The following is a 72,089-nucleotide window of genomic DNA, read 5'->3' as shown; positions in this document are numbered from 1 at the left end:
CTGATCACCCTCAAAATTGGACAACTTATAGAAGAATCAACCAGCTTTCAAATGCATTTGGTTTGGAGACATTCCAACGGTTGGATCTCAAGATATTCTATTAGCCCCGGAGCCATGCGGAGTCGGCCAGCAACTCATGCGACCGCGGCCAACAAGCTATTTGCCGTGGTCAGAAGCTTCCCGACCGCTGCCAACAAGCCAATTGCCGCGGTCACAACACTCCCGACCGCGACAATCAATCTCCGAGTTAAAGCCCACTTATCTGAAGCCCAAAGTCATTCTCAGCCTCAATTCCGGAACCCTAGAGACCATGGAGTATTGGAGACTATAAATACATGTCATTTAGGTCGTTTTTAGACAGAACCCTTCATACTCTACAGAAACCCTTTTCCTTTAGCCGTTTTTATGAGATTTTTGTAGAAGATTGTTCAAGTCCGAGTTCTTCAATACAGAAGCTTTCTTTATCTCTTTTCTTTACTGTTTTTCATTACTTTTATTAAAACCAATGATGATGTCGAACTCAGCCATGTCTGAGTAGATCCCGAGTTGGGCTTAGGGTTCCCGAAAGGGGCTCTCATAATCGATTAAGACATCTAGGTTTATAGATCTGGGATTTTGACCTGTTCTCTGTTTATGCTTGTTCTTATTGCATGTATGCTTGATTGATCACCTAGTATCTGATCTAGATAGTTAGTGTTGCGAAAGTTTTCATTAAGTATCAGCCCTAGAATGAAACAGGCAATTTTTCCGTAGGAGTGGAAACCTACCTGTGGCGAGATCGTGAGTATTGACGAGTCTTGTGCAGCTCTTGCGTTCTCTCCCTTCCAGGGCCAGAGTGGAAATCTACTGGTCAGGGTTGCGAGAAACAGTTGGTTATGATCACGACAGTGACGTAGTCATACCGCCGTACTCTAGCTCTAGAACCCATATATCGTTGTCCGTCAATCCCAATCTATCTACATTAGTGTTAAAACCGATTATGATCCCTTAGAGTTCCCAAAAGCTCAGCGTTTTTAGCCATAGTTTACAATTCCATCGATTTTTACTTGCTTTCTTAGACCTGCATTTCAATTTCCTTAGTTCATTATTTACTTGCTTTATTTACCTTTCATGCGATATTTTACTTGCCTTATTAGTCTTTCATTCGATATTTGCTTATTCTAATTGCATTTCATTCGATTTTCTTACCTGCTTTTTAGGATAGATTTATTCTTTCTTTTGTTTTAGTTTAATTCGCAAGTAAAACAACCAACCTTTAAAACCAATTTAGTCTAGACATAAAGTTAAAAACCGTAGAAGAATACCAGACACACAAATCTCTGTGGATTCGTTCCCTAAATACTGCAACTGATCAGATGTGCACTTGCGGCTTTCATTTGTTTTGTGAAGGGTAAAACTTGTTCCCTCACGCAGTTGATACGACCATCAAATGCTCTGTTGGCCGCGGGTGGAAACGCTTGCCGGCTGGTTTACGGGACATCTTGCTCTTCGCGTATCTTTTGATTGAACCGTTGGATTGCCAAGCTGTAAAGTGTGCTAGAAAGCTGATACTTCCATCTTTAAGGTCTCCAAATTTGAGCTGGATCAAACGGTGAGAAGGCCTTCAATCGGGGGTGAACTTCTGACGGTTTGACTCTGAGCTGAAATCTGGTTTTCTATCCATTTTGTTAAGCTTTTCCCTTAGTTACCTGAAAAGAGTCTTGGAACTACAAATACTAGAAAAACGTAATAAAAGTACTTAAAAGCAATTAATAACATAGAAAAAATAGTTCAAAACGATCCATAAAAGTGGTCAAAATACGGTGTTATCACTCGCGTCCAAGTAGCCCAACCCGATGCGGTTCATTTTTTTGGGTCTGGCGGGCTGTCCCGTTACAGGTGGCGGTCCCAAAATGGTGTGTCCAGGCCCGACCCGCATATACCCTATGCGTTTGGGGGCTAACCCCGGGTTCATACTTATATACATTTAGACATTACATATTACTTTTTTCCCTCTAATTATGTATCACCTTTTGTAATATGTATGAGTGATAGATCAGAATCATACAGTGCTGAACTTGATGCTGACTTTTCACGCAATATATGAATTAGTCCAAATGATTGCGCAATTTTACTATAAAGCAAAGAGTGTTGGAGATGTGTGAACCAAATGTGGAATTTATAGATTAAGGATTATCATTTCGGTTTAGTCCATAAAGTGTGATCGGTTTTGGTTAAACCGACTTTGGTATTAGATTATAAACTATGAACATGGAGGTTATATGCATAGAGATCAATTTAGATGTCATTTGTATTCTATGATGGGCTGAATCAAATGACAAAATACGGAACCGGTTAAGTGACGGTTTTTGAATTTGGTTATGGTCCCTAGCTCATGTAAGTTTCAAAGTATATATATAATTTGGTTCAATATATACCATGAAGTGAGGAAGTATATAAGGTGGAGACAAGTGTAATAAAACTTGGTGAGTAAGCTATTGTGAGCTGTGGCAGCCATGGAGGAAATTAAGGCATGTCATACATGTGTTTTCTAGAGTGGCAAATGGAGAGGAAATTAGGGAGCTTTGTCTCCAAGCTAAATGAAAACTTAGAGATGAAGTTTGTGCTATTGCTCTCCTATAAATAGCTGCATCCAGCTCAATCTAAAGAGATAGCTTTTGGTCATTTTAGTTTTGACAAAAAGATCAAATTCACTTTCTCTTAAAGCATACTTCTCTATATTCTCTACACAAGCACCCATCTCTTGGTAGAAGAATAATTTGGATACATAGAGCTAGAAGATCATCTACCAGTCATCTTCTTGTAAGATGAGTTCAAGTAAGTTTTCTAACTTCCTAAATTTTATGCAAGTATATTCATATAGTAGATCTTCGGCTAAAGGAATTATAAGGTTTAAATTCCTATCAAGTTTCCAACAAGTGGTATCAGAGCCACCTACTATGTGGTATAGTTGCATGTTTTTTTGTTTTTGTTTTATAATTTGGTGTTATGGTTAGTTTACATCAAATTTCTAGATTTAAAGCTTTTGAGTTTTTTTTTAAAAGCATCCATGATATTCATGATTTAAAATCATAAAGTTTGGTTTATCATGAATCATAAGGTTTATGAAGCATAATTTTGAATTTAAAATCTCAAGAAACTTTGTTTTCATGTAAAAAAATATCTTTTAGCTAAAAGTTGAAGACAATGGAATTTTAGTAATTAATTAAAAAAAATTAATTACTTATTTATTTATTTATCCATTATAAAACCCCAATTTGAGTTTTAGAAATAGAAACTTAAAATAGCAAGATGGTGGGTTTGATCCTTGACTAGTTCATCTTTTGGTAATTTTTTCCCAACACTTAAACCATCTATGCTAGTTTATCTTTCGGTTAGGAAATCACAAAATCATTTTGTGAATAAGGTTTAATTAAGGAAAATTGTTAATTGAATGTTCTCTACTGACTTAAGTTGTGAATTATCTTAACATACTACCAAAGTGGGCCCTCTTAAGATAATTATTCAATGAATGTTGAATCAATTAGAGGTCATAAATTTAGTACATGTGGATTGCGATAAGCCGAAAGGATACTCGTTATTTGGCAGTATTAAATTTATGGGGCTATCACATTATAGTTGATGATTATTAGGTGCCATGTCTACGATGGTAACCCCAAAGGATAATCCATTGTAGGACAGGTATATTTTCATTTGTTTGTGATTGCATTGAGCCATCTATTGCGAGTCATAACTGATGTCCAAAGACTAAGGAAATGATGTTGCACTGATGTCTTGTTAGGAAATATAAAATTTCCGCATTTGATTAAGTTGTTGTGTAAGTATTACATAAGTTTTCCTTAATTTTCAGTCATGCAGACCGCATCTAGTATCTCCACTAACCTGAGTTCGGTTCCAATTCTGAATGGATCTAACTTTTCAGAGTGGAAATATAGCTTGATGATAGCCCTTGCATTAATGGGCCATAATCTTGCATTAAGGGATGACTGTCCCACGGTAACGGATTCAAGTACTAATCAGGACCGCAGTAAACTTGAACGTTGGGTAGCCTCGAATCGTACGTGCCTTATGTTGATCAAGCACTCGATTCCTTCGGTCTTTAGGGGCTCTGTGTCCAATGAGGTGATTTTGGCTAAGGAATATCTTGATGTCTTGGAGAAAAGTTTTGCCAAGAATGATAAAGCTGAAACAATCACGCTTTTGGCAGAACTCGTCTCTATGAGGTACAAAGACACAGGAAATATACGAGAATAAATCTTGAAAATGTCTAATCTTCAATCGAAGTTAAAGACACTTGGACTTCATTTGGCAGACGATGTCCTAGTGTGCCTTGTCCTCATATCGCTTCCTGAACGGTCTGCTCATTTTAAAGTGAGTTATAATTGTCAGAAAGACAAATGGAGTCTTAATGAGCTCATAACTCATTGTATCCAGGAAGAGGACAGGTTAATTAAGGAAAAGACAGAAAGTTCTCTCATTGCCACTACCTCAAAGGGAAAATCACCTAAATCTGGAAAGAAGAAAAACGTCGCTGATTCAGGATCTGGATTAGGACAAAAGAAACAGGCATCAGGTATCGCCAAAGAACAAAAGTGTTTCTTTTGCCACAAGAAGGGTCATATGAATAAGGCATGTCCTAAGTATCACACTTGGCGTGCAAATAAGGGTACTACTCTCGTTTTGGTTTGTTCTGAGATCAATTTAATTTCTGTACCTAAGAATACTTGGTGGGTTGATTCAGGTGCTACAACTCACATAAGTGTCTCAATGCAGGGTTGCCTCCATTGCCACAAACCTAATAAAGCTGAAAAGCTGATTTATGTGGGTGATGGTAAAGGAGTTAAAGTGGAAGCAATCGGAAGTTTTAGGATTTTGTTAAAGACCAGCCGTTTTTTGAATTTGGAAGGGGTTTATGTTGTACCGTCTTTTAGACGTAACTTAATATCTTTTAATATCTGTATCCATGTTAGACAAGCTTGGGTACTCTTGTTATTTTGGAAACCATAAGGTTACTCTTTCAAATAGTTCGGATGTATTAGGCATGGGTCATTTGGCTAATATAGATAATCTTTATGTATTGGACTCTATTGCTTCCTATCCTGAAAATTTGCATATTGACACACGTGGTACAAAACAAAAATTGACGAATGAGACATCCGCTGCGCTATGGTATAAACGTTTGGGTCATATCTCTGAAAAGAGAATTAAGCGTCTTATTTCAGATAAAGTTTTAGAAATTCTTGATTTTTTGGATATTGGCCAATGTGTCAGTTGTATTAAGGGAAAACAGACAAACCAAAGAGGGAAAGATACACATCGATCTTCGAGAGTCTTAGAGTTGATGCATACGGATGTGTGTGGACCATTCCCTACAGCATCATGGAATGGACAACGCTATTTGGTATCATTCATAGATGATTATAGTCGATATGGTTATCTTTACCTGTTGCACGAGAAGTCAGAGGTTTTGGATGTTTTCAAAGTGTTTAAAACTGAAGTAGAACTTCAACTTGGAAAACACGTTAAGGTCGTTAGATCTGATCGTGGTGGTGAATACTATGGTAAATATGACGGATCAGGTGAACAACGTCTAGGATCGTTTGCTAAATACCTAGAGGAGTGTGGAATCGTTACGCAATACACCATGCCTGGTACTCCAAGTATGAACGGTGTAGCAGAAAGACGAAACCGGACACTTCAAGACATGGTGAGAAGTATGATATCGTTCTCTACTCTCCCAAAGTCCCTCTAGGGTGAGGCAATAAAGACGGCGACGTATATTCTGAACAGAGTGCCAACTAAAGCAACAACTAAAACGCCTTTTGAGTTATGGACAGGAAAACGTCCTAGCTTGAGGCACTTTCACGTATGGGGATGTCCAGCAGAAGCTCAACAATTTAATCCAAACGAAAGAACGTTGGATCCCAGAACGGTTAGTTGTTACTTTGTTGGTTATGCAGAGAAATCTTAGGGGTATAAATATTATGATCCAGATAGACAAACGTTGTTTGAAACAGGAAATGCTGTGTTCTTTGAGGATATGGAACTTGGAGAAGGGAACAAAGAAAATACAGATCTTTTCTTTGATAAAGAAATGAATCAAAATTCAGGATCCCATAGTGAAATGGTTTTGATTCCTCCAATTGCAGTTGAAGTTGGAAAACACATAGAAAATGTTGACTCAACTGCAAATCAAGAAAGTATCTGTGAATCTCATGAGGAAGAAGTTATTCGGTCTCAAGAACAAATTCCTGAAGAACCTCAAGAATTAATGTTATTAAGGAGATCCACTAGAGAGAAGAAAAAGGCCATTTCAGATGATTACGTGTTTTTTCTTCAGGAACATGAGGGTGGCATTGGGTTGATAGACAATGATCCATTAAGTTTATGTCAAGCTATCCAAAGCGTTAACTCTGATGAATGGACAGATGCCATGGGAGAAGAATATAAATCCATGAAGGACAATGGCGTTTGGGATCTTGTCACGTTACCAGAAGGTGTTAAAGCCATTGGTTGTAAATGGATCTTTAAAACGAAACGGGATGCAAATGGTAACATGGAAAGGTATAAGGCTCGCCTTGTTGCTAAAGGATTTACTCAGAAGGAAGGCATTGATTATCAAGAGACTTTCTCTCCAGTATAATCGAAAGAATCTTTAAGGATAATTACGGCTCTAACAGCTCATTTGGATTTAGAGCTCCATCAGATGGATGTGAAGACTGCTTTTCTCAATGATGACATTGAAGAAACCATTTACATGCAACAGCCAGAAAACTTTGTGGTAGGTGACCCAAAGAAAGTTGTATCTAAATTAAAGAAATCTATCTATGGATTAAAGCAAGCGTCTCGTCAATGGTATCGCAAGTTCCATCAAGTACTCACTTCATCTGGTTTTGAAGTGAATCAAGTTGAGGATTGCGTATACCAAAGGATCAGTGGGAGGAATTTTATATTCATGCTCCTGTATGTCGATGACATTCTAATTACCACAAACGATGTAGGTTTGTTGAAAGACACTAAGAAATTTCTCTCAGAGCTATTTGAGATGAAAGATCTTGGTGAAGCCTCTTTTGTATTGGGTATAAGAATACATTGAGACCGTTCTCGAGGTATATTAGGTTTATCACAAAAGAGGTACATCGATAAAGTTTTAGAGTGATATGGCATGAAGGATTGTAAATCGATGAACACCCCAATTTCTAAAGGTGATAAATTCAGTTTAGTTCAACGCCCCAAGACTCAGTTAGAGATTGAGGAAATGCAGAAAATTCCTTATGCTTCAGCAGTTGGAAGTCTGATGTATGCACAAGTGTGTACACGTCCAGACTTGGCATTTGTTATTGGGATGTTGGGGAGATACTTAAGTAACCCAGGGATCGAACATTGGAAAGCAGCTAAACGGGTGATGCGATATCTGCAGAAAACTAGGAATCTTATGCTCATTTATAGATGAGGTAACCAGCTCGAGATCACTGATTATTCTGATTCTGACTATGCTAGATGCCTTAATAGTCGTAGATTTATTTTGGGCTATGTATTCATGCTTGTCGATGGAGCTATATTGTGGCGAAGTGCCAAGCAAAAGCTTGTGGCTTCATCCACTATGGAATCAGAATATGTGGCATGTTATGAGGCTTCCAATCATGCTATATGGCTGCGAAACGTTTTCACATGGCTGCATATAGTTCCAGGTGTCGAAAGGCTCCTTAAAATTTTCTGTGACAATAGTTCGGGAGTGTTATATGCGAACAACAATAAAGGCACAACAAATTCGAAGCATATAGACATTAAGTATCGTGTTGTGCGGGAAAGGATCCAAAGTGATGTAATTTCAGTTGAGCATATAGGCACAAACTCTATGATAGCGGATCCGTTGACTAAAGGTGTTCCACCTAAGGTATTTTAGGAGCATGTTGCTCATATGGGTTTAGATGATATATCAATTTAGTGGGAGTTTTGTATCTATTTTGTAATGTTCTATTTTGGTTATGTGCATATATGGTTAAGGTAATAAAGTTTGAACACTATTTGGTTTAGTGTTTTTATCATTACTTTGTGTTGTTTGTTCATAAGGTTGATCTCGTTAAGGTAGGACCAGTTGAATTTTCATGCTATGCATCCATGTTTGGTCTAATGTCATTTTATTGTCTTAATGTATGTGATCATTAAAGATCTAATTGCGTCTTATTGCAATTATGTCTCCTTGGTCCGATATTGACATGGTAAATGGACGAGGCTGTTTCAATACCGAGATTAATGATAATCATAAAGAGCGCTCATTAGGATTAACCTATAAATTGTCTTGGTCACATTTAGGTCCACAAGTGGGAGATTGTTGGAGATGTGTGAACCAAATGTGGAATTTATAGATTAAAGATTATCATTTCGGTTTAGTCCATAAAGTGTGATCGGTTTTGGTTAAACGGACTTTGGTATTAGATTTATAAACTATGAACATGGAGGTTATATGCATAGAGATCAATTTAGATGTCATTTGTATTCTATGATAGGAATGCAAGACGTCTGAACCAAAACCTTCATACCTCTCAGCTCAGTGCTCTGTCACCTACAACTTTTATGAAGGGTCCGAGTCTAGCAGACGTCAGCAAGGGCTCCGTTTCACCGGTTCTTTGAGGCGTGTCGTTTTGGTCCTTTGGCGACTGCGAGAGATGTGTTCCTTCTGATTGGTGTACCTTTCAGCTCCAACCTCCAAATTGAGTGATCTCAAGCGTTTTAGAAACTAGACTCAACCCTTGTGAATCTTGAAGAAGACACCGGAGGCTGAATCGCAACAAAAGTCCTCCGTATAAGGTGATGAAGTAGAGGGATTGTTGGCTTCTATCCACTTGTCCGGTTCTGATGCATTCACACGAGGGTCTCTCCACGGCTTCTGTCCCAAATGCTCCCTTTTTGCTCCAAATGACCTGTAAACACTCCAAAATGCAAGACTCTATAGGACCTAATGCATTTCCTATCCTAAACCAACTATAAGGACAAAAGCATTGAAAACTACCAAAATGTACGCATGAGACTCAATATTTGGACCAAAAAATGCAATCCTAAGTATGCAAATTATGAATATATCAACTCCCCCACACTTGTCCTTTTCTTGTCCTCAAGCAAAAAAGATCAAATGACAGAGAGAGGTTGAGTGCATTGGGAGTTCATATTTCCTTTGAGAGAAGTGACCACTAAGAGAATTCAAGTTCATGCTCAATATGCAATGCAAGACCATACTCAGATATAACAACACAACAAAAATCTCCACAAGTTCTCTTATTCCTCAACTCTTTGACATTCATTAAGCTTTTAACCAAGTGGATCAAATGATGCAATGTCTAAACAAGCTGGTTTGGCTAGGGTGAGGTTATGAGACTAAAATGATCTCATCAGCGCCTGAGTGGGTTCAATGCAGCAAGGGATCTCTCTATTAATGACCAAACTTTGGCAGAATGCTAAAGGTAAAAGGCAACCTATGCATAAAAGGGCAAGAACTCATCCCACCCCACACTCTACTCAAAGTTTCCTCACTTGCTTACTTTTCACACTCTTTCCTCTCTCACTAGGGGATTCACTTTTCCTTTTCATACATAAGTCTTGGAGTTCAAAGTTTCCATTGCTCTTTTTCTATTTCTTTTGTAACCTCTAGCCTCTTTTTCTTTCTTTTTAAAACATTTGACCTCTTTGGCTTCTTTTCTTTTCCTTTCACTTAGAGGCTAGACTCTTTCTTTTCAAAACACTAGAGCTCACTTTCTTTGACTCAAAACTCCAAGACTGATTTCTTTTCTTTTTCTATCCCCTACTTCTCACCATTCTCCTTTTATTTCCACTCATCTCTCCTTTTTCCACTCACCAACAAGTATTCCCCCAGACTTAGTTCTCGCCAAATCTCTTAGCTCCAAGATGATGGAACTTAACACTCAATGAGATTTGCCGTTGTCGCCCTAAACCTAACACTTTCTGCTAAGTTTGGTCCAAGGTGGCCTTTCAATCACACACAAACGATTGGCTTGAAAGAAGGATGGGTTCAGGGTGAGGAAAACTGATCTATTATGCAGATTCAGATATTTGAGCTAAGGAAGAGGATGGTAAAAACAGGATTCTAGCTCAAATATGTATATTGGTATCCACAAGCTTATTCAAACAATGCACCAAATGATAGTTTCAAGTCAAGTTCAGGGTTTTCACTTATTAGAGTTGAGTTCAGTTAGAACTTGCTTCTCAGATTCAGATCATTTCAAGCGTTGCAAGCATAGAAGTCATTTCACAAGCATATTTAATCCAAATTCTAAAAGTGATTTACTCAAGAAAAACCTATCATTACTCCCAGCAAGAAGTAACCTATATGATGCAAGCTAGACTCAATCCTAAAAATGTGAAATGCATCTACATGAGCAATTTTTTGTGAAAACTTTTCATTTTTCGAATTTTTTTTTTTTTTGGGTTTTTATGTGCAGTTAGATGCCAATGCATGAATGAATGAGACTCAAGACTCAAAATGGAAAATAAGATCAAAGAAAATATGATTAGTAAACACTAAACCCCTCCCCCGCACTTCAATAACACAGTCCCCTGTGTTATAAAAGTATAAGAAAGAGGATAAACAGAAAAGAAGATGCAGAAATCAAAAGAAAGATGCAAAATGCTATGTACAAGGTTTGGAGTGATAACTGTATAGATTAAGTGTTGGAGAGGGAGGTGGGTGGGTTTCTGATTTTGCCTGAACCATCCTATTGAGCATTGGAAACCAAGGAGCTGCTGCATTCATATCGACCTACTTAATGTCGATATTCTGGTCGATATTCCTTCGGTGTTATGGGTTCAAATTATCCACCAGAATATCGAGCATTAGGCACCTCGATATCTCAAGAAGTTCAGACTCTTTATACCATATCGAGGTGACACAAGTCGATAGCTTGGTCGATATTATTTCGGCGCTAGAGACACATTTGTATCGACCAAGCTATCGAGAAGGGGCATGTCAATATGAATGCAAACTTGTCCGATCTTTACAGCTTTTCTTTGCTCCATTTTCCTCTAGACTGAACTTAAGCCATACTTAACCCTGTCCACACCTAAATAAAACATCAAAACGTCCTAAAACAACAAAAGAAAGCATTGAAAAGAGTATTTACAAAGGATAAGCTTGGGGTGTCTCCCAATAGCACTTTGTTTAAAGTCACTAAGTTTGACTTCTTACACTCTTTTCTTAGTGAGGGTGAGGAGGAGCATTGATGCTCCTTGTCTTGTCCATGAACTCAAGTGTGATAGCCTTGTTCATCAGCTTTTGAACACCAGCTGACCCTTTGTCTATGAGCTCTTGTGTGAGGATTGCCCTGACCTTAGCAAAAGGTTTTGCTCTTCCATTGCCTTTAACCTTGTATTCAACAGTTCCACCATTAAACTTCCAAGGAGTGAGAGTTAAGACTTGAGAAGATGACTTAAGAGTGAATGGTCTGGTTCTGGGTGGGTTCTTGTCTTGAGACCCTGAGCCATTGCCTTTGTTGCTGTTGATCTCCTTCTCACTTGGTGTAGGAGATAGAGATTCCAAGCAAGCTTCATCATCACTAAAGAAATCCCCTTCAAACTCAAGATCAGGTCTTATTAGGGATTCTTTCTTTTTCTCAACAGATGCAAGGGGTTGAGCTTCTTCTATAGTTCCAATACTCCCCACATACATCATCCCATAGCGTTTCAACTCATCAGAATCATCAGATATAACTGCACAAAACCCAGTAAGAGGAGGCATAAGAGGATAAGATACTTCATCATCTACCTTAGCAAGCACCACTCTTTGAGTATCAAAGTCCATCCTTACTCCTGTGGTGTTCAGAAATGGAGTTCCAAGCAAAAGAGGTAGCTCTTTTGTCTTCTTCATCTTCATGACTACAAAATCTGTTGGAACTGTTCATTCACCAATTTTCAATGGGTAGTCTTCAAGGATTCCATATGGTTTCTTTGAGGATGAATCTCCAAATGTGATTGACATGGGGTGATGCTTAAGAATCTTGATCCCTAGTCTCTCCACCATGTCTAAAGACATTACACTGATGCTTGATCCAGAATCACACAAAGCATTCTCCACTTTCAAATTTCCAAGAGAGCATGAGATGGAGAACATTCCTGGGTTGCCTAGCTTGGGAATAGATTTGGGTTTCACCCTTGTTGAACTAGTGCTAGAGACTCCATCAGATGTCCTTCCTTGAACCATTCTCTTATCCTTTCCTTCAGCAATCTCAGAATCATTCTTTTGCATATCAAAACAAGCTGCCTCCCCACCTTCTTTCTCAATGTCCTCATTGAGATCACAGAACAGGTGCTCAAACGCATCTATGATGGCGTCCTCATCATCTTTTGTCAGAAATTTTTCACTTGAGACATTGCCATGGAGAAGGTCCTCAATTTCTTGGACAGCAGCATGATTCTCATCATTTGAGAGGATTGCATTGCAGTATTCTGTTTGATGTGCAATTGATGTCCCTGGTAAAGATCTTTGAGCTTGAGAACTGCATTGGCCCTTGTTTTTCTCTAGAGTCTTGACTTTGGAAGCCAAGGTTGAAAGTTGAGTTAGAAGATCAGAATAAGTGCAATCCACCTTGTTGTTAATCTCTGCCATTTTCTTGTTGAAGTCTATGGCTCCACTTCCTTGACCTTTGAGGATTTGCTGGAGCAGGTTCTGCACTTCTGGATCCTTATTCTCTGAGTTCTGTTGGAGACTTTGTTGTTGGGGAGGGACAAAACCTTGTTGTTGAGTGTTTTGAGGATAGAAGTTCTGGTTTGGGGGATTCGTGTAGTAGGTAAAGCCCTTTTGGTAACCTTGTTGGCCACCTACAAAGTTCACCTCAGCTGTGATGTCTTCCCTTTGAAATGTGTCTTGAAACACATGATTCACATCTCCAACAAAGTTGGCTGACTGATGAGAAGCTAAGAGAAGTGTGTCTAGCTTCTCATTGAGAGACTTGATGTCTTTTCTTGTCCTTTCCTCTTCAGCACTCACAGCTCCTCTTGAATTCCTTTCAAAGTCTGATCCCTAAAGCTCATCACTCTGAGCTACATTCTCCACTAGGGTCATGGCATCATTGACTTCCTTGGTCATGAAATTACCATTTGAAGCTGTGTCCAATAGGAGTCTGACCTTTGGTAAAGCACCTCTGTAGAAGGTACTTAGCAGCCGAGCATCTAAGAATCCATGGTGAGGGCATTGCATGGCATACCCTCTAAATCTTTCCCAAGCCTCACAAAATGATTCATGGTTCTTCTGAATGAAACTTGAGATTTCATTTCTTAACCTTGCTGTTCTTGATGAAGAGAAGAACTTGGTTAGAAAGGCTCTTTTGCATTGCTCCCATGTTGTGACTGATCCTTGAGGTAGCGACTTTTCCCATTGATGAGCTTTGTCTCCTAGAGAAAAAGGAAATAGCCTCAACTTGAAACTGTCCTCACTCACTTCATTCATCTTAGTTAGATCACAAACTCTATCAAAGTTTTCAATGTGATCTAACGGGTCTTCTAATGCCAAGCCATGGAACTTGTTTGATTGCACCATGTTGATCAAACCAGATTTGATCTCAAAATTGTTTTCAGGTGTAGGAGCTTGAATCCCATGTCTCTGACTCTGAGCATTGGCCTCATCACCAGCTCCTACAACTTGTCTTGGACGTGGAGGTGGAGGCTCTTGCTGATTCTGGTTTCCATTACCATCCTGAGCCTGTTGCCCTTGATCCATACCCAATCTCTCAATGTGCACAGCTCTTTCTCTTTGTCTTCTTGCTTGACTTCTGGTGTTCATACACCTGAAAACAAAGACAGCACTTGAAAGGTAATCAGTAAAACAAAATAAAATGACTTGATCTTAATAAGATCCAAAGTCCTAATGCTAGAATGAATCCCCAATTGGCAACGGCGCCAAATTGATAGTAGGTTTTTTAGCCCACTAAGGTCAATTAACCTCTAGTGTTGTAGCACTTGAGGGTCAATCCAAATGGAGAGGTTCTAGACACCAAGAATATGAGGATCAATTCTTAATCCAAGTCTAATTAAACAGATGAGTTGGTAACCAAGATTATCTAAAAGCATATAATAAAACAAGCAAGAACAAACAAGCAGTAATTAAGAACAAGCAACAAGACAAACAAAACAAAGACTCAAATTCAAAAATAAGATAAAGCTAAACCTCTAGATGTGATCATTGATCAGGGTGCTTTCAATGCTTAATTCATGATGCTAAGCAAACAATGAAACACTTGCAATTTTTAAGTCTAGACTTCCAATTCAGATTAATTCATTCCCATGACAGAAATCACTTTGCAAATTACTTAATCAAGACTAATTCTCATTAGTGAATAAGCAATTAACAAGCATAAGGTTCCAAGTCTAATATGACCAAACAGCCTCTTTGTGCATCAACATAAGAGCTAAGAAAGACTGATTCTCATACAGAAAGATAAAGCAAGCATCACATGATCTCAAATTCCAATCAACTTAGAACTCAAAGCAAGACCATTTCTTTCCCAAGACAATGATCACTTTACTAATCAGCATTCAAACCTAACTCTCATTAGTGGTAATGATGATCAATATGCACTAATAAACAGTTCTAATATGTCATTTATGCTTCAAACAAACATTCCTATGGCATTTAAAACATAAACCTTTAAGTAAGCTCATTCAGTCATTTCATCAAACACCTTGTGGGTGGAGAAATGCCTAAGTTCTAGACCAGAGTGATTATCAAAGATCTAGCATTCAGAGAAGCTAACTAAGGAAAGGAAATGAGAATCTAGAACCTAAACATCATAAATTAAACATCTAAGCACCCTAATCTACACACCTAGAAGCTTAAAAGAAGACTACTCACTAATCATGCTTAAGACACCTAATCTTTTGCAAGAAGTGATGTTAAACATGATTAGAAGCAAAGATAACAAGAGAAGATGATAAGAAACAACTTTAGATTGATTAAATCCTTGAGATATCTTTTAACAAAATATGGGTTTTCACAAAAGAGGCAAAGAGAAAAGAGAGAATAAAGCTTAACCTCATCACTAAAGTCTCAAAACTATTTATACCAAGGGTTTTCTTAATGAGCCAACCCTTAACAAGCAGGATATTGGCCCAAAAAAGCCCAAAAACTCGGACTGGATCGAGAGAAATATGGACATGGCTCAAGTCGATATTCTGCTCGATAATTCTCAAAGTTTTTCATAGCAAGGATATCGACCAAACACTTGGTCGATAGTTTGGTCGACATTATTTCGGTGATCCAGGCTCAAAGATGTCGACATGCTTCATCTCGACATTTTGGTCGATATTATTTCGGTGATCTTGGTCAAAACTATCGACCAAACTGTTGGGGTACCTTCTGGTCAATAGGATATTCTGCTCGATAGTTCTCAAAGTTTTTCTTAGCAAGGATATCGACAAAACACTTGGTCGATAATTTGGTCGACATTATTTCGGTGATTCAGGCTCAAAGATGTTGACATGCTTCACCTCGACATTTTGGTCGATATATTTCGGCGATCTTGGTTGAAACTATCGACCAAACTGTTGGGGTACCTTCTGGTCGATAGGAATGCAAGACGTCTGAACCAAAACCTTCATAACTCTCCGCTCAGAGCTCCGAACCTCGGTCTGTGAACTCCATGAGCCAAATGGCTCCGTAAGCTACAACGTTTATGAAGGGTCCGAGTCCAGCAGACGTCGGCAAGGGCTCCGTTTTACCGGTTCTTTGAGGCGCGTCGTTTTGGTCCTTTAGCGGCTGCGAGAGATGTGTTCCTTCTGATTGGCGAAACTTTCAGCTCCGACCTCCAAATTGAGTGATCTCAAGCGTTCAGGAAACTAGACTCAACCCTCGTGAATCTTAAAGAAGACACAGGAGGCTGAATCGCAATAAAAGTCCTCCTTATAAGGTGATGAAGTAGAGGGATTGTCGGCTTCTATCCACTTGTCCGGCGTCTGTCCCAAATGCTCCCTTTTTGCTCCAAATGACCTGTAAACACTCAAAAATGCAAGACTCTATAGGACCTAATGCATTTCTTATCATAAACCAACTATAAGGACAAAAGCATTGAAAACTACCTAAATGTATGCATGAGACTCAATATTTGGACCAAAAAATGTAATCCTAAGTATGCAAATTATGAATATATCAAGTATTAATTTAGTGAAAGTTGGAGCATATTCTAAGTATGCAAAAGTTACAAAGATGATGTCAAGAAAGAAGGAATATGTAACAACTCTTTAGCAAAAGAAGCCACTGAAAGCTGTGGACTCAACATGTCCATTTTCTCTTGTGGTTTTGCATAATATGTCGCATTCTCCAAAATCCAAAGTAACTTTTAAACATTTAAAATTATCAATTAAATAGTCATTTAATAACAAATGCCATTTACCCTGAATGACAAGTTTAATAAGAGCTCACATAAATAATTAGTGAATGTAGAGAGCTATCTTGCTTAAGACAGTATTTAATTTGCCCAAGAGGATCGAAGCATGGATCTAGGGGATCTATCTTGATCAAGAAATAAGTGAAAAATAAAATTAAAAATGTTCAGATCACTCGAAGTGACGCAAGGAAATGCCTAAGGCTAATGGCGAGCCTGGACAGGCCTAATGCAGAGAATTGTTCGAAGCAAAAATGGGGATGTCTATCATACAGTGGTGGATCTAGAAAAATTTTAGAGTGGGGGCATCTAAAAAAAATTGTTTTTGAAGGGATTTGAACCGTGATTTACTGGGTGCAAATAGAGTTGATATTTTCAAAATTTGAATCATTTAGAGTGCATTTTAGAGTCCAAATCATGTCTTATCTCATGCATTTTAGGTCCGTAAGCATTGTTTTAGACCTTAGGGGTTGCATTAGGTTTCAATGTGTCTGTGCATGCTTTGGAGTCTTTATCAGGTGTTTTGGAGGTTATTTGGAGCAGAAGAGGTGTGATCAGGAGTTGAAACGGTGCAAAAAGGGTTCAAAAATTATGAAATCGGCTTACGGGAATTTCTTGGCAAAAGCATGTACCGGATGGATCGGTTTTCTCGGCTAAAAAAATGCTATCAGGTGAATCTCTCTCGGCCAAAGTCAATATCGGGTGAAAACGCTATCGGGTGAAGTTCTATGCCGAGATGAGAGATTATTTATCGGCTAAAAAGCTTACCGCGGTATGCGATTATCAGATATTTTCTTTACCACGGAAAGTGTTTCTCGGCTAAAATCTGTTTGCACCCGTGCGGATCAAAGATTGCCAATCCGGGGAAGCTTCCGATCTGATTCAGCTAACGGTGTCTTCATCAAAGTTGGAGATGATCGAGTCAAGATTACAGAACAATTGGAATTACTGAATTCAGCGCATTGAGCAGAGAGATATTGGCAATGGGAGACACACCTGTCTCGCATGCATTTTAAGCCGGTCCAATGAGCTTCAAAGATTACGTGCGACAATTCCTTTCCAGTCCGATTCAGTTATCGGGACTTTCATCATTATTCAAGGTCTTTGAGTTTTATCTCCATAACACCTGAGATAACCCGATTTGGAGCTGTGACCTGAAAGATATCGTCTCCGGAGTAAACACAGGTCCAGGAGCTGTTTTCTTACCGTTCCGATGCAATGCAAAGATGAGAAATCCGGAGAGCCTTCCAATTCCCAAGTGATAGTGGGAATTTTTCAATCCTTGATCAATTCCTCAACTACTCATGTCATTGTAGCACTTGAGGTATCAATCCAAATGGAGAGATTCTAGACACTAGAACTATGAGGAGCTATCTTAATCCAAGTCTAATAAGCAGATGAGTTGGTAACCAAGATTATCTAAAAGCATATAACAAAACAAGCAAGAAAAAACAGTAATTAAGACTTAAACAAGCTAGAGAAACTAAACAAACACTTAAATTCAAATAAAGAGAAAGCTAAACCTCTAGATGTGATCATTGATCAGGGTGCTTTAAATGTGAATTCATGATGCTAAGCAAACAATGCAACACTTGCAAATCTTTAGTCTAGACTTCCAATTCAGATTAATTCATTCTCATGACAGAAATCCCTTTGTTAATTACCAATTCAAGACTAATTGCCATTAGATGAATAAACAATCAACAAGCATAAGGGTCCAAGTCTAAAATGACCAGACAGCCTCTTTGTGCATCAAAATAAGAGCTAAGAAAGACTGAATCTTATACAGAAAGATAAAGCAAGCATCACATGATCTCAAATTCCAATTAACTTAGAACTCTAATCTAGATTAATCCTCTCATGAAGGCACTAACCTCTACACTAATCCATTTTCAAACCAAATCATCATTTGTGAAATATGAATCAATGAGCATTAAGAAACAGTTCTAATATGTCATTCATGCATTTAACAATCATTCCCATGACATTAATGCATAAACCCTTAGTTAGCTTTCATTCAGGCATTTCATCAAACACTTTTGGTGCATGAAAAACCCAGATTCTAGACCCAAGTGATGTGCAAGGATCTAGCATTAGGATCAGCTAACTAAGGAAAGGAGAAGAGGATCTAAGCGTAAACAATCATTAATCTACATCTAAGCACCCTAGTCTACACACCTAGAAGCTTAAAAGATGACTACTCACTAATCATGAAGAACACATCTAATCTTTTGCAAGAGATGATGTTAATCATGATTAGAAGCAGAAATGAGATGATGAGATGATAAGAAACAGACTTAGATTGATTAAATCCTTGAGATATCTCTTAATCAAAAACGTTTTTACACTAAAAAGGAAAGAAAACTAGAGAGAAACTAAGAGAGAAGATAACATGTCTAGGGTTTTTCTCCAAAAAGCTATATATACTAAGTGCTAATGAACCGGGTCAGCCCGGAACAAACCGGGTCCTGACCCGGCTTTAGTGGGTAAAGTGGAAATCCTGCGGGTTGGTCTAGTGTCTCCCAGGTAGCATGCCCAAGTCGCAGTAGATAAAGAACTTGTCTTGTGAGACTTAAATCGCTTTGTCTTAGCCGCTCGCCCAAGTAGGAGTGTTTTACAAGTCTTGCTGCGGCTTAATCTTCTTCTTCTTCAACTCGCAGGACCAAGGCGGTTTCTGGGGAATGTACAAACCGTGCGGGTTGATCTCCTTGCTCCCAGCCAGCACGCCCAAGTCGGAGTAGATTGCGAGTGATCATGCGGCTTGGTTCCAGCGTCTCCCAGGTAGCATGCCCAAGTCGCAGTATTTTGAACTTAGCAATTTTCATGCTCGGGAGCCTCAGACCTCATCCATTGATAGCTTACCCGCACTTCTCAACTCGCAGCATCAATTTCCAGGCATTCGTCTTCAGGCCTGCGAGTTAACCAAGTCGCAAGGCTTTCTCGCAGCATTCAGAGCAGCTTGGACCACTTCGCATTCCGGAGAGTGTAACTTCTACGATACCTGTCCGAATTGAGTGATTCCGGTTGCAGAGGACTGAGGACTCATATATCGCCAACTTTGATGAAGAAAGCTTCAGTGCTTGTGATACGATCCGAGGAGATCAACTCTGAAGATAAGGCAACAGGCGAATTGAGATCGTGACTTGGAGGGACAGATGCGATGATATTGGCGTGATGAAGCGATGGTGGCGCGATGAGAGATCGATGGAGGGAGATGGTGGTGTGATGCGGTGGATCGATGGTTTGAGATGGTGGTGGATGGATTCGTCGATGGATCGTGAGAGGGATGTGATGGTGATAGCAGAATCTCTTGTAAACAGATTAGTTTTAAGAGATTCGAATTTCAGAGTTTTTTTTTAGTTCTCAGAAATCGAAAAGAGAGAAGAACACGTTAAAAGTTTGATCAAAATTCTTCACTGAATATGACATAGGCGATTTCTCTTTTTTATGGACTAAGAGAGAAAATCGCAGCCCTAATAACAAAACAACATGGAGTTTGAAATAAAACAACAAGAAGTTTAATTTGAAAATAAAACAGCGAGGCGTCCCTTCTAAACCTAAGTGGTGCGCCTAAACAACTAGTGCATAAGTCATTGTGACTTAGCACGTTATTACCCATTAGTAACAACTTCTAAGTAACTCGACGTAGCAATGATTTCTGCCTCGTTAAAAACCTTGGAGAAGAACCTCCTTGCCTTCCAAAATCCTCACCAAGGAAAAGAGTACAGAATCATCACCTAAGTTACCTAGTCATTGTTACTGGGTTCTTCATTCTTCAAGATAGAGATGTTGAAGATGTGAGCTCCAGCCTCCTGGTGTTCGCTGTCCTCCGTGGCAATGAGTGCGTGAGCCTCCTTAGCCATCTCTCTAGCTCTGGAACGAGTGATCCTGCCAGCTACCTCTGGTTCCTCCTCCTCTGAGCTGGTCACGATCATATCATCCTCTCCCTCTGCCTTTAAATCTGAATCTGCAACAAAAGGAAGCAAGTCAGAAACATTGAAAGTATCAGAAACATCATACTTACCTTGAAGATCAATCTGATAGGCGTTGTTGTTGATTCTTTTGATGACTGCGAATGGTCCATCAACTCTGGGCATTAGCTTGTTCTTTCGCTCAGCTGGAAATCGCTCCTTCCTCAGATGGATCCACACCAGATTTCCTTCTTCGAAAATCAGTTCCTTTCGTCCTTTGTTGGCATGTTTCTCATACTGCTTTGTCTTCTTCTCGATGTTCTCCTTAGCCTTAGCATGTATTCTTCGGACCTGTTCAGCTTTCTCCTTGCCATTCAAGCTGCATTTTCCACTTAAAGGCAAAGGGATCAAGTCTAGAGGTGATTGTGGATTAAACCCATATACAATTTCAAAAGGAGAAAAGAGAGTAGCAGAATGCTTAGCGTGATTGTAAGCAAACTCGACATGAGGCAGGCACTCTTCCCACGTCTTGAGGTTACTTTTCACCAAAGTCCTTAGAAGTGTGGACAACGTTCTATTCACCACCTCGGTCTGTCCATCGGTCTGAGGATGACACGTAGTTGAGAATGAGAGCTTTGTTCCCAGCTTAGCCCAAAGCGTTCGCCAAAAGTGTCCTAAGAACTTCGTGTCTCGATCTGAAACGATAACCTGTGGCATTCCATGCAGTCGTACTACTTCCCTGAAAAAAAAGTTAGCTACATTCACAGCATCATCTGTCTTGTGGCTAGCGATGAAGTGAGCCATCTTGCTAAACCTGTCAACAACTACAAAAATAGAATCTCTACCATTTCTGGTGCGAGGTAAGCCAACTACAAAATCCATAGAGATATTAGTCCAAGGTTGAGAAGGAATAGGCAAAGGAGTATACAAACCGTGAGGCTGAACTTTACTCTTAGCCATCTTACATACGACACATCTAGAGCAGATTTTCTCAACGTCCTTCTTCATGTTCGGCCAGTAGAAGTGCTCTTGTAGCCCAAGAAGTGTCTTTGTGACACCGAAATGTCCAGCTAATCCACCTCCATGAGCTTCTCGTACCAGTAACTCTCGAATGGATCCTCGTGGTATGCACAATCGGTTACTGAAGAACAAGTATCCATCCTGTCTATAAAATTTCTCACAGGCAAACTTATGACATTTGGCATAGCTCTCAGAAAAGTTAGTGTCAGATTCATAAAGATCTATAATATGCTCAAATCCAATCAACTTTGATGTTAAAGTCGAAATAAGAGTGTACCTCCGGGATAATGCGTCTGCGACCACATTATCTTTACCTTTTTTGTACTTAACAATGTAGGGGAATGTCTCAATGAACTCCATCCATCGCCCATGTCTTTTGTTAAGTTTCTGCTGACCCTTGAGGTGCTTTAGAGACTCGTGATCGGTATGAATGACGAATTCCTTAGGCCATAAGTAATGCTGCCACGTCTGGAGAGCTCGAACCAATGCGTATAACTCCTTGTCATACGTGGGATAATTCAGCGTTGATCCTCCTAACTTTTCGCTGAAGTAAGCGACGGGCTTCTTATCCTGCATAAGAACTGCTCCAATACCTACACCAGAAGCATCGCATTCAATCTCAAAAGTCTTAGTAAAATCAGGAAGTACTAGTAAGGGAGAATTGATAAGCTTCTCTTTAAGGGCTGTAAAAGCCTGTTCTTGCGCCTCTCCCCACTTGAACCCCACGTCTTTCTTGATCACTTCTGTTAAGGGCGCGGCTATGGTGCTGAAATCACGAACAAAACGCCTGTAGAATCCTGCTAAGCCATGGAAACTTCGGACTTCTCCAATGTTCTTGGGGGTTGGCCACTCCTTGATAGCTTTTATCTTCTCTTCATCTACTTTAACTCCTCCTGCACTTACTACAAAGCCTAAGAAAACAATTTCGATAGTGCAGAATGAACATTTAGATAAATTAGCAAAGAGAGATTGAGAGCGAAGAACATCAAGAACCGATCTGATGTGATCTAGATGTTCTTCCAAACCTTTACTGTAGATGAGGATATCGTCGAAATAAACCACTACGAACACGCCAATGAATGGTCTCAGGGCATGGTTCATTAATCTCATGAAGGTGCTGGGAGCATTGGTGAGACCAAATGGCATAACTAGCCACTCGTAGAGTCCTTGCTTTGTCTTGAACGCCGTCTTCCATTCGTCCCCTTCCTTCATTCTGATCTGATGATACCCACTCTTCAAGTCTATCTTAGAGAAGATTGTCGATCCACAGAGCTCATCCAGCATATCATCTAGTCTTGGAATCGGATGCCTATACTTCACAGTGATGTTGTTGATAGCTCGGCAGTCTACACACATCCTCCAGGAACCATCTTTCTTTGGCACCAACAGAACTGGAACCGCGCATGGACTCAAGCTTTCTCGGATATGTCCCTTGCTCATCAGCTCTTCCACTTGCTTCTGCAGCTCCTTAGTCTCTACAGGATTGGTTCGGTATGCTGGCCTGTTAGGTAAGGCTGATCCTGGTACCAAGTCAATCTGATGCTCTATCCCGCGAATTGGAGGTAGCCCTGGTGGAATTTCTACTGGAAAAACGTCCTTGTATTCCTGCAAAATCTCAAACATAGCACTAGGAAGCTCCTGTGAAGGGTTAGTACTAACAAGGGATTCCTTGTACACAAACATAAAAGTAGTCATTTCAGGATCAAAGAGTTTAGAAAATTCACTGTGGTTTATGTAGAGGCTGTTGGCGACTTTCTCCTTTTCCTTGAGCTTCATTTGAACTTGATCTTGATAAATCTCGGTAGGCGTGAGAGGTAGGAGGGTAATTTTGCGACCTTTGAACTCGAATGAGTGCTTGTTGGTGTAACCGTCGTGTATCACCCTACGATCTGATTGCCACGGTCTGCCTAGCAACACATGACTCGAACCCATGGGAATGACGTCACATAGAATCTCATCTTCATACTTCCCAATGGATAGAGAAACCCTCACTTGCTGAGATACGGTCAAGGCTCCACTATCATTCAACCACTGAAGCTTATACGGCCTTGGATGAGGAATAGTCTTGAGCTGGAGCTTCTTAACCATCTCTTCGCTTGCAGCATTAGTACAACTTCCTCCATCTATGATCAGGCTACAAACTTTTCCTTGAATGAAGCATCTCGTATGGAACAGGTTCTCTCGCTGACAAGTCTCTTCAGGTTGACTCTGAACACTCAAAGTCCTTCTGGCAACCAGCATCTCGCCCACGGCAGCAGCTTCTTCCTCTTCCTCTGTTTCATATTCGGCCTCGGAACCCTCTTGAGGAACTATCTCTCCTCCCTCTTGTAACAAGAATACCTTCTTGTTTGGACAATCTCGAGAGTAATGTCCCATTCCTTGACATTTGAAACACCTCACATTGCTGATAGAAGTACCACCTCGAGGCTTGAACTCAGATTTAGCTTCTTCTTTAACTCCAGTAGAGGGCGGTTTGATGTCTCTGGAGTAAGCTGGTTTGCTGATCTCCTTAGGCTTAGGCACACTAGGCGTGAATGTGGACTTGAAATTTCGCCTCTTGACTTGAGATTCCACCAATTCAGCCTTATGCACCATCTCTTGTATATCTGCGAAATCCTGAAGTTCCACCTTGTCTTGAATTTCTCGGTTAAGTCCTCCAAGAAATCTCGACATTACCATCTCTTCGCCTTCTCGTAAATCTGCACGAATGAGCAAAGTTTCCAATTCTTGATAATAATCTCGAACAGACTTCGTACCTTGGACAAGGCGCCTAAGTTTGTTGAGTATCTCGCGCTGATGATGGGCTGGAACGAACCGCTTCCTCATCTGTATAACAAGCTGATCCCAAGTAGTAATCGGAAGTTCCCTCAGGCGATTTCTGGTGACTCCCAACTGCTCCCACCATAGAAGCGCGTACCCATGAAATTCTGAGACTGCAATCTTCACCTTGTTGAGGTCATAAGTTCCTTGGACCAGAAAATTAGACTCCATCTTCCTTTCCCAATCTAGATAAGCTTCGGGATCATTGGTTCCATGGAAAGGAGGATACTGGATTTTGATATGACGCAGCTGCTGACGTAGAGGATCATAATCTCGAGCATGTCCTCGGCCTCGATCTCGTCTCACAGTTTCTCTGCTATGATCAGAGGCTTCGTCCTCCTCATAGTATTCTAGATCTGATTCCAGGGTAACTCTATGTCCAGCAATATATTCCTCTCGGCGGTGCTGACGATCTACCCTTGGGCCATCTCGTTCTGCACCAGTAGGATTCCTCCTCGGATTAAACGTAGTCTCTCTGCCCCCAATTTGGCTTCGGTTGGACTTAGCTTTAGTCCTGGCTTCGGAAGGTGTTGGGTGGCGTGGAAGTTTCCGGGAGGATCCTATGTGTCCTTTACCCTTTGCTAGTCGCATTGCTTCCGAAGGAGTTGGGGTTTGAGACGACTCTTCTCTACTTGCACTGAGATCTTTGAGCAGATCACTCATCTTGGTCTCGAACTTGTCGTTGAGTTGTTCGATTTGTTGGGTGAGCTGAGTTGTTATGGCTTGATTCGATTCTTTGATTTGTTGAGACATTGCTCGGTTCAAAGCTTCCATTGTCTCAGCCGATTCTTTGATTTGTTGAGACATTGCTCGGTTCAAAGCTTCCATTGTCTCAGCCGAAAGCTCCATGGTACCTAAAAAATAAAAAAAATAAAAACTCGCAGTAACTTGTTCGAGAAGAAATCACGAAAACAGCAAAACTAAACTCATCATAAAAAAAAATTAACCGATCTCCACGAAATCTAAAAACAAACTCAAAGAAACTAATGAAATTTAACGAAAATTTTTTTTTTTTTTGTGTACTCTTTTTTTTTTTTTTTTTTTTTTTTTTTTTTAAACCTAACTAACGAAAATACAAGACTCTCTTATCAAATCTAAACGAAACAGCCGAAAAATACAAAGATTTTAGGCCTAAACGCAAACGACAACTCGAAGACTCCTAACGAATGCGAAACACGAAGACTATCAAAACCCTAGACACGATACGAAACAATGAAACTAAAAACTAACAAAATTTCGGACACCACACGACACAATGGATAAGCAGCAAAGACCAGATCGATGCAACCTAACGACGATATAGAAGTGATGCAGCGAAACAAACTAAAACGAACACGATTAACAAATATCAAAACAAAACGAGTGATACGATTCGATAACTCTTAACAAACCTAACGAAAACGATAACGAAACAAACCCTAGACACGAAACAATAAGAATCGACCTAATCAAGAATTCAAACGATGAAAGCAGGGATCGACACCAGCTAATCTAGGTTTAGAATCGAAAATTTCAAAGTACAGAGATTAGGGTTAGAGTTCGCTCAGCCTTTGGTTCAGAGTTGGCTCTGATACCACGTGATACGATTCGAGGAGATCAACTCTGAAGATAAGGCAACAGGCGAATTGAGATCGTGACTTGGAGGGACAGATGCGATGATATTGGCGTGATGAAGCGATGGTGGCGCGATGAGAGATCGATGGAGGGAGATGGTGGTGTGATGCGGCGGATCGATGGTTTGAGATGGTGGTGGATGGATTCGTCGATGGATCGTGAGAGGGATGTGATGGTGATAGCAGAATCTCTTGTAAACAGATTAGTTTTAAGAGATTCGAATTTCAGAGTTTTTTTTTAGTTCTCAGAAATCGAAAAGAGAGAAGAACACGTTAAAAGTTTGATCAAAATTCTTCACTGAATATGACATAGGCGATTTTCTCTTTTTTATAGACTAAGAGAGAAAATCGCAGCCCTAATAACAAAACAACATGGAGTTTGAAATAAAACAACAAGAAGTTTAATTTGAAAATAAAACAGCGAGGCGTCCCTTCTAAACCTTAGTGGTGCGCCTAAACAACTAGTGCATAAGTCATTGTGACTTAGCACGTTATTACCCATTAGTAACAACTTCTAAGTAACTCGACGTAGCAATGATTTCTGCCTCGTTAAAAACCTTGGAGAAGAACCTCCTTGCCTTCCAAAATCCTCACCAAGGAAAAGAGTACAGAATCATCACCTAAGTTACCTAGTCATTGTTACTGGGTTCTTCATTCTTCAAGATAGAGATGTTGAAGATGTGAGCTCCAGCCTCCTGGTGTTCGCTGTCCTCCGTGGCAATGAGTGCGTGAGCCTCCTTAGCCATCTCTCTAGCTCTGGAACGAGTGATCCTGCCAGCTACCTCTGGTTCCTCCTCCTCTGAGCTGGTCACGATCATATCAGCTTGGGAAGTGGAAGGCTTCCTGGAGGGCTCATCTTTGCAGTGCATTTACACGATCAGAGAGAGGCGTCTAGACATGTGTCCATTCCGGAGACCGTATCTTCCTGCTCATAGCTCCGAATTGAATACTAGTGGACGTTCTGGAAAGAGGACTCAAATCTATCTGATTCTCATGAAGGCCCCGGAAACTGAATCGGCCTGGAAGTGCACCGGCATTCGCATTCTTCGGAGCTCATCGGTTTGGTCCAAAACGGCAGCGAGACAGGAGTTTCTTCCGCCGAGCTTAACTTTCTGCTCACGCGTCCGAATTGAGTCATTCCACTTGCTATGGAATCGTGATCTAACCCTCTAAAACTTTCATGAAGCCCCAGACAACTGAATCGGACCGGACGGTTCCCCGGACAGGCGATCATTCAGGAGTATCGGATTGCTCCGGAATGGATGCGAGAGAGGTCTGTCTTCCGGTGACCGTATCGTTCAGCTCAGTGCTCCAAATGCCTTTATTCAACCTGTTCTGGGTTCTTGACTCAATTATCTCCAACGTTTCTGAAGACCCTGTAAGCTGAATCGGCCGGCAAGAGCTTCCGGTGACGCGATTTCGGAAATGTATCTGCACCCGGGATTTTTGGCCGAGAGACTTGACCGCGGTACGTGTTTTTTGGCCGAGAAAGCTACCCGCGGGAAGGATTTTGGCCGAGAATCTTCGGCCATCAGTACATCATTTTGCCTAGAAACCCAAAATTGCTCCTTTTCACCATTTTTGATCATTTCAACTCCATTTCTTCATCTGAATCACATCCTCCACTCCAAATAAGCTCCAAAAGCACATGTTTAACACTCCAAACCATGCAAAACTCTTTTGGACCTAATGAATTTCCTAAGTCCTAAAACAATGCCTAAAGACCTAAAATGTATGCAAATGAGACATAATTTGGACTAGAATATGTACATTAAATGATGCAATTTATGAATATATCACCAAGCGCAGATGGTTTCTTCACCAAAGTTTGAGCTGAATGAGTGATCTTACTCTTGGAGTTGGTTTCAAGTCATTTGGAGTTACGTACTGAAAGTTATTGCTATCGGGAGACAAGCGGGTCGATACAAGCTTCAAGAGTTGCGATTTGTGCTTAGTGTTTAAACAGGCCTATACTGAGGCCTATCCTCCAATGCTTTTTGATCCAGACCTCGTGCTAACCCCTCGGTGTTTCAAGACCGAGGCACACATGCTGAGAAGACAAGCTGCATTCGCCTAAGTGTGAGACTCAACCTCAGTTTCAGCCTCTTGGCATTTCACGTCGGACCTCATCTTCCTTGTCCCCTTGACCACCTGACCCCTCGGTGTATCTACACCGAGGTCCCTTGTCACGAACCCAGATCAAGAACAAAGAGACTCTAACGAGCGCATGTGAAGATGAATCAAAGACTAGGGTTCATGCATGTTCTTGGTGAGTTCTTCATGAGTTCTTCATTCCAATCTTTGCTCACGTGCACCCCTCGACGTCTACACCTCGGCATTGGACTCTCACATACCGGGGAGCTCACCCAACGACACAACAAGACCAGTTCAGTACCCGGTTTGTTCCGGGCTGACCCGCATCACTTAGCTTTACTATATATAGTTTTAGGGACTAAAACCCTACGGATCTTATCTATTATCTTACCTTATCTTAGAGAACTTGCCTCTTTTGTGAAAACTTGCTGCTTTAATCAGATATCTCGTTTTGGCATTAAAGATCTTGTTCTTTTTGTTTCTTTTAATCATCGCAAATTTTCTAATAATGTCTAGTATCACTTCTTGCAAAAGATTAAGTGTGCTCTTCATGATTAGTGAGTAGTTTCATTATGAGGTTTTAGATAGGTAGATTCGGGTTCTGAAATGCTATATTAGCGAGTTGAGGGTTTAGATCTGCATCATTCATTCTCTAACAAACCGACCTCTATTCTGGATCCATGAACATCACATGTGGTCTAGATCAAAGACATGTTATCGCACCAAAAGTGTTTGTAGAAATGTATGAACCAGTTTGTTAGAGGTTTAAGAGTCTTTCATCATGATAATTATAGTTTGTTTCTCTTAAATGACTTATTGAACTGATTCTTAATGCTTGCAGATTCATGCTTCTCAAAAGGGATTTTGGTATGAAAGAGGATTAGCATAGAAGTTTAATGCCTTCATGAGAGGATTATTTTGATAATGAGTTCAAGTTAAATGAATCTGTTTGATTGTTTGATCATTAACTTGCTAGTTTAGTATAGAAGCACCCTAGTTCATTATCCTGTCTAAAACCTCTGCTTCATCATTTCATATCATCAACCGCTTATCGTGTCTATCTAATTTGCTTGTTTGCGTCTTGTTTTAGTTTAAATCTTATTTTCTCATCTTGTTTGTCATTTGTTTAGAAACCAAAACTCTTTACTTTATTTGCATAAATTAAGATACACAGCATCATAAATTAGTGTCTAAACCACAAGCATGGATTGATACCTCTTCATTTACTACAATGATAGGGGATTGATAACCCTTCAAATGCCTAAAAACTTTAGTTATCAATTGACGCCGTTGCCAACTTGTGGATTAGCATTAGTTTTTGCTTGTTCTTGAGATCAAGTCTTTATTTTTCTTGTTATTACTGATCGTTTTTGAGCTCTATCTTTGAGTGATCATGTACATGCGAATTCGCTCTAGAAGTTCAGAGCCACCTCAACCTTACAACAACAACATTAACTCGCTTGAGAGAAGAGCTAGAGAGAGGGCAATGAAACAGGAACGGTTGGGTATGGCTGATCAGGAGAGGACTGAGAAACAGGCTCAAGAAGCCGAGCATCAGGCTCATATAAACCAGGTGCAGGCCGAGAGGAACGAGGAACAAGCAAACCACAATGAGCAACAGGCACAACAAGTTCCTCAGCCTCAGCCACAAGCTCAAAGGCAGCCTCCACAAGTTTTTTTTGGCGAGAACGATAGAGCTAATGCACATCAGTATAGAGCAGGGATCCAAGCACCACCGGTTCAGAATAACAATTTCGAAGTTAAAGCCTCCCTGCTCAACATGGTGCAAAACTCAAAGTTTCACGGCTTGCAATGGAAGATCCTTTGGAGCACTTAGATCAGTTTGACCGTGTTTGTGATCTCACCAAGATCAACGGTGTATCAGAGGACAGCTTTAAACTCTGATTGTTTCCCTTCAGCTTAGGAGACAAGGCGCATCAATGGGAGAAGAATCTTCCGAGGGGAACAATACAAACCTGGGAGCAGTGCAAGCTTGCGTTTCTGTCAAAGTTTTTCTCTACTTCCAGGACCGCTAAGCTCAGAAATCGGATTTCAAGCTTCACACAGCATACAAATAAAAGCTTTGGAGAAGCTTGGGAACGGTTTCGAAGTTACACTAATCAGTGTCCTCACCACGGTTTCTCAGAGGCTTCTCTTCTCAGTACTTTATACCGAAGTGCCCTCCCCAAGATAAGGAACCAACTAGATACAACTTCTAATAGGAACTTTCTTGGCAAAGAGATCAATGCCGCAATGGAGTTAGTGGAGAATCTTGTGATGTCCAATGATACTTATGGTGAAGATTTCGACAGGGTTAATCAATCATAGGGATCTAGTAAGGAGCTGAGGATGGAAAAAGATATAAGGGAGCTTCAAAACAACCTATACAAAGTGCTTGTGGCTACACAAAAGCCTATACACTTTGTGGGCGAGTTTGATGAGCAAGGACCGAGTTTTGACAATGTGAATGAGGATGGGCTCACACAAGAAGAAATCAATTATATTGGGAATCAGCAAAGGTATCATCGGTTCAACAATATGGAAAAAATCAGAACCTCTCATACTGCAATCCCAATGTGGCCAATCCTCAAGATCAAGTGTATCCTGCTTAGCAAAACCAACAAAGCTTTGCTCCTAAGCCTCAGTTTCAAAGTTCTTTTCAGCCTAAGCAACAGTTTGGTGGGCAACAACAGAGATATGACCAGCAGCAGCTACCGGTTCAGGGCAGTAACTACAGCAACCCACCGCAGCAACAGAAATATCCACAAGGGTTCAGTCAGCAGCCGATGGGTCAGCAGCAGCAGCAGGCGCCGGTTCAGAATCAGATGGGACCAGATATGTGTGGGATACTACAGCAGTTGCTACGGGTCAACAAAGAGTCGAGAGGCAGTATGCGTCCATGCAGCAAGAGATTAGGGAGCTTAAGCAGATCAAGATTCCACATCATCAAGAAAAGGCGTTTTACCTGGAAAACCAGAACCAAATCCCAAAGAATATGTCATGACATCACCTTGAGAAGTGGCAAAGAGCTACAAGCTCCTGAGCCTAAGCAAACGCTCATTGAGGACAATGAGCAAATCGGAGGGGAGGCAGCCTCACGAGATGAGCAAGAGGATGAGGTCTCAGAGAAAGAAAAAGAGAAAGATGAGGCTAAAGAGGTGGAAAAAGAACCTGAATTTGAAAAGCCTTATGTCCACCAACTCCTTACCAGCCTAAATTTTTTTTCCAGGGTGATTCAAGAAACAGATCTTAGACAGAGCAAAGGCAGTTTTTGAAAAGCACTTAGAGAATACACAGATGACATTGCCGATCATAGATGCTTTTCTAGCGATCCCACAGCTTGGAAAGTTTCTAAAGGATGCGATTCTTAACAACACCAAACGCGGGGGTTTGTTGTTTTCGTTTTACTAAGCTTCAGGTTTTAAATTTATAACCCCTAAATGTCTGCAAGTGCACAGATGTGTGCTGTAGTACTTAGGGTATCGATCCACAGAGACTTAGTTGTTTCAGTCCGAATTCACTGCAACGCTTAAATCAAATTAGAACTAAAAGGGTTTTGGTTTTGGTTTTGGGTTTTTGGTTGTCACTAGATCTAAACTAGAAAGCAATTAAAAACTAAAAAGCAATTGACAAAATTGAAAGCAAACAAAAGCAAGTAAAATCGATTAAACAAAAGCGAATGTAAGCAAGTAATAAGCGAGTGAAAAGCAAACTAAACTGAAGGTTGTAAACAATTAAAGACAAACGTTGGGCATCAAGGGGTTTCGCAGGGGTTCATGGACTAAGCTATGTCGATTTTAAACAAGTGATAAAGGTAATCAACTACGTATGTTCTAGAACTCGAGGCACGGAAGTATGAATAGCCTACTTTCGCAGCACTAAACAACTATCTCTCGCAAGCCTGATCAGTAGGTTTCCACTCTGATTCTGGAAGGGAGAATATGCAATAGCAGAACAAGACTCATCAATATTCACAACTCAACTACAGGTAGGTTTCCACTCCTGTAGAAGAATTGCTCGTTTCACCCTAGTTCAGAGAATCAATGAAAGCTTTCGCAACATATCATATCAGATCGGCTTCTAAGTGGCCAGCAAAGAATCATGCAGTAAGATTAAAGGCAAACGAAGAACATCTAGAAGATTAATAATCCTAAATCTATCGATTCATAAGCAAAGACACATGAAATTCCCCTTGAACAATCCCTTTAAACCCAACTGGGTAACTACTCAAACATATTGTAAACAATCATCACAGAGTATTGAAAGTGCATGAAACTAAACAAAAGAAGGAAGAAAAACGAAGAACGGAGAAGCAGATGGAGGCGCGATGTCTTCCTCCAGCGGCGGCTCCTCGGGTTTGTGAAGCACCCACACGAATTCTCTCTCTATTTTTGTGGACACTTAGGGCTTCAAAAATAACGAAAGGAATTGATCTGGGCTTTAATTAAGTCGTCGGGAAAGTGAACGACTAAGTTCCGCGGTCGCGGTGGCTCTACCCGCGGGAAAATGGGTGTTGGCCGCGGTCCCGGCACATGCTCTCTTCTGGAACTGCTTTTTCTGTCATTCTTGCATCGAGAGTATCTGAAGATCTAACCGTTGGATTGTCTCCAAACCAAGTGCATTAGAAAGCTGGTTGGATCCTCTATGTTCTCTCAAATTTTGGGGGTGATCAGACGGTGAGAAGATCTTCATCGCTTGTCATACTTCTGACGGTCTGCATTTATCCAAAATTGCTCATTTGTTCCAAATTGCATATCTTTTGCCCAAGTTTCCTGTAAAGTCTTTTGAAACTCTAAAACATTGAAAACACTTTAAAAACCTTTGAAAACAGAGTTAAAACACCTGCATAAGATACAATTATGATCCATAAAAGTGGTCAAAATACGGTGTTATCAACTCCCCCAGACTTACGTTTTTGTTTGTCCTCAAACAAACTTAAGTCAGGAAAGATATTTTTTTTTTGAAAATCGCAGGAACTAAACAATATCTCAGTGACCGTCCTTCTAAACCATAACTTATCGTGAAACATCTATTTGGATCTAGTCTACAAAATTCTCACCAAAATACAAACAAACTAGTCCGTTAATCTGTCATGCGAAAATCTACACACTTAGATCAAACTTCCAGTCAACTAGCTCTCTACATTCTTTAAGTATTTTGTGAGTTCTCATCAAAGACATTATTCAGGGTAGACGGCGTTTGGCATTAAAGGCTATTTAAGTGGTGGAGTTTAAGTGTTTAGGGTTACCTGAAGAATATGAAGGATGCAAGATATTATGCAAAACCGCAAGAGAGAGAAGGACCTGTTGATGACCGCAGATTTTCAGTCACTTCTCCTTTGCCAAATGTTGTGGCATAATCTTCCTCCTTTGTTGTAAACAGCTGTTCCCCCAGACTTATATCTTTTCCGGGAATCATAAAGATAATCTCCAAAACTCCATGTAATCGGACTCTAGCTTGCCTCAAGTATAAAATTCGATCCTCCTAGACTCTCTAAGGTTTTAATTTCCTCTCCCTTCATATTTTTCTTTTCTTTTTCGGATTTTTTTTTTTTTTTTTTTTTGAAAGAGGAAATAACCTTTTATAAAGAGAGAGTGTAAGGGACGAAATGGTACCAAGATTTTGAAGTTTTTCCAAGGCAAACTGAGTTTTCTCCTTTTGTTGAATTGTTCCAATGAAATCGCAGGTCTTCGTCTTCAGTGACTGAAAACCGCGTTGATCCTCTTTCTCTCCGACGTTTTTGCACATATCTGCATATAGGACAATGAAAAACGAGAATGCATGTGGTTTGAAAGAGGTTAGGTTCGGTGGGGAACTAGCTAAAGATGAACTAGCCATTCAGGATTAACAAAGAGTGGTAAAAAGATAAAGGAGTCCTGAATGTATGATTCGTTTCCTTGATCTAATGCTTTAATGAGAAAATTAAGTCAAAATTAAGTCCATGTAAAATGAGCTAGTATATCCTGTCAGAAAGAATCTCCATGAATAGAAGTCCTCTGGTGGGATTTCGTAATGCAAGTACTTAGCTACCGCCTAGTCTAGGCCTAAATCACAAAAGAGCAAAAAACGAGGAAATAGCGTAGAAGCACACTGGTCTAATTCATCATAGTAATGTTTACTGTGTTCCTGGTTTGAAAACTTTTTGAAAAACATTTTTGAAAACAATTTTTGAAAAACATTTTGAAAAAAAACTTTTTGAAAAATTTTATGTGTCCAAACAAACTCAAAACAAATCAAATTACATTAGTAACGGATGAACATCCTCCCCCAGACTTATTTCACACTGTCCTCAGTGTGATAAATCTGGAAAGAATGGTAAAGAATATAGAAAAGTTGAAATGTTTAAGTGAACTTATTGTGCTGGAGAGTGCTGCTCGTCCTTTTTTGTTTGTTCTTCCTTATTAAAAACCTGAAATTAAATGAAACAGAAACAAAGCAATGGAAATAGAAAATAAAGGTCAAAGGGAAATAGATAAAATACCAAGTGGGTTGCCTCCCACTAAGCGCTTGTTTCAAGTCATTAGCTTGACATTGTTGCTCGATTAGACTTAACCGGGGTCGTGACACTCTTTGATCTCATCATTGGCCGATGATGGATCAATCAAAAACATCACTTCTCTTTTGTCTTCTCTTTCTTCAGCCAGATATGGCTTTACACGCTGTCCATTCACTGTAAATGAGTTTCCGGTTCCGTCCCACAGGACAATGGCTCCGTATGGCTTGACTTCCTTTATCATGTATGGTCCTGACCATCTTGAACGTAATTTTCCTAGAAAAAGCTTAAGACGAGTATTGAAAAGAAGTACCTTATCGTTAGGAGCAAAAGTTCTATGAATAATCTTCTTATCATGATATGCTTTAGTCTTCTCCTTGTAGATCTTCGAGTTTTCATAAGCATTGTGTCGGATTTCTTCTAACTCGTGAAGTTGAAGTAGTCTTCTTTCTCCAGCTGTTTTCATGTTCATGTTCATCTCCTTGATAGCCCATTATACTCGAGTTCCATAAACTAGATTGAATGGTGTTGTTCCTAATGGCGTCTTGAATGCTGTTCGATATGCCCATAATGCGTCGTCAAGCTTGGTAGACCAATCCTTGCGATGAACTGCAGTAGTTTTCTGCAAAATCGACTTGATTTCTCTGTTTGAGATTTCTACATGACCGCTGGTTTGGGGATGGTATGGAGAAGCAACTTTATGCGTAACTCCATCCTTTCTAAGAAGGTTCTCGAAAACTCTGTTGATGAAGTGCGATCTTCTGTCGCTTATCACAATTCTAGGAACTCCAAAACGCGGGAATATAACAGATTTAAACAGCTTCATGACGACTTTTGCATCGTTGGTGGGGCTAGCGACAGCTTCAACCCACTTAGAGACGTAGTCTACTGCTACTAAGATGTATTGGTTTCCAAAAGAAGTAGGAAAGGGTCCCATAAAATCTATTCCCCAGACATCGAAAATTTCGACTTCGAGAATAAAATTTTGAGGCATCTCATTCCTTTTACTTATGTTGCCCATCCTTTGGCATTTATCGCATTGCGATATATAAGCTTGAGTATCTTTGAACAAAGTAGGCCACCAAAAACCAGCTTGTAAGATCTTTGAAGCGGTTTTGAAAGTTGCGAAGTGTCCTGCGTAAGACGAGCTATGGCATCCGAATAAAATTCCTTCCATCTCTTCTTCAGCCACGCATATTCGGAATAACCCATCAGCACGTCTCTTGTAGAGATAGGGTTCATCCCAAAAATAATGTCTTATGTCTTTCAGAAACTTTTTCTTCCTATAACCGAAAAATTGTGGTGGTTCTACATCAGCAGCTAGGTAATTTGCTATGTGCCTAAACCATGGGGTGTTGAAAGCATCTGCTCGTCGCATTAGAGGACGTGGTGGTGCGGTATTAGCATTGGTGGTATCTATAGCATAGATGTTTTCTTCAGGCAAATTGTCATTTAAAGGCAATCTTTCTCCAACTCGAATTCGTGAAAGATGGTCTGCAACTCCATTATCTGCTCCTTTCCGATTTCGAATTTCGATATCGAATTCTTGCAGTAGGAGGATCCATCTTATCAACCGAGTTTTAGCGTCTTTCTTAGACATTAAATACTTCATTGCAGCATGATCAGTATGAACTATAACCTTAGATCCTACGAGATAAGAACGGAATTTCTCAAATGCAAATACGACAGCTAAGAGTTCTTTTTCTGTTGTAGCATAATTGCATTGAGCTTCGTCTAAAGTTCTGCTTGCGTAGTAGATTACGTGCAGTTTCTTATCTTTTCGTTGGCCAAGCACTGCTCCGAGTGCATAGTCACTTGCATCGCACATGATTTCGAACGGGAGTTCCCAATCAGGTGCTTGCACGACAGGAGCGGAGACAAGGGCTTCTTTGATCTTATGAAACGCGGCTAAGCACTCATCATCGAACTCGAAGTTCATTTCCTTGCAAAGCAAACGCGTAAGTGGTCTAGCTATTTGAGAAAAATCTTTTATGAATCGCCTATAGAATCCTGCGTGTCCTAAGAAACTACGAATTCCTTTTACGTTTGTGGGAGGTTGTAGGCTGGTCATGACTTCAATTTTAGCTTTGTCAACTTCAATACCTTTTCCGAAAATTCTGTGCCCAAGCACAATTCCGTCTCGTACCATGAAGTGACATTTTTCCCAATTTAATACTAAGTGCTTATCTTCACATCTTTGCAGAACTTTACCAAGATTGCCTAAGCATTTTTCAAAAGAAGATCCATAGACAGAGAAATCATCCATGAATACTTCCATGAAATCCTCAATAAAATCTGTGAAGATCAACATCATGTACCGCTGGAAGGTAGCAGGTGCATTACACAATCCAAAAGGCATACGTCGGTAAGCGAACGTGCCATATGGACAAGTGAATGTCGTTTTTTCTTGATCCTCCAGGCGAATAGGAATTTGGAAAAATCCGGAGTCCATCAAAGAAGCAATAGTAGGGGTGATTAGCTAATCTTTCTAGCATTTGATCTATGAATGGAAGTGGAAAATGATCTTTCCTAGTTGCTGCGTTCAGTTTCCGTGAATCGATACACATACGATGTCCAGTTACTGTTCTTGTAGCGATCATTTCATCTTTATCATTTTTAATGACAGTGACTCCTCCTTTCTTCGGAATAACATGAACTGGGCTAACCCAAGTGCTATCTGAGATAGGAAAGATTATGCCAGCTTCTAAAAGCTTCATAATCTCCTTCTTGACAACATCCATGAGATTAGGGTTCAGTCTCCTTTGACTTTCGATTGAGTTTTTAGCATTATCCTCTAGATTAATCTTGTGCATACAAAGATCTGGAGAGATTCCAGGTATGTCATCAAGCGAGTATCCTAAGGCTTTTCTATGCTTTCTCAGCTCAGTCAACAGCATTGTGGTTTCTTCTTCCGTCAAACCAGAGTTTAGTTTGACAGGATAAGTAGAATTTGGTCCAAGGAAAGCGTACTTAAGTCCGGCAGGAAGAGGTTTCAGCTCGACTTTAGGGGCTTTAAGCTTGCTCCAAGGATCATTAATTGCTGCGGCGGTGTCTTTAGGAGGTGTAGGAATGTTTGTTTGGTCCTTAAGATCTAGATAGTGAAGAGATTTCCTAGAAGTTTCGGATTTATCAAGCATACGTGCACACTCACTTGAAATTTCTTCAAGGAAATTGCGTTCATCTTTTGCGGGTGAAAGTGTGACACTTAAAGGGTCGTCTAGAAGCAGATCTTCATAGACTTCCTCAATAATTTCGTCTAACTCATCAACCCAACAAATTTTGCCATCCAAAGTTGGTTTATCGAAACTTTTGTTCATGTCAAACTGCATAACTAGACCGGCTAGATGAAGGTCAATTTTTCCTTCAGCAACATTGATTATGGCTCCGGCTGTAGTCATCCAAGAATAAGTGGATCCTTAGGTTCTTTTTCTAGTTCTAGAACTACGAAATCGGTTGGTATGGAACATTTTTCGATCTCGACAGGAACATCTATTAGGATACCTACAGGTTGTCTAACAGAACGATCAGCTAATACTAAAGAAATTTTAGTGGGCTTGAAAGTGTGATGTCCTAAACGTTTTGCTACTGAAAGTGGCATCATGTTTATGCTAGAACCTAAATCACAGAGAGCACGTTCGAAAGCTACATCATTGATGGTGCATGAAAGTACGAAGCTTCCAGGATCGTTTTTCTTTTCAGGGATTCGGCTTTGCAGGATCGAACTACATTCATGGGTTATCATCATAACGCCTTCTTCAAGAGTTAAAGAATTTGTTAGAATACCCTTCATGTATTTTCTTAAAGCAGGAATCATAGCACAAGCTTCTACGAAAGGTAATCTCACGTTTAATTGATCGATTAATTCTTTCAGCTTAGCTCTTTCTATTTGTTTCTTAGGGGCTCTTAAGGCTCTAGGATATGGAGGTTTAGGTTTATAGACACTAGTTGGTGGAGGTGGAATCGGGTCTTCTCCAAGTATTTCCCGGGATGAATCTTCTCTTACTTCTTCTCCATCCTTTTCTCCTACCACTTCTCTTTCAACATCTTCATTCGTGATTCTTTCTTTTTCTTTCTCCTTTTCCTTACCCTTTTCCTCATCTTCGGGATCTTTAGGAAATTCAGGCTCTTTGTAAGCTAATCCACTCCTAAGTGTGATAGCTTTCACATGATCGGAGGGATCTGCTTTACTTGAGCTTTCGAAAGAATTTTCACTTGGCTCCTCTTCAAAAATTTCTAAGTTTTTAGAATTAGTTTTGATCATCAGGCTAAGGAGGGTGGAAATTTTTTTTATCGAAATCCTCTTGCATCGTTTTTAGCTCAGATCTAAGATCACTAAACTCTTGAGACCTAGATTTTTCAAGCTCTAGATTCTTTTTGTTTAGGTTTTCAGCTTCAGAAGAGGGAAAACTAGGATATGAAACAGGATTAGATTTAATACCCAAGATTGGTTCGGAAGGTGGTTTCCAGTTAAGCTTGGAAGACAGTTTCCCGCGGTAAGAAGGCTCGCGACCGCGGTGAAACATGTCTTGGCCGCGGTCAGAACAGCCACGACCGCGGTGAAACCTTGCTTGGCTGCGGTCCGGATGAATGGACCCGCGGTGATCAGAAACGAATGGAAAATCTTGAATTTGATAGACTTCTGCAGTGTTAACCATCCCTTGATCATAAGAATCCATTGGGTTGTCCCAACCATCAAAGTTACACGTATTCTGTACCCTATTTGGTTGTTGCAATCCAAGATGACTCATTATGTGACGGAGACACTTTATAACTTCCGAAATTTCTTCTTTCTTCTCAGGAAGTGCAGAATTACCAAAGGTTATTTGATTTCGGATGCTGTTTCCTAAATTTTTAATGAAAACGTGAGCATCTTCTAAAGATCTAGTTGTGAAATCTCCATTACTTGCTATGTCGAAAGAGTGTCGTAACTCTGGAGTTATACCGCGATAGAAGATACCCAGCAGGTATTCCTCGGTATATCCATGGTGTGGACAATCTCTTTGGTATTCCCTAAATCTTTCCCAAGTATCTAAAAGATCTTCATCTTCTTTTTGTTTATAAGTTCTTATCTTCTTTCTTAAGAGATTTGAACGATTTCTAGTATAAAAACGATTTAGGAAAGCAGTTCTACACGCTGCCCACGTTTTAAGTGAAGCAGGTGGCAAAGATTTTAGCCATTTGCTGGCCTTATCTCTAAGAGAGAATGGGAAAAGACTACACTTGTGGTAATCCCCATTTGCTGTAATGGTTGCACATAATTCTTCGAACGTCTCGATATGGTCTATCGGGTTTTCAAATGAATAACCAGAGAATTGATTTTGTTGAACTAAATGGATATGGGGTACCTTAATTTCGGTTTTGCCATCCTCAGGTAAGGCTGGTTGAATAGCTCTTCGATCTTCCATGAATTTTTCGAGTGAATCGAAACTTGCAATCAGTTCTTCATCATCTTCATGTTTTGCCGATCCGACTAGCTCATTGTCATCATAGATCGGTTCTTCAAACTCATCATCAGTCAGGTCATCATCGCTTGGATCACCATCCAAACGATTTGGTGGATCACCAAGAGTCCCGGGAACATGTTCCCGGTCTCTCATCGCAGAGAAACCTGAAAAATTCAAAGGAAAAAGTAAAAGTAAACAAGTGTTCTAATGGATTTAAGCTGGGATTCGCAACGAAACAAATCAAAGTCCCCGACAACAGCGCCAAAAACTTATTTGCGAGTGTAAACACGGGGTTTGTTGTTTTCGTTTTACTAAGCTTCAGGTTTTAAATTTATAACCCCTAAATGTCTGCAAGTGCACAGATGTGTGCTGTAGTACTTAGGGTATCGATCCACAGAGACTTAGTTGTTTCAGTACGAATTCACTGCAACGCTTAAATCATATTAGAACTAAAAGGGTTTTGGTTTTGGTTTTTGGTTTTTGGTTGTCACTAAATCTAAACTAGAAAGCAATTAAAAACTAAAAAGCAATTGACAAAAACGAAAGCAAACAAAAGCAAGTAAAATCGATTAAACAAAAGCGAATGTAAGCAAGTAATAAGCGAGTGAAAAGCAAACTAAACTGAAGGTTGTAAACAATTAAAGACAAACGTTGGGGATCAAGGGGTTTCGCAGGGGTTCATGGACTAAGCTATGTCGATTTTAAACAAGTGATAAAGGTAATCAACTACGTATGTTCTAGAGGCACGAAAGTATGAATAGCCTACTTTCGCAGCACTAAACAACTATCTCTCGCAACCCTGATCAGTAGGTTTCCACTCTGATCCAGGAAGGGAGAAGATGCAATAGCATAACAAGACTCATCAACATTCACAACTCAACTACAGGTAGGTTTCCACTTCTGTAGAAGAATTGCTCGTTTCACCCTAGTTCAGACAATAAATGAAAGCTTTCGCAACATATCATATCAGATCGGCTTCTAAGTGGCCAGCAAAGAATCACGCAGTAAGATTAAAGGCAAACGAAGAACCTCTAGAAGATTAATAATCCTAAATCTATCGATTCATAAGCAAAGACACATGAAATTCCCTTTGAACAATCCCTTTAAACCCAACTGGGTAACTACTCAAACATATTGTAAACAATCATCACAGAGTATTGAAAGTGCAGGAAGCTAAAGAAAAGAAGGAAGAAAAACGAAGAACGGAGAAGCAGATGGAGGCGCGATGTCTTCCTCCAGCAGCGGCTCCTCCTTCAAGGGTGGCGGATCCTAGGGTTTGTGAAGCATCCACACGAACTCTCTCTTTATTTTTATCTTATGTCGTCTCTACACCTTTAGGAATGACCTAAAGGGGGTATTTATAGCTTCTGGGGTGGTTGTGGACACTTAGGGCTTCAAAAATAACGAAAGGAATTGATCTGGGCTTTAATTTAGTCGTCGGGAAAGTGAACGACCAAGTTCCACGGTCGCGGTGGCTCTACCCGCGGGAAAATGGGTGTTGGCCGCGGTCCCGGCACATGCTCTCTTCCGGAACTGCTTTTTCTGTCATTCTTGCATCGGGAGTATCTGAAGATATAACCGTTGGATTGTCTCCAAACCAAGTGCATTAGAAAGACGGTTGGCTCCTCTATCTTGTCTCCAATTTTGGGGGTGATCGGACGGTGAGAAGGTCTACATCGCTTGTCATACTTCTGACGGTCTGCATTTATCCAAAATTGCTCATTTGTTCCAAATTGCATATCTTTTGCCCAAGTTTCCTGTAAAGTCTTTTGAAACTCTAAACCATTGAAAACACTTTAAAAACCTTTGAAAACAGAGTTAAAACACCTGCATAAGATATAATTATGATCCATAAAAGTGGTCAAAATACGGTGTTATCAATAGCGCGAACATATGTGCGGTTCAGGTTCTTTTGCTCTCTAACTCGCACACCATAACACAGGTCTTGAATCATGTGTGCGAGTTGGTCTCCTTCACTTCCAAGTCCTAGGCCCAACTCGGTCTGATCCGCGAACACATGTGCTACTTGGTTTCATCTCGGCCAACCCGCATGTCCAAGTCTCACAGCTTGTGGACTTAGCATATTCTCAGCTCGGAAATCTTTAACCATGCTCAGAGTAGACTTACCTGCATATCTCCACTCACAGCTCATTCCCAGAATCCAATCTCTAATTGTTGCGTGTTAACCAAGTCGCAGAACCATCTCGCACAATCCAAGTCTCCTCGGACCACTTCACATTTGTGGGAGCTTAACTTCCAGGATATGGATCCAAATGGCTTGATTCCAACTTGAGTGGAAATAGCACTCAAATATCGCAAACTTTTGTGAAGAAACCTTTAGCGCTTGGGAAGTGGGAGGTTCCTCAGACGGCTCATCTCTGAAGTGCATTGAAACGATCAAAAAGAAGCTGTTGGACCAGTGTTTATTCCGGAGATGGTATCTTTCAGCACATAGCTCCAAACTGAATGATCTTAGATGTTCTGGCAATATTACTCAAATAACGTGAATCTTGATTAAGGCCCCGGCAGCTGAATCGGAATGGAAAAGCATCGTCCCACGCAATCTTTGTGACTCATCGGATCGGTCTTGAAAGCAAGACAGGTGTGTCTTCCGGTGAGCTTAACTCTCAGGTCACGACTGCAAATCCAATGATTCGACCTGTTCTAGATCCGTGACCTGATCATATCAAAAATTTCTGAAGACTCTGTAAGCTGAATCGGACGTTAAGACTCCCCGAACAGGCAATTTTTCAGACGTATCGGATTGCTCCAGAATAGATGCGAGACAGGTCTGTCTCGCGGTTGCTGTATCTTTCAGCTCGATGCTCCAAAGTCAACGATTACAACTGTTATCAAATCTAGACTCAATTATCTTGATCTTTTCTGAAGAACCCGGAGGCTGAATCTGCCGGCAAGACCTTTCGGTAACATGATTTCGGAGATGTATCTGCACCCGAGATTTTTGGCCGAGAAACTTGAACAGCCAGTACGTGTTTTGGCCGAGATATCTACCTGCAGGATTGATTTTAGCCAAGAATCTTCGACCATCAGTACAGCATTTTGCCGAGAAACTCAAAATTGCTCCTCTACACCATTTTTGATCATTTCAACTCCATTTCTTTATCTGAATCACATTCTCAACTACAAATAAGCTCCATAAGCACCTGTTTAACACTCCAAACCATGCAAAACTCTTTTGGACCTAATGAAATTTCTAAAGTCCTAAAACAATGCCTAAAGACCAAAAATGTATGCAAATGAGACATGATTTGGACTTAAATATGTACACTAAATGATGCAATTTATGAATATATCAACTCCCCCACACTTATCCTTTGCTTGTCCTCAAGCAAAAAGAACAAATGAGAGAGAGACGTTGAATGCTTGGGAGTTCACATTTCTTAAAGAGAGAGTGAGTAATCGTCAAAAGAGTTCAACTCATGTTCCTAGCAACTAATTCTAAATTGCAATGCAAACTTGTGTACTCATAAAACTAGCCATGCTCATCACCAAGTGAACCAAGCTCAAGTGTCAACCTTCACAAAAATTCCTAACTCCAGCCCTTTGACATTCATTTAAGTATCATGTGGATCATGCTCGTGCAACTCATATGAACTCATTTGGCAGAGCGATAAGGTTATGAGGCAAAGATGATCTCATTCAAAGCTTATGGGTTCAATGCAGCTCAAGGGATCACTCAAGAAGGAATAAACTTTAACAGAAGGCTAAGGGTAAAAGGCAAATGATGCATACAAGAGTAGAATCCCATCTACCCAATGCCCAAAGTTGGTCTTTCACCATAACTCTAAACCCATGAAGAACACACCTAAGCTACCCTTCTCTCAAGGCAATCATTGCCTTCTCAACCCACTTCTCACTTCACTCTCATTCTTTCCTCACCAGGGGATTCATCTTTTCATTTTCAAACTCAGGCTTTGGGGTCTAAACCTTTCACTTAGCTCCTTCTCACTTAGCATTGTCTAGCCTCTTTTCTTTTCTCTTTAAACACTTGAGCCTTTTTGGTTTCTTTTCTTTTCACTTAGAGGCTAGACTTTACTTTTCAAAACACAAGAGCTTTCTTTCTTTAAACAACAGACCCCAAACCGATCTCTTTTCTTTTCCATCCCCTGGTTCTCATCTCAAACTCTCTTTTTTCACTCAGTGTTTCCCAAGATCCCTTCCTAGCCTACTCTAGACTCATGATGGAGAGCTAGATCTACATGAAACTCTACTTTTGTCGCCCTAAACCCAACACTTTCTGTCAAGTTTATTCAGAAAAGGCCTCACATCATCTCTCACTAAAGTGTTTTAGGCTTCAAGGAAGGTTTGGTTCCAGGCAGGGAACTGTCTCAAAATGAGAGAACAGCTATTTGAGCTAGCAAAGAGTGGTAAAAAGGGATAAGAGAGCTCAAATATTTTGTGGTACCCATGAGTTCATAATGATATGTACAAACATGAAAATTAGATTGTCAAGTTATGGTTTTCACTTTAAACAAGGCTGGAGTTAATCACAACTTGATCCAACTAACACAGAAGCATTGAGACACTAGTTCCAAACATGGTTCACTCTTGATTTCATACCAGTTTTGCAAGCAATAGAGAATTAAATAACTAGGGCCATGTATTCAAGATCTTAAGATGACTCTCTCTCAAAGAAACCTATCATTACTCCCATGCAAGTGATGCAACCTATATGATTATGCAACCTATCATTACTCCCATGCAAGTGATGCAACCTTTGTGAAAAATTTTCAGATTTTTCTATTTTTATGGTTTTTCTACGCACTTAGGTTCAGACTCAAGATGCAAATCAAAATAAGAACAAGAGAAAACATGATTAGTAAACACAAAGCCTCCCCCCACACTTAAATAACACAGTCCCTTGTGTTATAGAAGCATGAGAAAGAGGAAAAATCAAACATGAAATGCAAAAGATAAAGAAAAATGCTAAATGCTCATTTACAAGTGTTTGGAGTGATACCTTGTGTGGTTCTTATGCAAAGGGGGAGTAAGTGGCTGCACCAGGTGAGGCTAGACATCATTGGAGAAGGATTTGGCTTGGCTTGTACTCCTTTGTGCGACATGGTCTTGTCTCGGACCAACCCAAGTCGCACATAAAGCTTGGCTTTCTTCAGTTGTGCGACATGGGCTGCTCTCCTTCCTATCTCGCACACCCAAGTATCACATAAAGCTTCGCTTTCTTCAGTTTTGTGACATGGGCTGCTCTCCTTCCTATCTCGCACACCCAAGTCGCACATAAAGCTTCTTGAAAGTTCTGGCCTTCTTTGTTGCTGCTACATGGCCCTAGAAGACACCAAGCCGCACACCCACGTAGGTGTGATTTGCGAACAGGTGTGCTACTTGGATCGGGGGAGAACTGACTCGCACACCGATGTAGGTGTGATTTGCGAACAGGTGTGCTAGATGGGACCTGGCCATGTCCAACTCGCACACCCATGTAGCACACCAGGCGGCTCACCAGTTTTCATGCCTTAAGTCCTTCCTCAGCTTGTTCTCAGACTCCTTTTCACTTTGTCCTTGGACCACAGCATCCCTAAATCACCTTAGACCTGAAAACACTTCACAAAACCCATCAAAATATCCTAAAACATGAAAAAAGAAGAAAAAAGATTAAAAAGAGTTATGTACAAGGATAAGCTTGGGGTGTCTCCCAAGAGCACTTTGTTTTAAGTCACTAAGTTTGAATTTTCATACTCTTTTCTCAATGGGGGAGAGGAGGAGCTTTGATGCTCCTTGTCTTGTCCATGAATTCAAGAATGAGGTCCTCCTTGTTCATCAGCTCTTGGACACCATCAGATCCCTTGTCCCCGAACTCTGGTGTGAGTATAGCTCTGACTTTGGAAAATGGTCTTGATCTTCATTGCCTTTAACCTTGTATTTTACATCTCTACCATCAAACTTCCAAGGGGTGAGAGTTAAGACTTGAGAAGAAGACCAAAAAGTGAATGGTTTGGTGCTTGTTAAGCCCTTATCTTGGGAGCTTGAACTGTTGCCTTTGTTGTCACTAATATCTTTCTCACTTGGTGTAGGAGATAGAGATTCCAAACAAGCTTCATCATGACTAAAGAAATCCCCTTTAAACTCAAGATCAGGTCTTATTAAGGATTCTTTATTCTTCTCAACAGATGCAAGGGGTTGAGCTTCTTCTATAGTTCCAATCCTCCCCACATACTTCATCTCATAGTGTTTCAACTCATCAGAATCTTCAGATATAACTCTACAAAACCCAGAAAGAGGAGGCTTAAGGGGATAAAACACCTCATCATCTACCTTAGTAAGCACCACTCTTTGAGTATCAAAGTCCATCTTAGCTCCAGTGGTATTCAGAAAAGGAGTTCCAAGCAAGAAAGGAAGCTCTTTGGTCTTCTTCATCTTCATTACCACAAAATCAGTTGGAACTATGCATTAACCAATCGTTAGTGGGTAATCTTCAAGGATTCCATATGGCTTCTTTGAAGATGAATCTCCAAAGGTAATTGAGATGGGGTGATGCTTTAGAGTCTTGATCCCAAGTCTCTCCACCATGTCTAGAGACATTACACTGATGCTTGATCTAGAATCACATAAAGCATTATCCAATTTCAAGCTTCCAAGAGAGCATGAGATGGAGAACTTTCTGGATTACCTAGCTTCGGGATAGTTTTGGGTGTCCCCCTTGTTGAACCAGTGATAGAGACTCCATCAGATGTCCTTCCTTGAACCATTCTCTGATCTTTTCCTTCCGCAATCTCAGAATCATTCTTTTTCATATCAAAACAAGCTGCCTCCCCACCTTTTTTCTCAATGTCCTCATTGAGATCACAGAACAGGTGCTCAAACTCATCTATGATGGCGTCCTCATCATCTTTTGACAGGCATTTTTCACTTGAGACATTGCCATGGAGAAGATCCTCAATTTCTTGGACAGCAGCATGTTTCTCATCATTTGAGAGGATTGCATTGCAGTATTCTGTTTGATGTGCAACTGATGTCCCTGGTAAAGATCTTTGACCTTGAGAACTGCAGTGGCCCTTGTTGTTCTCTATAGTCTTGACTTTGGAAGCCAAGGTTGAAAGTTGAGTTAGAAGATCAGAATAAGTGCAATCCACCTTGTTGTTAATCTCTGCCATTTTCTTGTTGAAGTCCATGGCACCACTTGCTTGACCTTTGAGGATTTGCTGGAGCAGGTTATGTAATTCTTGATCCTTATTCCCTGAGTTCTGTTGGGAGCTCTGCTGTTGGGGAGGGACAAAACCTTGTTGGTTATTGATGTGAAAGTGAAAATTCTGAGTAAGGTGATTCTTGTAGTAGGTAAAGCCTTTTTGGTAACCTTGTTGTCCACCTACAGAGTTTACCTCAGCTGTGATGTCTTCCCCTTGAAATGTGTCTTGAAACACATGATTCACATCTCTAACCAAATTGACTGACTTATGAGAAGCTAGGAGAAGTTTATCTAGCTTCTCACTGAGAGACCAGATGTTTTTCCTTGTCTTTTCTTCTTCAGCACTCACAGCACCTCTTGAATTCCTGTCAAAGTCTTATCCATAAAGCTCATCACTCTGAGCTACATTCTCCACAAGGGTCATGGCATCATTGACTTCTTTGGTCATGAAATTACCATTTGAAGCTGTGTCCAAGAGGAGTCTGACCTTTGGTAAAGCACCTCTGTAGAAGGTACTTAGCAGCTGAGCATCTGAGAATCCATGGTGAGGGCATTGCATGGTATACCCTCTAAATCTTTCCCAAGCCTCACAAAAGAAGAAGACTAAACACGTTTTTTGTTGTTTTTTGTGTCAAATCCTACGACGTCGTTTTCTATATTTTTTTTTTGTTCTCTTTAATCCAAAACGACGTTGTTTTACTAATTTTTTTTGTTTGTCCAGAATCAAAAACGACGTCGTTTAGTTAACAACTACAACGGTAGAGTGACGTGGAAGTCGTCGTGGCATCAGAGAGAACCCCGTTTAAAAATTGACGGGGTTGACTGACGGGAACTTGGTCAAAGTCTTAAACGGCCTAAAAAACATAGTACAGGTACTGATTTGCCAATTTATACAAGTTGAAGTATTAATTCACACCAAAATTTCTTGGGTATTAATTGGTACCAGAACTCGCAGTTCAGGTACTAAATTGCCGTTTTCCCGTTCTTCTGAATGAAACTTGAGATTTCATTTCTTAACCTTGCTGTTCTTGATGAAGAGAAGAACTTGGTAAATGCTCTTTTGCATTGCTCTCATGTTGTGACTGATCCTTGAGGTAGAGACTTTTCTCATTGATGAGCTTTGTCTCCTAGAGAAAAAGGAAATAACCTCAACTTGAAACTGTCCTCACTCACTCCATTCATCTTAGTTAGATCACAAACTCTATCAAAGTTGTCAATGTGATATAATGGTCTTCTAATGCCAAGCCATGGAACTTGTTTGATTGCACCATGTTGATCATGCGAGATTTGATCTCAAAATCGTTTTCAGGTGTTGGAGCTTGAATCCCATGTCTCTGACCCTGAGCATTGGCCTCATCACCAGCTCAACAACTTGTCTTTGTCTTGGACGTGGAGGTGGTGGCTCCTGCTGATTCTGGTGGTTTCCATTACCACCATGACCTGTTGCCCTTGATCCATACCCAACCTCTCAATGTGCACAGCTCTTTCCCTTAGTCTTCTTGCTTGACTTCTGGTGTTCATACACCTGAAAACAAAGACAGCACTTGAAAGGTAATCAGTAAAACAAAATAAATAAAATAACTTGATCTCAAGAAGATCCAAAGTCTTAATGCTAGAATGAATCCCCAATTGGCAACGGCGCCAAATTGATAATAGGTTTTTAGCCTACTAAGGTCAATTAACCTCTTGTGTTGTAGCACTTGAGGGTCAATCCAAATGGAGATTATCTAGGCACTAAGAGTATATGGAACTATCTTAATCCAAGTCTAAAGAAACAGGTTGGTGATTAAGTGATCTAAAAACATAAAACAAACAAGAACAAGCAGCAATTAAGAATTAAACAAGCAAACAAGACAAACAAAAACAAAGACTGAAATTCAAAATAAGAGAAAGCTAAACCTCTAGATGTGATCATTGATCAGGGTGATTTAAATATGAATTCATGATGCTAAGCAAACAATGCAACACTTGCAATTCTTTAGTCTAGACTTCCAAATCAGATTCATCATTCTCATGATAATAATCCTTTTGTTAATTACCAAATCAAGATTAATTCCCATTAAATGAATAAGCAATCAACAAGCATAAGGTTCCAAGTCTAAAATGACCAGACAGCCTCTTTGTGCATCAAAATAAGAGCTAAGAAAGACTGAATCTTACACAGAACGACATAGCAAGCAATCACATTATCTCCAATCCAATCAACTTAGAGTTTAAAGCTAGACTAATCCTCTCATGAAGGTATTAACTTCTATACTAATCCACTTTCAAAACAAATTCCCATTTGTATATGAACTAGTAAGCATTAAGAATCAACTCTAATATGTCATTTATGCAATTAACAAACATCATCATGGCAGTAATGCATAAACCCTTAGTTAGCTTTCATTCAGGCATTTAATCCAACACTTTTGGTGCATATAAGACCAAGATTTTAGACCTACAAGCTTAAAAGAAGAGAATCTAAGCTTAAAGAATTATTAATCTACATCTAAGCACCCTAATCTACACACCTACAAGCTTAAAAGAAGACTACTCACTAATCATGCTTAACACACCTAATCTTTTGCAAGAGATGGTGTTAAACATAACTAGAAGCAAAGATAAAATGAAGAAATGATAAGAAACAGCTTTAAGATGATTAAATCCTTCAGATATCTCTTGATCAAACTCGTTTTTACACTAAAAAGGAAAGAAAACTAAGAGAGAATGGAAGCTCCTTTAGGGGTTTTCCCAAAAAACTATATATAACAAGGGTTTTGGGCCGGGTCAGCCTAGGCAAACTGGGTACTGACCCACCTTCAAATGGGCAGTGTGCCAAGTGTGCGACTTGGTCAAGTGATTCCCTTCTTGCAGGCCTGAGTCGCACATCCATGAAACCAGTTTTGTGCGCCTAAACTTCTTTAGCTTCAGCCGCATGTTTATCTCAGTCTGTTCTGCGAATATCTGTGCTGTTCAGGTCTTCTCCTCTTCAACTCCAACAACTAAGACGAATTCTGGAGAAGATATGTGTGCGAGTTGGTCTTGTTCAGTTCCAAGTCGCACACCCAAGTCGCACAAGTCTGGGAGCAAGATATTGCAAGTTAAAACCTTGTAGACTGAGCCGCATTTCCTTCTCGGTCTATAGCGCGAACATATGTGCGGTTTGATGTGTGTCGTGTTGAGAGTGTCAAGTTTTACCCTAAATGAAATCAGTAGCCGGAAGTGCACAGCTGATCGATTTTAATACTTAGGGATAGAATCCACATGGAAGGAGGATCTTTCCTGCAAAAGCCTTCGAAAGAAATATAAAGTAAGGAAGTCTAGAACCGGGCGAGTTTTGTGAGGGTTTTGGTGGTGTGTTTAAAATGTAAAAACGAATCCTAAAGAAAAAATACGGTAATTAAAATGACCTAATAACTAAACTTAACGAAAACGAGTAAAAACGAGAAAAACGGCTAGACCTAATTGCTAAGTGAAAATCGATTGAAAGAGTAAAGAAACTAGACTAAAGCTTGAATGAAAATCGGTGTAAATCTATAAGAAAGAAAGCGCTGGGGTTCAGGGAAGTTTTCTCAGGGGTATGAACGATTCAAAAAATTGCTAGAGAGTAAATTTGATAAGATCTTAGCTTAAACTTTTCGAACTGGAGTCACGGACGTATGAATACGCCACTGTCGTGATCATAGACAACTATCTCTCTCAACCCTGACCAGTAGGTTTCCACTCTGGCCCTGGAAAAGAAGAGGTGCATTATGTTTATGACTCGTTAGCATTCACAAATCGCCCATAGGTAGGTTTCCACTTCTATGTTTGTTTTGCTCTCCCAAACTAGATCTGACACCGGATGAACATTTTCGTGTCACCAAGCATCTGGATCAGATTGTAGTTCATGACGCTACTCTCGTGAAGTAAAAACAAATTCAGAAGAAAAAGTTCTAAGATTCGGCTCAAAAGCTCATGGAATCCTCATCGAACATATATATCCCCACCGAAAATCCCTTAGACCCAACAATAAAACTACTCAGACATGATAAACGAAATCAAATATATAGTATTAAAAAGTAGTACATAAACCGAAATTTAAAAAGAAAGAACAAGGGTTCAAGAGATAGATTTCTCTCTCCCTAAAAACTAAAGTAAAAACAATAAGAAAACAAGCTGGTGTAAAAGGTGATCACGATTAGGGTTCCTAAAACATGTATTTATAGTGCTCAAGACATCTCTGGGGGTCACTTAGGGTTTCTCCAAATGAGGAAATCATTTTGGGCTTCAGAAATGGGCCTTCGAGTTCGGAGTTATCTGGCCACGGTCCGGATGTGCGTGACTGCGGGGAATGGATGGCTGCCGCGGTCGGGGAGCTTGTGACCGCGGGGAATGGTCTGTTGGCCGTGGTTGGAAACGCTTGCCAGCTGGTTTACGGGACATCTTGCTCTTCGCGTATCTTTTGATTGAACCGTTGGATTGCCAAGCTGTAAACTGTGCTGGAAAGCTGATACTTCCATCTTTAAGATCTCCAAAATTGAGCTGGATCAGACGGTGAGAAGACCTTCAATCGGGAGTGAACTTCTGACGGTTTGACTCTGAGCTGAAATCTGGTCTTCTATCCATTTTGTTAAGCTTTTCCCTAAGTTTCCTGAAAAGAGTCTTGGAACTACAAATACTAGAAAAACGTAATAAAAGTACTTGAAAGCAATTAAAAACATAGAAAAAGTATTTCAAAACGATCCATAAAAGTGGTCAAAATACGGTGTTATTAACTTCCCCTAGACTTAAACCTTTGTTTGTCCTCAAACAAAGCAAAAATCTAAACTGGTTAAGTGAAAACAAAAATAGAGATATGAACTCCTAAACTAGGACCAAAGATCGTGCATCAATCCACAACTTAGTCTAGAAAATTCTCACCAATACACAAGAGATACTAGTCCACTTTTTCTGTCATGCAAAACTTAAACAATCTAAATCTCGATTCCAGTCAACTAGCTCTCTACATTCATTAAGTTTAATAGTGAGTTCTCATTTAAGACATCATCCAGGGTAGACGGCGTATGGCATTAAAGGGCTGTTTAAGTGGTGGAGTTAAAGTGTTTCGGGTTACCTGATGAATCTGGAGGATGCAAGATAATATGCAAAACCGCAAGAGAGATAAGGACCTGTTGAGGACCGCAATTTTCAGTCACTTCTGCTTGCCAAATGTTGTTGCATAATCCTTCCTCCTTTGTTGTAAACAGCTATTCCCCCAGACTTAGATTCTTTCCGGGAATCAGAAAATGGTCTCCAAAACTCATAAAATCGAACTTCAGTTGCCTTGGGACTTAAAATTCGACCTCTCTAGACTCTCTAAGGCTTTTATTTCCTTTCTTTTCTTATTTTCGATTTTTTTTTTTTTTGATAAATAAAATGCCTTTTAAAGAGAGAAAGACTATAGGACGAGAATGTACCAAAATTTGAGATTTTTCTAAGGCAAATCGAGCTTCCTCTTGTGCTGAATCCTTCCGGGAACTTTTCTGGCAAATCGCAGGTCTCTGTCCTTGGTGACTGAAAACTGCGTCGTTCCTCTTCCTCTCCAACGTTTTTGCACTTAAGACAATAGAAAACAAGAGTGCATGTGGTTTGAAAGAGGATTGGTTAAGGTGGAGAACTAGCTAAAGATGAACTAGCCATTCAGGATCAACAGAAAGTGGTAAAAAAAAGGTATAGGAGTCCTGAATGTATGATTCGTTTCCCTGGTCTAATGTTTCAATGAGAAAATTAAGTCCAAATTAAGTCCAAATAAAACAGAGCTAGTGTATTCCTTCATCTAAATCGAAATCATTCAAATTCCTCTAGGGTACTTCGTTTCAAATGTGATTAGCTACCGCCTAGTCTAGTCCTAAATCATGAATGAGCATCTCACTTGGAACAGTTTAAAAGCACACAGTCAACTATCATTGATTCATGTTCACAATTCCCTTTTAAAACGTATTTTGTTTTGAAAACCGATTTTGAAAAACTTTAAGGAAAATGCAAAAAGTGTAGATAATGCAAGACTCATGAAAGAAAAGTGGTTAGAAAGGGATGAAATCCTCCCCCAGACTTAAATCACACTGTCCTCAGTGTGAAACAAGTCGAGATTGGATGAGAAAAATGCATAGATAATCGAATTGGTAAGGCCAAAGAGAACTTACCTGGATCCGGGATGCTGGTGGTGATGGACCGGATTCATTCGAAGAGGTTTGGGAAGGTGATAGGTGGTGATGAAGGTGGTGGGAAGTGATGAATGAGCTGGAATGGGGATTGGCGAGGTGGAATGAGGTGAAGTGGGTGGTTTGGGGTGTGGTTTGATCTCAACGACCATTCACCGCGGTCAGGAGCCACGTGACCACGGTGAAGTGGCTTTCGGCCGCGGTCAGGAGACGCGGCCACGGTCGATCATGCGTTTCTTGCGGTCAGAGCATCTGCGACCGCGGGGGCTTATATCACGGCTTGTTCTTGCTTTTCCTTGGTTCTTGCTGGGCCGAGCAGTCAGGTACCATCCTTCTTTTTGGTTTTTTCTGTTTTTTTGATTTTCTTGGCTTTTTTGATTTATAAGAAACACCTGAAACTAAGGAAAAGAAAAAGATCAAAAGAAAAAGAAAGAAAAATCCTAAAGAAAACAATACCTAAATGGGTTGCCTCCCATTAAGTGCTTCTGTTTTAAGTCGTTTAGCTCGACTTTTGGTGTTGGACGTGGCTTAGTCCAATGAAGAAGACTTTGTCCTGAGACAAGTCTTTTTCGACATCTCCTTGCTTTGCCTAGGAGGTTCTTCGTCACTCCAAAGTTCTTCTTCAAACTCTTCTGTTGCAGAACGTTTTTCTGCTTTGCTGTTGTATGGGACAGCTTTTGTGAAGACATCTTTGTCATTATTAGCAAACGAAATCCTCCGGTTTGGCCAGTCCATTATAGCTCCGAAAGTTGCTAGAAAGGACCATCCGAGAATCACTGGATGTGTTGCGTCTCTCGTTTCAACAATGTAGAAGCCAACAGGCACGATGCAATCTCCTATTCTCAAAGGAATTTCATGAGCTATTCCTTGAGGCATTGCATTGGAATCATCAGCTAGACTAATTCTTGCTCTAGTCCTGTGCAGGTGTTTAATACCAAGTTTTAAAGCAATTGCTTTGGACATCATGTTAAGACAAGCTCCAGAATCACAAAGCACGTTTTTAAACATTTCACCTCTAATAGAATAAGATATGAGAAACTGACCTGTAGTCTTGACCTTATGGAGAATTCAAACTTGTCTTTCTATGTAGGTGTTGGCTGGTGCTTCAAACGCAGAATATGACTCACAAAAGAAGGCTGCAGCATCGTATTCAATGATTGAATCAATGTATGGCATCTTTATCTTGCTGCATATCGGGTCTTCTTGGATTGAAGAGTCAGCTGAATCTTCAACACATTCCTTTGCCATTATACAAGGTAATGATTCCTGCTAATCCGTTTCTTCATCTGAAACTTGGTTTTCTTCTTCCTGAGTTGCTTTTTTAGGTGCTGGAGGTTGAAGTTGGGACAGAAGATGTATTATTTTTCTTTCAAATCCTGGAGGTGAATCTGAACGACCAACTCCCGCGGTCAGAGGCCTCGCGACCGCGGGAAAAGGGACCTTGGCCGCGGTCGGAGCGGTCGGACCCGCGGCTCAAGATATGATTTGCTCATAGTCTGCCTCTTCCTTCTTGTACTTGATACAAACCTCTCCAGCTTCTTTATTTGGTATACCTTGGCCGCGGTCGGAGCGGTAGGACCCGCGGCTCCGGATATGATTTGCTCATAGTCCGCCTCTTCCTTCTTGTACTTGATACGAACCTCTCCAGCTTCTTTATCGGGTTTTCTTGGATTGAAGAGTCAGCTGAATCTTCAACACATTCCTTTGCCATTATACAAGGTAATGATTCCTGCCAATCCGTTTCTTCATCTGAAACTTGGTTTTCTTCTTTCTGAGTTGCTTTTTTAAGTGCTGGAGGTTGAAGTTGGGACAGAAGATGTATTATTTTTCTTTCAAATCCCGGAGGTGAATCTAAACGACCAACTCCCGCGGTCAGAGGCCTCGCGACCGCGGGAAAAGGGACCTTGGCGGCGGTCGAAGCGGTCGGACCGCGGCTCCGGATATGATTTGCTCATAGTCTGCCTCTTCCTTCTTGTACTTGATACGAACCTCTCCAGCTTCTTTATTTGGTAGACCTTGGCCGCAGTCGGAGCGATTGGACCCGCGGCTCCAGATATGATTTGCTCATAGTCCGCCTCTTCCTTCTTGTACTTGATACGAACCTCTCCAGCTTCTTTATTTGGTAGACCTTGGCCGCGGTCGGAGCGGTCAGAACCGCGGCTCCGGATATGATTTGCTCATAGTCCGCCTCTTCCTTCTTGTACTTGATACGAACCTCTCCAGCTTCTTTATCGTGTCTTCTTGGATTGAAAAGTCAGCTGAATCTTCAACACATTCCTTTGCCATTATACAAGGTAATGATTCCTGCCAATCCGTTTCTTCATCAGAAACTTGGTTTTCTTCTTCTTGAGTTGGTTTTTTAGGTGCTGGAGTTTGAAGTTGGGACAGAAGATGTATTATTTTTCTTTCAAATCCTGGAGGTGAATCTGAACGACCAACTCCCGCGCTCAGAGGCCTCGCGACTGCGGGAAAAGGGACCTTGGCCGCGGTTGGAGCGGTCGGACCCGCGGCTCCGGATATGATTTGCTCATAGTCCGCCTCTTCCTTCTTGTACTTGATACGAACCTCTCCAGCTTCTTTATTTGGTAGAGCAGCATCATATGAACTCACACCAGGCCGTTGTTGTGCATCTTCATCAGGATTTTTGGGAGATTTCTTAGAAAATTTCACAATCTGCTCAATGTCGGCAATCTGTTCCATTCTTGCATCAATCTCCCGTGCCTTGAGCTCGAGTTTGTTCAGCATGTGCTCGATCTCCTGCAACTCTTCATCTGTATTCTCTCTATACCAGGAGGCGGATTCTCTGACTTTTTTGATCTCTTGCTTCGATTCGACAATATCACTTGAGTTGTGTATGATGTCATACCCTTGTCTTGTCTGCTCTGTTGCGACTTGTTGGATCATCCCAGCTAGTGTTTGTGCGTCCTTGTGGGTTTGTTCTTCCAGAACTCGAACATGATTGGCCAGATCATCGAATTTTCTGTTGAACTCTTCAGAGATTGAATCAATTATCTTGAGCAGGGTTTTTTCGGTAAGAATCTGCTGATCAAGGAACTGGTTTTTCAATCTTTTGAGGCGTCCCAAACGTCTGCTGATCCTCAAGTTGTCCTCTTGCTGATTAAAGTTCTGCGGTGGAGGACTATAGGCGTGTGGCTCGAAGTAGGTCGGAGGGGGACCATAAGGATCTTCCCGGCGTCGAACACGCTCTCTGCGCCTGTGGTATGGATGATTTGGCTGGCTGTATCGATCCATGTAGCTAAGATCTTGGGCTTGGTGTTCTTCTCTGCGTCTGGTGGCTTGAGGAGTGTTGTAGAAACCTCCCTCATAGTAGGGATTTCGATTTATAGGATCCATATCTTCTGAAATGGAAACAAAATAACCGAAAAATAGAAATATGCAGAAAAAGGGGTTATAGAGTCGATTTACCAACATTTCTTAGGGTTTTGCGGAAAAGAAAACGTGTGCCTTCCCCGGCAACGGCGCCAAAAACTTGATATGTTTCGTGTTGAGGGTGTCAAGTTTTACCCTAAATGAAATCAATAGCCGCAAGTGCACAGCTGATCGATTGTAGTACTTAGGGATCGAATCCACAGGGAAGGAGGATCTTTCCTGCAAAAGCCTTCGAAAGAAATATAAAGTAAGGAAGTCTAGAACCAGGCGAGTTTTTTGAGGGTTTTGGTGGTGTGTTTAAAATGTAAAAACGAATCCTAAAGAGAAAATACGGTAATTAAAATGACCTAATAACTAAACTTAACGAAAACGAGTAAAAACGAGAAAAACGGCTAGACCTAATTGCTAAGTGAAAATCGATTGAAAGAGTAAAGAAACTAGACTAAAGCTTGAATGAAAATCGGTGTAAATCTATAAGAAAGAAAGCGTTGGGGTTCAGGGAAGTTTTCTCAGGGGTATGAACGATTCAAAACATTGCTAGAGAGTAAATTTGATAAGATCTTAGCTTAAACTTTTCGAAGTGGAGTCACGGACGTATGAATACGCCACTGTCGTGATCATAGACAACTATCTCTCTCAACCCTGACCAGTAGGTTTCCACTCTGGCCCTGGAAAAGAAGAAGTGCATTATGTTTAAGACTCGTCAGCATTCACAAATCTCCCATAGGTAGGTTTCCACTCCTATGTTTGTTTTGCTCTCCCAAACTAGATCTGACACCGGATGAAAACTTTCGTGTCACCAAGCATCTTGATCAGATTGTAGTTTGTGAAGCTACTCTCATGCAGTAAAAACGAATTCAGAAGAAAAAGTTCAATGATTCGGCTCAAAAGCTCATGGAATCCTCATCGAACATATATATCCCCATCGAAAATCCCTTAGACCCAACAATAAAACTACTCAGACATGATAAACGAAATCAAAGACATAATATTAAAAAGTAGTACGGAAACCGAAATTGAAAAAGAAAGAACAAGGGTTCAAGAGATTGATCTCTCTCTCCCTAAAAGCTAAAGTAAAAACAATAAGAAAACAAGCTGGTGTAAAAGGTGATCACGATTAGGGGTTCCTAAAACATGTATTTATAGTGCTCAAGACATCTCTAGGCGTCACGTAGGGTTTCTCCAAATGAGGGAATCGTTTTGGGCTTCATAAATGGGCCTTCGGGTTCGGAGTTAGCTGGCTGCGGTCGGGACGTGCGTGACCGCGTGGAATGGATGGCTGGCCGCGGTCGGGGAGCTTGTGACCACGGGGAATGGTCTGTTGGCCATGGGGAATGGTGTGTTGGCCGCGGGTGGAAACGCTTGCCGGCTGGTTTACGGGACATCTTGCTCTTCGCGTATCTTTTGATTGAATCGTTGATTGCCAAGCTGTAAAGTGTGATGGAAAGCTGAGATCTTCAATCTTTAAGATCTCCAAAATTGAGCTGGATCAGACGGTGAGAAGGCCTTCAATTGGGGGTGAACTTCTGACGGTTTGACTCTGAGCTGAAATCTGGTCTTCTATCCATTTTGTTAAGCTTTTCCCTAAGTTTCCTGAAAAGAGTCTTGGAACTACAAATATTAGAAAAACGTAATAAAGTATTTCAAAACGATCCATAAAAGTGGTCAAAATACGGTGTTATCACGGTTCAGGTTCTTTTGCTCTCTAACTCGCACACCCATATAGCACAGGTCTTGAATCATGTGTGCGAGTTGGTCTCCTTCACTTCCAAGTCGCAGGCCCAACTCGGTCTGTTCCGCGAACACATGTGCTACTTGGTTTCATCTCGGCCAACCCGCATGCCCAAGTCGCACAGCCTGTGGACTTAGCATATTCTCATCTCGGAAATCTTTACCCATGCTCAGAGTAGCCTTACCTGCATATCTCCACTCGCAGCTCATTCCCAGAATCCAATCTCTAAGTGTTGCGAGTTAACCAAGTCGCAGAACCATCTAACACAATCCAAGTCTCCTCAGACCACTTCGCATTCGGGTGAGCTTAACTTCCAGGATATGGATCGAAATGGCTTGATTCCAACTTCAGTGGAAAGAGCACTCAAATATCGCAAACTTTTGTGAAGAAACCTTTAGCGCTTAGGAAGTGGGAGGTTCCTCGGATGGCTCATCTCTGAAGTGCATTGAAACGATCAAAAAGAAGCTGTGGACCAGTGTTTACTCCGGAGACGTTATCTTTCAGCACATAGCTCCAAACTGGATGATTTTAGATGTTATGGCAATGTCACTCAAATACCTTGAATCTTGATTAAGGCCACGGCAGCTGAATCGGAATGGAAAAGCATTGTCCCACGCAATCTTTGTGACTCATCGGATTGGTTTTGAAAGCGAGACAGGTGTGTCTTCCGGTGAGCTTAACTCTCAGCTCAGGACTCCAAATCCAATGATTAGATCTGTTCTAGATCCATGAACTGATCATATCAAACCTTTCTGAAGACTCTGTAAGCTGAATCGGACGTTAAGACTCCCGAACAGGCAATTTTTCAGATATATCGGATTGCTTTGGAATGGATGCAATACAGGTCTGGCTTGCGGTTGCCGTATCTTTCAGCTCGATGCTCCAAAGTCATCGATTACAACTGTTATCGAATCTAGACTCAATTATCTTGATCTTTGCTGAAGACCCCGGAGGCTGAATCGGCCGGCAAGACCTGATTTCAGAGATGTATCTGCACCCGAGATTTTTGGTCGAGAAACTTGAACAGCCAGTACGTGTTTTGGCCAAGAGATCTACCCGCAGGATTGATTTTAGCCGAGAATCTTCGACCATCAGTACAGCATTTTGCCGAGAAACTCAAAATTGCTCCTCTACACCATTTTTGATCATTTCAACTTCATTTCTTCATCTGAATCACATTCATCATTCCAAATAACCTCCATAAGCACCTGTTTAACACTCCAACCCATGCAAAACTCTTTTGGACCTAATGAAATCTCTAAAGTCCTAAAACAATGCCTAAAGACCTAAAATGTATGCAAATGAGACATGATTTGGACTTAAATATGTACACTAAATGATGCAATTTATGAATATATCACCTGCATACTGACAAAGATCATGAGGGCAAGAGGTTTTCAGTTCCCAGAGACAAGAGTAAAGCCGAATCTCATTGATAAAGGGTACCTGAGCAAAAACGGTTTCTTTGAGGGAAAGGTTGGGAACCGATGAGCTTATAACTTCAAACTGATGCAAAGAGATGATGTGCAAGTACTCCTATCCAACAGAGCGATCACTACACTTGAAGAGAGATGCAATGTCTCCTTCATTTTGCTAAAGGACCAGCTCTATAATCAGACAAGGGACCCTCCACTGCGCAAAGGAATGAGAGAAGAGAAAGCCGAGTCAAGCAGGCCTAAGAATGAAGCTTGATAACACCGGATTTTGACCACTTTTATGGATCGTTTTAATATCTTACGCAGGTGTTTTTACTCTGTTTTTAATGGTTTTTAAGTTATTTCTATTCTTTAGAGGTTTCAAAGACTTTTCAGGAAATTTGGACTAAAGATGTGCAACTTGGAACAAATGAGCAATTTGGATAAATACAGACCGTCAGAAGTATGGCACTCGATGAAGACCTTATCACCGTCTGATCATCCCCAAAATCTAAGAAATTATAGAGGAGACAACCAGATTTATAATGCAATTGGTTTGGAGACAATCCAACGGTTAGATCTTCAGATATTTCTGATGCACTAAAGACAGAAAATGCAGTCTCAAAGGAAAGCATAGGCCGCGACCACGGCCAGACCATGATTCCCCGCAGTCAGGATCACCAAGACCGCGGCCAGACATAGTTGACGTCCGAATGACCTAATTCAAGCCCAAGTTCAGCCCACTGCTTATTTTTAAAACCCTAGACGTTTCCAACAAATTAGAAGGCTATATATACTCATTTTAGGTCATTCTAATGACCAAGTCGTGGAGAAAGAGAGCAGAGAAGAGCCACATAACTTCGGAGTTGCCGTCTTCGGGAGGAGAAGGAGTGGAGAAGGAGTCGCCGAAGGAGCCATCATCGATCTCCATCTTCATCCTCGTTCTTCGTTCTTTACCTTTCTCTTATTTAATTTCCAGCAAACTACAATACTTTTGTGATGTTCTTATACACTATGATTGAGTAATTCCCTTGTTGGGTTTTAAGGGATTTTTCAAAGGGAATTCATGGATTGATTTCTGGTTTGTTAGATTAGGGTTTATCTTTAGATTTTTTCGTCCTAATTTTTGTTTCGTGTATGTGGCTTGGATAGATCATCTAGCTACTGCGATTAGGTCGATTTACTCACCGAAAGTTTTGTCAAATCGATTAACCATATTTAGATGAACAAATTCTCTTAGATGGCGTGAGTCGATCTCAAGCGTTTTGTGAAATTATCAAACTAATTTGTCTAGCCACTTAGAGAACTGAATGGGACTTTAGTAAATCTGAGTGAATGAATTTGTGATTAATACTACGTGGTAGGTTAGTCTGGGTTTGATTTCAGGAACATTTAATTCTCTTGTTAGCTAGTCTATGATTCCCGGCAAATTCCTTGACGCCCAACACCTTCTCGTATTGATTTGATCTTATTGTTTACTTGTTTTTCAGTTTATTCTTTGCTATTTTCGTCACTATTCACAACCCCCAAACAAACACCCATATTTTCATTTTAGCTCAGTTCTCATCTCAAGTAAACTCGTATTGCAGTTACTTGGTCTTTCAGTGGATCGACCCCTAAGTACTACAACGTACATCTGTACGCTTGCAGAACACTAGGGTTAAAACCTAAGAACATCAAGTTTTTGGCGCCGTTGCCGGGGACCTTTAATGTTGCTTACGAGTTTCAGGTCAGAATCGAGTCTAAGGTACGTTCTCTTGTCATTTATGAAAAAAAATAAAATTTATTTTATATAAAATATATATATATATATACAAATTAATATTAAATAAAACGAAAAAAATATAAATCTATATATATAACTAACAAAATATATATATATATACATATATATATATAAACAACACTGAGATGGGCGAGGATAATAGACACTTGCAAGGTTTAGGTAGGCTTAGAGATAACCACCACGTCCAGCAAAACGTTGTTGAGCATGTTAGGTTCCCAAACGCTCATCACTTAACTCTAAGAGATTATAACACTCTGTATGTTTTTTATGAGAACCGTTTTCCCATTAGTCTACAATTCATCAACGTAGACTATAAGATTAGCCCGAAGCTCATAAAATTGGTCAAGCAGAAACAGTTCCATGGAGATGCATCGGAGAACTCTATGGACCATCTCGAAGATTTCGAAGAAATCTGCAGCACCAAGCAATCGATCGGAGTTCCTGCAGATTACTTAAAGTGAAAGTTGTTTCCGTTTTCTCTTTGTGATAAGGCACGTGCATGGTTTAAGTCTTTGTCTCCTGGTTCACTCGGATCATGGGACGAATGCAAGGCTGCTTTCCTTAACCATTTCTACACAACCTCTAGATCAAACTTCTTTATAGACAAGATTTATAGGTTCCAACAAAAAGGAGGCAAACCTTTTCACGAAGCTTGGGATCGTTATAAAGGCTACAGTAGAGAATGTCCTCACCACGGTTTTACAGAGACATGCATCTTAAACACTTTCTACGAAGGTTTTGAATGGACATCTAAGGCACCTCTAAATGTAGCAAGCGATGGAAACTTCATGACAACGACTGTGGAAGAAGCTTACATCTTGATTAATAATTTTGCTTCAAGCAGCAGAAACAATTTTCGTGATCAAGGAAGAACATCACGTTCTACTTCCCATGATAATAAGGAAATTGAAGAACTTAAAGCCATGGTGAAATTGTTTCTCAAAAATCAGCAGCGTTCTGTTAATGTTCTGTGAAGCAGTTAATGCAGCTGAGATTAATCATCAACTTGGAGCACAAGATCACGCCCATATGAATCTCCAATCTACTCCAAAATCATCCCCAACCTCTCAAGACAACAAGCTCGAGTTTATGGTGCAACCACTTCTTATGAAGCTGCAAAGATTAGTAGACGATGTGGATATAAGAGTGGACTGCTTATACACTGACCTTAATGGTAAATTTGAAGCTCTTTCCACTCATGTTGATAGCATGGACGTGAAGCTATCACAAATCATAGATAGTTCAAAAAGCGCTGAAGTTATCGAGAGACGAATCAATGAGGTACATGAAAAAAATCGCCCAAGACACCCGTAACCTTAAGCTTAAGTTAGACAACATGAACGATCTTGGGTACAAGTTAGACATCATGTATGATTACCTCAACAAGAACAATGAGGAATCATTTGAGAAGTTCACTAACCTCTCAACTCATGTCAAGATGCTCGAGAAACAAATCGGACAAATTGGAGAAACTGTGAAGAGACAAGATGGTCATTTTCTGGGAAAAACCGTACACAATCCAATGTGGCAATGCAATGTCATAGACACTGATGGTGAGAGAGAAGTCACGCCTATTCCTAGCAATCAGGACACTGAAGTTGAATCTCCAGCATGTCCTGAAGAGTATGATGCAATAGGCAATGTTCCAAACCAAAGAAAGCTTCATAAGATAAATGAGTCGCTGAAGTTTGTCTTCCCCTGCATAATTGAAGGTGTGGAGTTTTCTAACTCTCTATGTGACACAGGAGCAAATGTGAATGTGATACCTAAAGCAATTTCAAACGAGTTGGGGATGTGTGATATCAAACCTCCTCACGGTTCTGTTAAGTTTGGAGACAATTCAAGCACGATTCCATATGGTTTCATAACGGATTTGATGGTGCAAGTAGGAGGGTGTCTTGTTCCTGTTTATTTTCACATTCTTGAGATGGAAAAGAACTATCCCAGGACATTAATATTTGGAAGTTCATTCCTTCCAACAGTGGGGGCAGTTGTTGATTATCCCAACTAAAGAGTTTGTTTTTCTAAAGTCAAAAAGAGAATCTTCTATCCTGCAGTCTGTAGTGGTGGAAGCTCTTCCTGTTTAACCATCTACAAGGAAGAGAAGTTGATTTTAGACCCTGGAGATAACAAGGAAAGGTGGCAACATGTTTCTATACAAGCCCCTTTAGTTGAGCCTAAGGGAGCTGTCGAATCGAGAAATTCTAAGCACAAAGCAAGGAAATCTAAGCGCAAATCAAAGAAATCTAAGGGCAAAACTACCTCACCTGATGCAACCTCGACATCGAATTCTCAAAACCTTATTGGAGATGTGGAGAAAGATGGTAATGCTAAAGTAGCCACCCCATAGAAACGTCTAATACCACCTCCAAAAGCAAAACCTTCTGAGCTTCCTTGGTTTATGCATATCGCGAATTACCTAGCAGCACAGGTCGAACCGCCACGATTCTTCGGCTACAACAAAAAGAAGTTACTGCATGATGTTAGAAGGTACTTTTGGGATGAACCATATCTTTATAAGCAGTGTTCAGATAACTTGTTTTGAAGGTGCATCTCCGAAGAAGAGTTCCAGCAATCCTTTTTCATTGTCACAGATCTAACTATGCTGGACACTTTCCTACTGATAAGATTGTAGTGAAGGTTTTGCAAGCTGGTTATTGGTGGCCTACCATGTTCAAAGACACCCGTAAATTCATATCTAAGAGTGATGCTTGCCAAAGACAAGGGAACATCAGCAAACCACATGAGATGCCACAAAAATTCATTCAAGAAGTCAAAGTTTTTGATGTTTGGGGAATCGACTTTATGGGTCTTTATCCTTCGTCTTTTGGAAACAAGAACATCCGTGTTTCTATTGACTATGTGTCTAAGTGGGTAGACGCCATAGCCAGTCCCACAAATGACGCAAAAGTAGTAATGAAGATGTTCAAGTCGATCATATTTCCAAGATTTGGTGTTCCGCGAATTGTCATCAGTGATGGTGGTTCTCACTTCATCAACAAAGTGTTTAAGAATCTCTTAGAGAAAAATGGAGTGAAAAATAAGGTAGCTACATCTTATCACCCACAGACAAGTGGCCAAGTGGAGGTATCAAACAGAGAACTCAAAAGACTTCTGGAAAAGACAATAGGACCAACAAGAAAAGATTGGTCAGCAAAGCTTGATGATGCTCTTTGGGCATATAAAACTGCGTTCAAAATCCAATTGGGCACTACACCTTTTCATCTTGTTTATGGTAAGGCTTGTCATCTTCCATGATAGTTAGAGCTAAGGGCAGAATGGGCAATAAGAAAGCTGAATTACGACATCCAGAAGGCAGGTGCAAAACGTATGATTCAGTTGCTAGACGAGATTCGCAATAATCACTATGAGAACTCTAAGATCTACAAGGAGAAGACTAAGGTGTTTCATGACAGGAAAATAGTTCCTAAGACGTTCTCACCTAATGACCAGGTTCTACTTTATAAATCACGGTTAAAATTGTTTCCCGGGAAGCTTAAATCACGATGGTCTGGACCTTGCAAAATCAAAGAAGTTTTACTCTATGGTGCTGTGGTTCTATGGAACCGTCAAGGAGGCGATTTCACTGTCCATGGACAACGTCTTAAGCCATATCTTGCAGACATTCAAGAAGAAAAGGAAGGTCGGATCTCATTAGCAGATGCGCCTAATGCCTAAAAGACGACCAAGTCAAGCTAACGACTTAAAACAAGCGCTTAGTGGGAGGCAACACACTCGGTATTTTACTTATTTCCCTTTGATCTTTATTTTTCTATTTTGTTGCTTTGTTTTTGTTTCATTTAATTTCAGGTTTTCACAAAGAAGAACGAATAAAAGACGAGCAGAAATCATAAACCAGAAAACAGCCATCACTCCGGCCCCGTTGAAACTTTGACCTGCGGTGCCATCATTCCAACCACGACTCATTCTTCCGGCAAGGTAAGTACATCTAAACACTTCAAATTTCTATTTCCTTATCCATCCTTTCTTAGATTTTATCACACTGAGGACAGTGTGAAATAAGTCTGGGGGAGGATGTTCATCCGTTACTAACGAAATTTAATTTGTTTTGAGTTTGTTTTGGACATTAAAAAAATTATTCAAAAGGTTTTGAAATTTTTTTCAAAAATTTTTTAAAACGTTTTCAAACCAGGAACATAAATAAACAATACTATAATGATTTAGACCAGTGTGCTTCTGCGCTGTTTCCTCATTTTTTGCTCTTTTTGTGATTTAGGCCTAGACTAGGCGGTAGCTAGAATACTTGCACTACGAACTCCCACCAGAGGACTTCTATTCATGGAGATTCTTTCTGATATGATATACTAGCTCATTTTATATTACTTAATCTTGACTTGACTTTCTCTTTAAAGCATTAGATCAGGGAAACGAATCATACATTCAGGACTCCTTTACCCTTTTATCACTCTTTGTTGATCTTGAATGGCTAGTTCACCTTTAGCTAGTTTCCCACCGTAACCCAGCCTCTTTCAAACCACATGCACTCTTTTTTTTTCATTGTCCTATATGCAGATATGTACAAAAACGTCGGAGAGAAAGAGGATCAACGAAGTCAAGTTTGAAGAAAAAGATTTATATTTAGTCGAAAAAGAAAGAGGCCAAGGGATTCGGGGAACTGAGTTCCCGAGATCGGTTAGCTTCATCAGTGCCAATTCTCGTCAAGACCTCTCTCCATTATGTCGACTGAAATACTCAGCTGTGTTCACATGAAAGCTCTCAGATCCATTTCTCTTTTTTAAAATTGGAACTGTTCCAGGACATCTTTGCAGACTCAAACCCTTCTTTCCAGTGAATAGCTTGATCTTCTCTTGAGCTTTGAGACCCATCAACGATGGTGACCAATGAGACCTCTCTTACTCGATGGTGGCTTGGACTCACACTTCCCTCTTTAAAAGCTTCTCGGCGGCATCAGTTATTCTCTCTAGCCTCAGTGATGTGAGTGCAGTGGGAAACATAAGTTTTACCCTAGACAAGCTGCAAGTGTGATAACTAAGAGTTTATTAGCTCTTTATAGAGGTTATCAAACTAAACTTTTGGAGAGGCACTAATCTATGTTAGTTGTAATCTTAAGTCAAGATGATCAAGCAAGAGTTTTTGGTAACTAATCTACTTAACAAGCAAATAAACATGAAAATGAAGCAAGCGATGATATTAAGACTAGATGGAGATGCAAATGATAACAAGTAAACAAGCAGATGATCGGATGATGATAATAGATGATAAAGGCAGAGGCTTTAGACAGGATAAAGGACTTGGGTGTCTCCAAGCTAAACTGGCGAGTTAATGAATCAATATTAGCAAACATTTTCATTTAACATGAACTCAAAGTATGATAATCCTCTCATGAAGGTATCAAACATCTAAACTAATCCTCTTTCATACCAAAATCCCTGTTGAGAAGCATCAATCAGTCAACTTTAAGATTCAGTTCAATAATTCGTTTAAGAGAACAAACCATCACTCTCGCGATGAAAGACTCTTAAACCCTTAGCCGATTGGTTCAGACATTTCCTCAAACACTTTTGATGCAAGGAAAGTCTCAGATCTGAACCGCAAGTGATGTGCTTGGATCCAGCTTAGAGTATATGAACGGCTAAGGAATGAAACATGTAAGCTAGACCCCTAAACTCACAAATCTACTTGGAAACACCCTAAACTACCTATCTAACGCCTCTTAAGTGGACTACTCACTAATCATAACGAGCTCACTAAGTCCTTTAGAAGACGTGTAGCTAGTCATGATTAGAAGTTTGATGCTGGTGAATAAAAGAAATGAACAAGAACTAGATTCTTACGTGAAAACAAGATATCGGATTAGATTAATCAAGTTTCACAAAAGAGGCAAGTTCTTAAAGCTAAAACAGGCAGGAAATAAGATAAGATAAAAGATGATTAGGTTTATGGTCCTAAAATCTATTTATAGTGAAGGGTAAGTGTTGCGGGTCAGCCCGGAACAAATCGGGTACTGAACGCTCTTCTTGGGTCGTTGGGTGAGAACCTCGGTGTGTGAGGGTGTGAAGCCGAGGTTTTGATGCCAAGGGGTGCACGTGAGCAAAGATCAAGATGAAGATCCCATGAAGAACACGTCAAGAACATGCAATAACCCTAGTCTTCAATCCATCTTCACGTGCATTCTCCGAGTCAACTTGTTCTTGAATCTGTGTTCGTGACAAGGGACCTCGGCATGCAACGCCGAGGGGCTTGGTAGTCGAGGGGTTCAGGAAGATGAAGTCCGGCATGCAATACCGAGGTCTTTAAGCCGAGGTTCACGTTCAACACTTAGTCGTTTTCAGCTTCGCTTTTCCAGCATGCATGCCTCAGGCTTGACATACCGAGGAGTTAGTACGAGGTCTAGTCCAAAGAGATCCAGGGGATGAGCCTCGGCCTAAGCAATGTCGAGGTAATGATGCTGAGGTCCGTAGAAACACTTAGCGCGTATCGCAACTCTTTTGGGCTCGTACCAATCAACTCGTCTTCCTCTTGCAATAACTTTCAGCACACGACTCCAAATGTCTTGAAACCAATCCCATAACCAAGATAACTCACTCAGCTAAAAATTTGGTGAAGAAACCATCGGAGCTTGGGAAGTGGAAGGCTCCCCGGATTGCTCATCTTTGCACCGCATCGGAATGACCGAAAACAGCTTTTAGACCGACTTTTCTTCCGGAGACGATATCTTCCAAACCACCGGTCAGAATTGAGCGATATCAGGTGTTCCGGAAATAGCACTCAATGATCTCAAATATTGATGAAGGCCCTGTAAACTGATTCGAGCTGGACTTGATTATCTCCAACTTTAATGAAGACCCCGTCAGCTGATTCGGACCAGAAGATTCCCCGGATTTGCAATCTTTGATGCGCGCAGGTGAAAATGGATTTTAGCCGAGAAATACTTCCCGCGGTAAGGAAAATGTCCGAAATACATGTGCTGCGGTAAGCTTTTTAGCCGATAAAAACTTCTCGCCTCGGCATAAAATTTGACCCGATGGAGTTTTCATCCGGTAATGATTTTTACCCGGTAAAGACCACCCGATAGTGATTCTAGCCGATATTCTGATCCAGCCGGTACGAGTTTTTGCCGAGAAATTCCTCCAAGCGGTTTTCACCATTTTTGACCCTTTTCTTCACAGTTTCAACTCCTGATCTTCCTCTTGAGCTCCAAATAGCCTTCAAAGCACCTGATAAAGACTCCAAACCATGCAAAACGCTTTGGGACCTAATGCAAATCCTAAAGCCTATTTTGATGCCTAAAGACCTAAAATAAATGAGAAAACACATGATTTGGACTCTATGATGCAGTTTAAATGATGCAAAATATAGACATATCAACTCCCCACACTTTTTCTTTGCTTGTCCTCAAGCAAAAAAAACAAATAAGAGAGAGAGGTTGGATGCAACGGGAGTTCATATTTCCTTTTAGAGAGAAGTGACCACAACGAGAACTCAAGTTCATTCTCAAATGTGCAATGCAAAGCCATACTCAGACATATATCAACCTAGCAAGGAATCTCCACAAGTTCTCCTCTCTCTCAACTCTTTAACATTCATTAAGCTCTATCAGGTGAATCGAATGATGCAATGTTTAAACAAGCTGGCTTGGCTAGGGAGAGGCTATGAGATTAAAATGATCTCATCAGTTTTCAAATGGGTTCAATGCAGCAAAATGATCTCTCTATGAATTATCAAACTTCTAGCAGAATGCTAAAGGTAAAAGGCAACCGATGCATACAAGGGTAGAGACTCATCCCACCTCACACTCTACTCAAAGTTTCCTCACTTGCTCACACTCTCGAGAACCTTTCTTTTCACTCTCTTCATCACTTAGCTAGGGGATTCGCCTTCTTTTCTCATGCACAAGTCTCAGAGCTTACACTTTCATTAGCTCTTTTCCACTTTCTTTCGCAATTCCTAGTCTCTTTCTCTTTCTTTTCAAAACGTTTGAGCTCTTTGGCTTCTTTTCACTTTTCTTTTCATTTAGAGGCTAGATTTTATCTTTCACAACACAAGAGCTCGATCTCTTGACTTAAAAACTCCAAGAAAGAATTCTTTCCTTTCATTCCCCTAGCTATTTCCACTCTCTCTTTTCCATTCATCTCACCTATTTCCACTCACCAAAAAGTCTCTTCCTCACATTTATTCCTCGCCAATACTCTCGGTTCCTTGATGTTGGAACACAACACTCAATGAGACCTGCCCTTGTCGCCCTAAACCTAACACTTTCTGCTAAGTTTGATCCAAGGTGGCCTTTCAATTTACACACAAAAATTGGCTTGAAAGAAAGATAGGTTCAAGGTGAGGGAACTGATCCATGATGCGGATTCAACTACTTGAGCTAAGGAAAGAGGGCAGTAAAAAATTGGTTCTAGCTGTAGTATGTATGTTGGTATCCACAAGCTTATTCAAACAATGCACCACAAGATATTTTCAGGTCAAGTTCAGGGTTCTCACTTAATTAGAGTTGAGTTCAATTCAAACTTGTTTCTCAGACTCGGATCGTTTTCAGACTTTGCAAGCACAGAATAAGTTTCACAAGCATATTTAGTTCAAGTTCCTAAGGTGATGTACTCTATAGGAAAAAACCTATCATTACTCCATGCATTGATGCAATCCTACATGATGCAACTAGACTCGATCCTCAAATGTGAAATGAAGCTAGAATGAACCTTTTTTTTGGTGAAAAGTTTCTGATTTTTCATATGCACTAAGCTACATGAGACTCAAAATCCAAAAAAGTCAAATAAGAGCAAAGAAAACAGGATCAGAAAACACAAAGCTCCTCCCCCACACTTAAATAACACAGTCCCCTGTGTTGTGAAAGCGTGTGAGAGAAGTAAAAAGAAAACGAGACTAATGCAAAATGATATAGACAGAATGCATATTTACAAGGGTTTGAAGTCGATACCTTAGTCGCTGAGGTCTGATCCCACATAGTATGAGGTATTTGACGTTGTACAGGACGGTGTGGGCTGTCGTGGTGGGCTGCTCTCCGAGGATTCAGGTAGGAATGCCGTGGCCGGATCGATCCAGTCCTCTCTGCCTGGTGGAAACTCAGGGCTCCTCGCATTCGAGCTCTCTCCAACCTCCTCTTGTGTAACCGGTGCTGTTGAGGTCGCCGAGTTCTTATCAGGTGAAGAAGGTGCGGTGAGCTGCTTAACCTTCTTCTTTAGCTGCCTCACACAATCCACCAGCGCGTGAATCGTCTTATCTTGCCACTTACACCAGTTTTGGAGAGTGTTAACTCTCGAGTACAGCTTCCTTGTGTGGTATTCTGGTTCTCCCCTCACGTAGGGATCAAAATGGTATCAGCCAGCTCCTATTCTTCTTTCAGAGAATCTCGGTTCCTCGTTCTCACACCCCGCGGTTCCTTGCTTGTTTGGAGGCTTACTGGACGCAGCCTGTTCTTCTTTAGTGCACTTACGCAATGGTGGATCGAAGAGAGGGTTGTACAACTGATCTTTGAGCACGTAGAAGGAAACATTACGTTGCTCGTGTAACATGGTGAGGGATCTGTTAGGCAGAAGGACTTGCGTGCCATCACTGTGGAGCAAAGTGAAGTTGTAAACCCACTTGTTCCCTGCCTTGCCTCCGAAGAGACCGATTTTGCTTAGATATTGCTCTGGTATTGGAATCAGGGAATACAAACCCTTTGGCTCTCAGGATTTTAGTCACCATCCAACCGTTCTGAAGCCTCCTAGTGCCCTTGTTCTTTCGATCACACCATACATTGTGACGGTAAGTGAGCATTTGAATCGCAAAGAATGCACCTAGAGAGGGTACATGTATCGGCCCTTCAAATTCCTTCTTGTTCTTCATGTAAGTGATGAGTGGCTTCAAGCCGAGGCCTAGCATCTCAAGGTCAGTCAAGTGAATAGCTCCAGGGTTGAAGGTCGAGAAGAACATGCAGGCCAAGACTCGGTTAGCGTATCTGATCGCAGGGTTTCTGATGCAGATCGTTTTGCTCTTGCCTCCTAAATACGGTCCAAAGGCGATGGTCTCCCATAGAGCAGCTAACTCTTCTTTCGGGTACACAAATTTCTCCAAAGAGCTTTCATTCCTTACAAAGCCAAATATCTCATCTAGCTCCTTGAAACTGACTTTGTAGCTGACCCGGTCCATTTCAAACTCTATGTGACCGAGCCTCTCCCATTGATAACTAAGAGTTTTCAGGCTCTTAGAAGGGTTATCAATCCCCTTGTCAAAGTAGTATAAGGGGTGTCAAACCAAGCTTGTAAACGAGACACTAGCATATGTCATTTGTTCACTTAAGTCAAGACTAGATGATAAAAGTTTGGTGACGATGATTAACAGGCAAATAAGCAATAAAGTTAAATAAAAGCAGAGATTTAAACTAATCAAGATGCAAATAACAAACAGGTGATTCAGATGATGGTAATGAATGATAAAGGCAGAAGCTTTAGACAGGATATTTGACTCGGGAGCTTCCAAGTTAGACTAAGGGGCTAATGAATCATTTTATCAAGCGATTTCATTTGACTTTGAACTCAAGGCACGTTAATCTTCTCATGAAAGTATTAAACGTCTAAACTGATCCTCTTTCATACTAAAATCCCTTTTGAGAAGCACGAATCAGTCAGCAAAAAGAATCGATTCAAAAACGTCATTTAATAGAACAAACTAT

The 72,089-nt window shown here is 40.6% G+C and overlaps 4 non-coding genes and 1 pseudogene across 4 annotated transcripts; 3 read left to right on the top strand and 2 right to left on the bottom strand.

Moving 5' to 3' along the window:
• Positions 1 to 13,184: 13,184 nt before the first annotated feature.
• LOC112089442 lies at positions 13,185 to 13,291 on the top strand. Its single transcript, XR_002901080.1, has one exon. It is a non-coding gene; the product is annotated as a small nucleolar RNA R71 (small nucleolar RNA).
• A 16,586-nt stretch (positions 13,292 to 29,877) lies between these two features.
• LOC112089396 lies at positions 29,878 to 29,984 on the bottom strand. The gene has a single exon (XR_002901034.1). It is a non-coding gene; the product is annotated as a small nucleolar RNA R71 (small nucleolar RNA).
• Positions 29,985 to 39,313: 9,329 nt separating this feature from the next.
• LOC112089606 lies at positions 39,314 to 39,421 on the top strand. The gene has a single exon (XR_002901237.1). It is a non-coding gene; the product is annotated as a small nucleolar RNA R71 (small nucleolar RNA).
• Positions 39,422 to 47,478: 8,057 nt separating this feature from the next.
• LOC112089620 lies at positions 47,479 to 47,566 on the top strand (annotated as a pseudogene).
• Positions 47,567 to 62,018: 14,452 nt separating this feature from the next.
• LOC112089583 lies at positions 62,019 to 62,129 on the bottom strand. The gene has a single exon (XR_002901217.1). It is a non-coding gene; the product is annotated as a small nucleolar RNA R71 (small nucleolar RNA).
• Positions 62,130 to 72,089: the final 9,960 nt, after the last annotated feature.

The sequence above is a fragment of the Eutrema salsugineum genome, unplaced genomic scaffold, assembly GCF_000478725.1.
Source record: "Eutrema salsugineum unplaced genomic scaffold, Eutsalg1_0 scaffold_12, whole genome shotgun sequence".
NCBI classification, from domain to species: Eukaryota; Viridiplantae; Streptophyta; class Magnoliopsida; order Brassicales; family Brassicaceae; genus Eutrema; species Eutrema salsugineum.
This window is presented reverse-complemented; position numbering and strand designations above follow the sequence as displayed.